We start from the raw sequence: 70,575 nt of genomic DNA, 5'->3' as shown, positions 1-70,575 counted from the left end.
GATTGTGACAGCCTACTCGCCGGTTGAGGGGGGGGGGGGGCAGGTCACAATTTATAATGAATGATCCATCCTACTTGTACAATACCTTTTAAAGTCGTGAGGGCGGACCAAAGAACGTAGGGACTTCACAGTTAAGCTTGCTCATCCTGGGGTAGTCCAGGGATGGGTGACCATACTGGGAAGTCTACGGTCTTTAGGCACCTAAAGCAGACAATATTGTACAAAGATGGATGTGATCGTCGTGGGCACATGGCCGCACCTGCTCGAGCCTGCATAGGGCGCCGTGCGCAGGGGCGGGGTGTGACAATTAAGCTTGGCATGATTAAGCTCCACATCGAATGAGGACCCATTTGTTTCGCTAACTCGCGACACCAAATTCTTGTCCTTTTCCGAATTCCTTTCATCAACTACTTCTTTTTGTTTGCCATTCTCTTTCGTCCCCGTGTCAGCATCAACCACTATTTCTTCCACCTCATCACTATCCTCCTCCTCTGATTCTTCTTCTGAATTTGAGGAAAAATCTAGGCTTGTATTAGGAATTTTTTTCTCCGCTTCATGAGGTTGGTCGCATGGTTCTTCCATCACCTTAACTTTGTTGCTCTTTCCTTCGACATCAACGATAATCCACTCGTCAATTTCCTTGAAAATACTAGTGGCGATAAGAATTTTAGCCTTAACAAAAGATGTCATCTTCAATGTCAATTCATTCGTAGATATAAAAGAGCCCATAATTCTCCAATAGATTTGAAAGGATTATTACTCCATCCATTGAGTGGAATTCCATAACAACATAACCACACAAATCTTTCAACGTGCACCGCTTGACCATCCCATGGTTTAGTTTCAGAGAACCACCTTTGAAAGCAGTTTTCTTTAACCATTTTCTCCATTTCTTCTTTGCTTGGACAAGTTAAAATCACAGACCTACCACCTATTGCCTTAACATCAATATTAACTAAGCTCATTCTTGCCATCTGGACCTTCAAATTATCAATTGAGATTAATTTGTGTAACTTTGCTACCGCACTACGATATAGCCATCCATTACCAGTGACATTTAAAGATACCCTTCGACTCACATGATCAATACTGCTGTCTAAAACCTTCTCTGTCCCCGTCCCCACGCCACCACCTTTAACAGTTTGAGCATAAGATTTGAAAGATTTTATACTAGGAAAAGCATCCAGCCTTGCTTCACCATTATCACTATCAACTGAGTTAAATTTATTGAAAAGCTCAAGGTTCTCCTCTTCTCTTCTCTTGCATTTCTTTGAACCAGTAAAGTAAACGTTAATCCTAATTGAAATGGTCACGTTAAGTTTCCAACCCACCATCAGGTTATCGCAAGAAACCGTCATGGGGCGCCGGTATTCTTCTCCTTCCTGGCTCAACAAATTATTATATTTAAATGAACCAGCCACAGCAACGGTGAAGTTCACGGCCCCATCCTGCAAATCTCTGTCAATGCTACTAACAAGGTCATTATCGGCGGAAGGTGATGACAAGGCCTCCATATTCGCTTCCAGAAACCTCCATCTTAGCCCATTTTGGTAGAAAAGAGTGACTAATGCGGTTGAGAGAGAAACTCCGTGGTGTTGAATGGATACCTGGACTCGCTCGTGAGAGATATCGCCGAAGTAGTTTGGGTTTCTGACGGAGAAAGTGATGTTCCAGTTGGCTTTTAGGTTGGAGGAGGAAGAGTTGAAGGGAGAAACTGAGAGCGAGGAGATTTGCTAACACATGCCCACGCAAACACGACCACAAAAACAAATAACAGCACCCAACCGCAAGCCTTCACACGGCGGTCGACGGGCTAGACTTGGGAGCCGTCGACCGGTTTCGCCAGGGAATTGAAGGATTCGCAAGTTTTGTATACATTTAAAAAAATAAAAGGGTATTAATAGTATCTGTAACGCCCCGACTTTTCGGAAGCAAAAGAAAATAATTTCTTAAGAAAACTTTGCTAAATAAATATAATTTTTCAAAATAAAGGTTTATCTATTACAATCACAAGATAAATTTACTGATTCAAAATACATTAACTTCAGAGTTGACTCTAAGCTTGACACGAATCCCGAGCAAACTCGATCTCTATCCCTGATATTCCTCCTGTGTCCAACTGCTCCTCCATTGAATCCTGCGCCCTTTGGCAAATTGATCGCCGAAGCAATCGATTTACCATGATACAGACGTATCCGTGAGTGATAAATCGCCCAGTAGAATAATTCAACCCAACTACCCCTCTTACCTTACAGTTAGCAAGCAGCAGGATAAATATGGTACGAAGAAGTAAAACAGAGATTCACAAACATCAATTTGTTACTATTCATTATTCAAATGTGAAATCTAAGATCTCTCCGCGAGATCTTTCCTCCCCAACCGCTAGCCATGTCCTGTCCCATGAGATCACTTTCTTTTGTTGTCGCGGATTGCACCTCAGTTATGTACCTAGCGTGTATCCCTCTCATTACAACAAAAGGAAGCTTATCATGCCCGAATCATAACTAGGGTTCGCCTATCTTATGCATCACTTCACAATCATCATAATCATCACTGGGCTTACTTTGCCAGTATCAATTCATCACTGGACACCCGCCAGTTTCAATTCATCAATCAACACTGGGCTTACTTTGCCAGTTTCAAATCATCTCATTCACATCTCAAAATTTCGCTTGCAGGCAATCTAAAAATAAAAACTTTCCAAATTATCTATTATCTATCATCGTCTAGATGAATTCTATTTCAGAATACCACCCCATGTCTCTAGGGTCCAATCTAGCATTCAAATCAAGTATTGGAATAATAAACAAGTAATCAAAGTGATAATTGAAATATATAATGAGCGAGACAATCACGTAACTTTTTATGAATGGGCCGTTGCCCTTAATTTGGTATGGTCAAGAAGTAAATAGTATTAATGAAAATCTTTATTAATAAAGAAAATTAATTTTGTTCCCTTACTAGTAAGTGTAGGCTTGTATTGAATTAACATATTAGTGATAATATAACAATAGGGTCGAAACTGGGCACGTAAGTACCTTAAGGGCCTAATTGTTTCAAGTCAAAAACTTAATTGGACGAAATTTCTTTACTAAACAACCTCAGGGTGTAACTGCAATAAGAAAGCCAATTTCATTTAATGATCTGGGTTGAAACGTTACATTCAAAATGAGCAGGGGATAAGTGTAATTGTCATGCTATTTCTTTAACTTGCGGGTATGAACAGTAAAAAAAATGAAAAGTGTTCACGCCTATGAACAGTGAACAGTAAATATTTCGGAAAAAATTGAGTTTCATTCGTCCGATTCTAATTTCGATTCTTTTCGATTCTAATCATAAAAACTAACCACTTAGTACATTAATATACTTAGGGAGAGGTAGGAGAGGAATTATAATAACTTTAATCCAGACAAAACGATTCTGTGGAGTCCAGTGAGTTTTCGTTTAGCGGCGAAAGATTAATATTTTAGCAGCAACTTTGGACTGGAATAACTTGACCAAACCTCTGCCGTTTTGGACGATTCTTGTGTCTAACGCGAAGATCTTGAAACGCTCTACAACTTTTGTGAAGAAGTCGAAGCCCGAAAACCATTCGTACTAGGATAAAAGTGAGGGTTTTCATAAGTCCTGTTTGCTGTCTGGAAATAAAATTCCGAAAATTTCACTGAACTTTGGACAGCGATAACTCTTTCAATCCTTGACCGTTTTGGGTGATTCTTGGGTCGAAATCGAATCTCTCAATGCCCTCTACAACTTTCGTGAAGAAACTTAGGCCTAAAAAAGACAGCAACTAGGAGGAAACAGGCCGTGAATAGAGGGACGTGATATGGACGAAAATTAAAAGGGTGTGATCCCTCTTTTCTTATTTTTTTTGTTTTTGTAGAGGACTATGAGTGTTGTATTGTGAGAGAGGAGAGAGGTATTTATAGAGGAGAAGTATAGAGGTGGTGGAATGCGGGAGGAGAGAGAGATATAGTTTAGGAAGAGTTTGAAGGGGAGTGGAAGATTATAGTTTAGAAAGAGTTTGAAGGGCAGTGGAAGATTAGTTTCGATAGAATTTTGGTTAGATAGAATAAAAGATGAGCATGGATACTTGTATATCTAAAGTGTAAATATATATCATATACAAGTGTGTAAATAATATCAATTATACACATAATAATGTATAATTAATAATTCAATCTAATTAGTTATTGAATTAAGAATTTAACATTATAAATTTGTATTAAAAAAAATAGGGCAAAAATCCGGGTTGTTACAGTATCAACCCAAACACGATACAATTTTAATCTAATCCATCTTAGCCCATTTTGGTAGAAAGGAGCGACTGATGCGGTTGAGAGAGGAACTCCGTGGTGTAGAATGGATACCTGGACTCGCTCGTAAGAGATCTCGCCGAAGTAGTTTGGGTTTCTGACGGAGAAAGTGATGTTCCAGTTGGCTTTTAGGTTGGAGGGGGAGGAGTTGAAGGGAGAAACCGAGAGCGAGGAGATTTGCTAACACACGCCCACGCAAACACGACCACAAAAACGAATAACAGCACCCAACCGCAAGCCTTCACACGGCGGCCGACGGGCTGGACTTGGGAGCCGTCGACCGGTTTCGCCAGGGAATTGAAGGATTGGCAAGTTTTGTATACATTTAAAAAAATAAAAGGGTATTAATAGTATCAACCCAAACACGGTACAATTTTAAGCAGTTCGGTTTAGTGTCAAGATATTTAACACGTTTATATTAACAAGTGTTTGGACACGAATTCAAAAAACATGAAATCCAAAATGACATGACTGGACATGACACGATACCCACCCCTACTCTAGACTCTCATTTTTAAATACTCAGATTTTTAAACTATTCTTGTTAAAAAAAAATGTAATGCAAAGATCCTTTTCAATTCCTTCTCACTTTGCTTCAGTGGTGGATTCAGAAATTTTGTACAAATGGGGCATTAACTAGTCACGGTCTCAAAATTTTTATACCACGATCAAGTACTTCTTTTTTTTTGCGATCTTGTTTCATATAATTTGAACATGGTTTGTAATTCAAAATAGAAAATCTTATTTTTAAACGTGCAATCTACACGCAAATAAAAATAATCAAAAGCATGGCTTAAGAATTAATTTAGGAATCAAAATCCATATTCTTATGAACATAATATAAGCAATAGATTCAACATAAAACTTGAAGAAATGAAAGCCTATGTATAGAATATTTATGAGAGAAAAAAAATTGTCTTGTAGAACTAAAAAAAAAATAGATGAGAGGTGATTTTTTATTTTTTTTTATAGAAAAACCGTGAAGTAAATTATAGTTAATCATTGATTCATGAATGGTAGCATCATTTTACTGAATATGTTGTTACTTTATATTTATCATCTCTACTTAATTAAAATGCAAATACGATTACTATTTTTAAAAACCTCCATTTTTTCTTTTATTTTTTTACGGTTTTGCTACTAGGCGGAAGATAATATACACATAATCCCAAATAAGTTTGGATATCAATGCATATATCACAGATATTAATACACTTTCACAAATATCAATACACATTTCTCGGATATCAATACACTTTTTATCTATTATTCTATACCCTTTGGGCGGATGTTAGAATAATCCATTTTTTTATGCACGGTATATTTGAATATCTTCATCCAATGAAATTTCTTTCAAATGGGTCCACCAAAACCTTATGGCGTATGCTTAGGAAATAAATAGAGATTGCATAAGTGGATATCCTAAGTCGTCCAATAGAATATGTCACCAATATACTATCTTTTCTTGCACGCCTGAACCAACCTAATTAAATAGCGTTCAAACTACGCCCATGGTTTTGCCTATTCACTCCATATTATTTGGCTTCAGATATATTGTAACGATCGAAAATTGGTTTCTCTACGCATGTGTTTTTTTTTTTTTCCTTCTCTTTGCTGAGCAACAAAAGAGAGAAGGTCCGCAAATTGTTGGGTCTTTGAAGCATTTTGGATATTTTTTTTATAATAATCAGTTTGATGTGTTTTGTCGAGAAGATCTCAGGATTGAGTGGCCTGTAGCCCTAACAAGAATAAATTAAAGGGAGAATTTTTTAGAGGTCCACTATAGCACTTTTCTAACTCATCTAGTCCACTTCTTAAGTTTCTAATCACTCTTTATCAATTGTGTGTATGTTAGAGTATGGAGTATAAATTGATTTGGTAATTTTAGCTCAAGAAAATTAAAACCCAAGTCAAGCCCAATTGACAAACACAAAATTGAAAGATAATCTTGTAGGGTTTATAAATATGTATCTTCTAGAAGCTCTAGAATATCTTGGTGAAATATCTAAATATTTTGGTAAAAAAAAATCACATGTGTAAATCTAGAATCTACCTCAAAGATTAATTTGAATGAAAATATCTTTGTGCTAAAACCTTTCATGGACTAGTATAAATAGAGATGAGTTCTAGGCTTCTAGCCATTTTGTAGTGTGCCAAAAAGTTTGAGTTACATTAATTTCAGAGCTTGTGGTGACTTCTCTCTCTCTCCCTCCCTCCTTGGGAAAACGAAAAGTTAGAGAGCAAATTTAGACTTATTTACCTTTTTAGTCCCCAAAGTATCACATGAGTACCATTTTCGTCCCCAAACTAGACATTGCGTGAATTTAATCCCCAAAGTCACAAATATGTGTCCATTTGGTCCCCAGTCCAAACGCCATCCATTTGGGCCGTTAGAATAAGAGGTTTTTTAGGTATTTCACCATCAAAACACGAACCACTGCAAAATCAAATAAAAAAAACATTGCAAAAGCTTCACCAGTCACAATCTCAATTTGTTCTATATATACAAACATATACTCTGTACATACATAGTTGTGCAATTGATCCAAACCCTACTACCTCCCCGATCCTCTCTTGCATCATGTCAACACTCCCAAGCATCGGTCCCAAATGTGCCGAATTCGACATCGAGCAACCGTCGTTACCAACTACTGTCCCGGAGACCTGGTAGAGCGCATGCCCAGGCTAAGAGAAACCTGGCCAAGATCGAGTCGAGGCCCTGAAGGAGCTGGAACTCTACGGCGGGGGTGAAAAGGCTCAAGAAAACCCCCAAAGTAACAAAGAAGAATGTCAATAACGGCGAATCCATACAACAAGAATCAATATTTCAGGCAAAACTAGGGCTTCTCACATCTGGGTTCGGCTCAAATATCTCAATTTCTTCTTACAAATTCAAGAATAGGACAAAAGAAAAAAAAATTTAGGGTTTTAAAATAAGAGAATCAACAACATGGGTTTGGAGATAGGTACCTAGACGTTGATTTCTTCCTATAAAGATTTAGTTTCAAAATTGGGATTGATTGAAATCACATTGTTAAATGTTTATCCAATAAGGATTCCAAAATTAAACCTTTTGGACTAAAGGGTCAATGAAATGGATGAAATTGACCAATTGGGGTTGTTAGAGAAAAGATCAAAGATTGAATTTCGGGTATCACTCCTCACGGAGAGAGAGACAGAGAGAGAGATATAGAGAGAGGGGTTGTTAGGTGTCGGTGACGATCAACAGTGGTTTAAAATTTGAATGTGGAGTTAAAAAGAGAGAAGTGGAAGAAAAAGACAGACAAAAAAGAATGGGATAGGCGGCAAAGGTGATCGGCGGTAGGGGGAGAAGGAGATACAGAGGCACTGAGGTGGGTTGCTGGGCTGTGGTGAGTTATGGAAAGGAGAGAGAGGATGGTGGAGGAGCTTAGGCTAGAAAGGGTTTGAAGGTTGAGCATCGGTGGTACTGACAAATTAAATGATAAATAGAAATTCCTCAATATATATACTCCCATGTAATTATGGTGAAATTCTTAAAAAGCCCCTTATTTTAACAGCTCAAATGGATGGCGTCTGGATTGGGGACTAATTTGACCGACATTCGTGACTTTGGGTACTAAATTGACGTAATGTCTAGTTTGGGGACGAAAATGGTACTCGTGTGATACTTTGGGGACCAAAAATAGAAATAAGCCGTTTCTGTCACTTTGGGGGAGGCGATAGCTCACCCTTCCTCCCCCGAGCTCCCCTCCTCCACTCTTCCTCCTCAGTCTGTCTTCTTTACAACCTTCCCTCTCTCTTTCCGCTTCTCCCCCCTTCCCACCCTTCCGCTTTCATTTTTTCTTTGTTTTTTTCTTTATTCACAAAAGCGAACGGAAAGGTAGCAAGATGGCGGTGACTACGATTTTTGGGGTTTCGATTTGACGAGGTCGGCTCTGGTATGGCTCTCGATCATTCCCCTTCTCTGTCTCACCTCTTCTTCTTTTTCCAACCCCCCACCCTCGTCGCGTTGTCCCCGTTTCTCGATCGTTAATCTGCCCGTCGCTCCTTGATTGGAGTTCTGCTTAATTAAAGGCATGGGATCTTTCAGGTTAAGCCACTAACAAAACACTAAGTTCGAGAATTTTTTTTTTTGATAGGCAAAAGAATTTTTATTAGAATTTGACAAATGGTACATGGCCAAACACTAGATACAAGGAAACTTGAATCATAGAGAGGGCCAGAAAAAATACAGAAAAATACATTCAATGAAGAACTGAATGAAAGCTCAAAGATGGAGGAATCCTCCAATGCTTCAATCAAGCAGCTCCAAAAAGTGGCATCACCCTGAACCAAACTATATCATATTCACAGTCCCAGTTCTTTGTAGATGTCTTCTAAAGGACGTTCCTTTACCATGTTAGTTGAGAGAGAGAGAGCGCGCGCTTGTTTTTAGTTGAGAGAGAGAGCTATTTGGTTATTTAGAAGTGAATATATATATATATATATATATATATATATATAGAGAGAGAGAGAGAGAGAGAGAGAGAGAGAGAGAGAGAGAGAGAGAGAGAGCTATTTCCTTATTTAAAAATGCTACAGGTACCGAAATTGGGGGACCGAAATCGGACCGACGGCCGCCGGCGGGCCGTCTCCGGCCATAAATACATATACACACGAAAAGGGGTGCTCCGATCAAGCACCCTACACACCTCGGATGACGTTGATTCTCGCGTGGGGCCCCTCGGTTTTTTTTTTTAGAATTTTTGGACGGCTCGGATCGGCCGTCCGGTGGCCGGAGACGGCCCGCCGGCGGCCGTCGGTCCGATTTCGGTCCCCCAATTTCGGTACCTGTAGCAACACTCTTGGTTATTTAGAAGTGAATATATATGAATGGGTCCGTAATATGCTAGTAGTTACCGTTGGTGAAAAGCGGTAAATTTCTTGTTTCTTGGTTTTGGATCAGCCGCAGAAGAATTACAAAAGACTTCAATAATAGAGAGAATAGTTTTGTCGCAAATGGTTTTAATTTGCAAACTTTTTTTACATTAACGCAAGTAAGTTTTGGATAATGCTACAGTAAAAAGAATTTAATTTCCTCCACCGCAAAAAGAATTTCATCTATTTCTGCAAATATGCTCCGCTCAAGTTTAATTTCCATTACCAAGAAAAGAAAATTTGCTCCACTTTTTTTTTTTTCCTTACAATTTAGTGCTTCATTGGCATTCAATAAAAAAAAAGGCTTTATTTTGCTATAATAAATTACTCTATGCTCTATGAATAATGAATTCCGTATATAACTGTTTTCTGCTATTTTATTTTTTATCTGAAATGCTATGAATCATGCATATGATATATTTAGGCAAATGCTTCATAATTAAGTATAGATGTCTGTTGTCTAAATTCTATGTATGCAAAGTGATTTTTTTATTACCTTTGGTTGAGGGCCAAACAATTTTTTTCCATTAAGTTCTTAGCATTTCTTTTATCTTCTTCCCACTTTAATCAATATTGAATTTTTTTTGTCACGAGACAGATTTACTATCAATATTAGAAAAATATGTTGAGCTTCGGCATGAGATCATTTGAAAAGTTCAACCAATATTTTAGAACACCTGCTTTTTTTTCATTTATTTCTTACCTACTCGTTCACCTCGATCAACGAAAATATTCTACTTTTTAACCACTTGAAAAGTTCATACAACCCAGATACAGTATTGACGTATCTTCATTATTGTAACGGCGACAACACAGTTGTACCTTTCACTTTATTATTATCAATGCATTTCTATAGTGTTTCCAAAAAAAAATTACAATATTGAACAATTACAAAATCACTTGAGCAATACAATAACAAGTTGAAGTACTAGTGATGTTTTCAGTACAACCTACTCTCCCTTTTTTCCCCAAATTTGACCAGCCTGTTAAAGTAACTCCGATGATCACTTAGGCCCGGTTTTTACTAACTAAAATAAGTACTTATTTAATTTTTCAAATAAGTATTTATTTTTTAAATTAAAAATGTGATAGCTAGAATGAACTATCTTGCAAAACGAAAATAAATACTTAAAAATAAGAACCCCAGCGGAACGAAACCTTAGATGATATGAAAGAATGTGAATTTTGCAAAAAATAAGTTGCTAGCCAAAGAAAATCTCTGTTGAAGCTTGAACTTTGAAGAAATTGAGCAAGAAATTCACTAATAACTACGAAATTAGCACCCACCATATGCATCAAATACAACTGGAAAAAGACTTACACTTCGTTCATTTTGGGCGGGAAATGTTTTCTCGAAAACCTTTTCCTTGGAAAACTTTTTTTTGAAAAAGAAATGTTTTTCTGGTGTTTGATTGTGTATAGGAAAACATTTTCTATTGTATAGTTAACACGAAAAATCACTAATTAACAAACTGACTAAAACATTCTTCTTGTAAAAATGAAAATAGTACCATGTCCCACATAAATGATAAAAAATAATGGTATATATGCAAATGACAGAGATACCCTAGTAGCAAGTGAAATCATGGGGACACGCAAATAAATGGTATACAACCCCAGTAATTATAAGTAAAACCTTGTTAAAACCCGCATGCATGGAAACCATGGGGTTCCACCATCCATTGTGGGTCCTATTGTGCAATTTTTGTTATGATAACATAAAAAGAAACATTTTTTTTTAAAAGAAAAGAAAAGAAATGGGAGTATTAATTGGTTGAAGGAAGGTTGTACGTGCTTGTTCAATCTTTGGCACGTAATGCGTATCGGTGATTAATTGCTTAACTGGTTTGACTTCGTGAGGGCAAGACATTTTAATAGCCCAAGGTTCCATGAGAAACCTAGTTCGTCCTTGGATGTTGATCTTGATCTTGATAGCTCCTCACGTGTTACACTCACACACCTCTGTGTAAACTCATGTGTCATGCATGGTGCATCTTCACATGTTACACTCACACACATCTGTCGTAAACTCATGTGTCATGCATGGTGCATGCGCATTTACTTCTTGATATATCGATACATGGATATTGATTTTATTCAATTTGCCCATGCATGTATATATGTTTAAAGATGTTCATATTCAAGGAGTCTCATAACCGAGAACCAGTGATCCTCAGTTGGTGTGATAAATGAGTAGTACTATTAATTCTAAGAGAATGTATGTTTTAGTGTTGTGTTGTAGGCAACACTTTGTGGGGTATTTGCTTTTTTTTTTTTTTTTTTGTTAGTGTGTTTGTCATAAAAGTATCAAAGGGGGATTTACCTCCAGTCCAGTAGCCTCCCTCCAATGTACTATTCAGTTCGTATTTTGTAGGCCCATTTTGGGCCCACATCGATAATTGAAACCATTCATCATGTAGATCTCGTTGTGACGAGCCACCATACCATAAATCGATCAAGTCTATCGGATATATATTGATACCTGATAGATACACATTTATTTGATAAAATGGTGTTGGGCACACTGAGTATAAATCCGTTGGGAGCAAGTTTATATGTTCCGATTAGGTATCAATACATATTCGATGAACTTGATTTTTAGTGTGGTGGCTAGTATCAACGAGATTTACGTGATGAACGGTTCCGATTATCGAGGTGGGCCCACAATGGACCCACAAAACGCGAACTGGACAGTACACTGCAGGAAGGCTACTAGACGGGACACCTTAACCCGCATCGTGGTTGACAATTTCATACCAAAACACACATTCATTTGTATCTCCATTATCATTAAATTGTACCTTCTCTTACATTAATTAATTAGAGCCTCCGTTTAGCTATGTGAAAAGGAATCTTCCGTTAATAATTTCGAGTGTGATAGTCATTAGTGAAGTGCTTCTGGAAATCAATGAAGGAGAGGTTTACTTTTTGCAGAAGCAACATTTAGGCAAAATGTCAAGCAATGCTTCTGGTCAAAGTTGTTGAAATTCTTGCTCGAGCAACTATAGAGATTTGCTGGCTAGCTCAGTTGGCCAAAATTCTTGCATCTTATTAAAAAATTAGGAGTTTGAGTCTCCCCACCTACGTATGGATGTTCTTCTTTTAGAGAGTTTTTTCTTTTTTTGTTTTTCCTTTCTTTCTTTGTTTCTACCCTATAATGGGCTTATTTCTGGTATTGGTTGAGTTGTTGGGCTTGATTGTCTCGTGGGCTCTTATAATTGATGTAATGTTCCGAGTTTGTACTCTATACTTCTTATCTAATGTAAAAATGATTAAAAAAAAAAAACTTTAGCGATTTGCAGCAACCTATTTATATTGATGTGTCGGTGTTCTTAAAAATATTTGACTTAGAGAGAAAAAGCTACCCCAAAAGATCCGAACCTTTATGGTCGCCGTTTACCCATGCACAGCGGAGAATGAATTTTGGACCTCCATTCACATGGACTCTGACAATGCCCGAGTTCGTCTAACGGATGTACTTTATTAACCTAAAATTATTTTTTCATTATTATTTTGAAATAGGAGCAGAACGTGTCCGATCTGGCCACGGTGTGCTAATCATCCTGCGACCCTATCTATACGACTACTCACTCATTATTAAGCAAGGAACAAAAGAAACTCTAGTTTAAAACATGCTTTTAAAGGGTTCTTGGGTTTTGAATCTTGGAATATTATATACTTGATCCATTAATAATTCAGCGTTCAATACATCTCGGAGAGGTTTCTACAATAATTTATTCAACCTATTTGAGTTGGCTTTCAGTGGATTTTTGGAAGAATTCTGAAAGAATAACGGAAGGCTTGTGTGATTCAAGATAGCAATGGTTAAGGCCTCGTTTCAGAACATCTTTTTAAAAAATAAATACTTATTTCATATTTTAAAATTCAAAAATAATGTAAATGAAAAATAATTTTTGATTTTTTTTTCACCGTATAAAAGATCTCGATGAGATCTATCAAATTAAATTCATATTGGTAGAAAAATTATTTGCGTAAATATATTATTTTTAAGTTTGAAATTGCCTTCTTAAAAAATAAATACTTATATGGAGTACCGGAACGGAGCCTAAGTACCGGGTGTGAGCAATTGTAAAGTGATTTAGCTCGTAGAGTGATGATTGCTCGTAACTACACGTGTTAGTATCCCCAAATGGCAATTGACCCACCTCCTTGGCTTTTCCAGTCGCTCAACACTCTATTTACTTTCTTCTTAGTTTCTCCTCATATAACAAATCACTTTAATTTATTAAGTTCTCCGTATTACATCCAACCAAATCTTTTTTTGGCCAAATTCGACAAACTTAATAGCCACAACTTTAGTCTCAATTTAATTAATTCTCTAGCTATAGCCCTCTGCTCACTCATCTATAACAGCTCTTTTGAATTGTGAGAAAAAAGGTGGCGTAAAAAAAATGAAAAATTCAAATAAAAAAAATACTACTATTTTTGTTTTTTTTTCTCTGTATTTCTCACCAAACCGCAAAATCCAATCAATTAATTTGCAAACTCTAATTCAATTGTTTTTTTTTTTTTCCCAAATCCTTCCATCCGAAGGGGTTGTTAGACACCTAAATGGAGATCCCCAGAGGGTCTATATTACGACCCGACGAGAAGTCCATGGTTATACTCGACAAAATTGAAAACTCATTATCCAATTATTAATCGCATCGAACTCTAGGGTCTACATCGTATTTTTCCGTAACGAATATTTGTCCTGCAGGGGTACTTTGGTAAGTACGTAACCCGTGTCTTTGTCTCTCTAGCTCAAAATTGCAGCACATACATTACATATATACGAGGGAAAGTGAGAGAGAGAGAGAGAGAGAGAGAGAGAGAGGATCGGAGGAGAGAGAAGCATAAGCAGTGGGGGGTTTCTTTGAAATAGATCTGAAATTTCGACATCCCTACCTCTGTAAATCCCTTCAGATTTCCTCCTCCTTCACGCAATCAACCTTGTCGATCTAATTCCATCACATTTTTCTGTAAATATAACCGTATTTCTGACATTCCTACGTTTCTTCGAACCCATGTACGTGCTCTGCATAGTATGTGACGAATCCTCAAATGGGTTCCAAGAAAAAAGCAGGTTCCCTTAAATCTCCTTCTCGCTCTGCTTCTCAAGACATGGACGTGTCGATTCAAGGCAACTCTCTCTCTCTCTCTCTCTCTCTCTCTCTCTCTCTCTCTTTTGTTTTTTGTTTTTCTCCTGCCCTTGGTCCTTTTTATTTATTTTTGCTTTTTGGGTTTGTGATGTTTTTTGAATCCATGATTTAGGACTTGGGTTTCTATGTCGTGTTATGTTTTTATTTAGTGGTTGGTTTATTTAGTTAACAATTTATTTACACTAGGGTCTTGCTAACTGCCTAGATAATATGCATACGATGCCAAGTTAGATTTTTAATACATATGTCGCGGATATCGATGCACAGGCGCAGATATCAATACGATGGCGATACACTATTTTAAACAACTAGGCGGTGTTTAGCATTTTCGATTTATAAACTAGGGAATAAAGGAATGCCACACCATCTCCGCTCCTTACTCAGATTTTTACCTTTGGTATTGTGTGTTCCAATGAGTAAACTCAAACCCAAGCATAAATATGCACAAATTTGAGTAAAAACTTCATTAATGGCAATATTGTAAATTTAAAGGTGTGAAATTTGCCTTAAAAAAAAATTGATTAAGAGTTTGATTCTTAACCAAATTTGAGTCTAAATTTGAGTAAAACTCAAATTTGGTATCGGTTTGGGAAAGGAGTGGATGTGGGTTTTGGATGATTTTTAATTAAATTTGAGTTTGAGTCAAGATTTGAGAGTAAGGAGTGGAGATGCTCTATAAAAAAAGAAGCATGTGGGTAGTTTCGAATAATAGAATTGGTCCAAGGAATGATTCAGTCTCTCGAACGCCGACTGTGAAAACTGATATAAAGGGGGAGAAAAAATAGCTCTTTGCCCCTATTTTACATACTGTTGAATGGTGAAAAGGTTGGAATTATATGGAAATTTAGAAATTTAGTGTGAAAAGTTTGGGGCTTTTGTTTAGGTGGTAGCTGGTTGTTTGATTGGAGTGGAGGGTATCATTACGGTTCATGAGGGTCTTAATTAGTTACCATACAACAGTGTTGTAAGTGGATAATACACACATACGACCCTCCCAATTTGGTTCACCTCAGGTCTTAGTGGGCTCGTGTGGGTTTGATGGATGACGATATAGATAGAGTTTTTTGTAGTTAAGCATCCAGGTTCATATTTTGAAGTTGGACCTCCAGGAACTAGAGTGTGTCAAGTGCTTGCATTTCCAATGGCATATTAGAAGCTTCACATTCCTGATTTGTAGCCCTCTCCCTTTGCAACATGTTGAGTACAGAAAATATGGTCATACTACTGCAAGTCTGCCCCATCTTATTTCATTATATGTACGGTTGATTGCATCTCCACATGTATAATGCAAACGGGGACAATGAAAATGGAGAAATTTGAACACAAGGGCCAAGACCACAAGTAGTTACGTCACCAATTGTCCCCAAAGCTTAAGTTGTTGGGACATAGGCTCACAGCTATCCAATGATGTGTATCTTGTAGTAAGAACTCAGCAGTTATTGGAACGGGTACTAATCGCAAGGCGAGTACCTATGGCAGTGTTCATTAAGGGTTAGGAAAAACCTTCGGATTGAGTTTCATACAAACAGATAATCTTGCTCATATCTCGAATTTCCTCTTCAAGATGGCGAGAAGGAGGCTTTTGTGAAGTAAACACAGAATATTGAAGCAAAACAAAGTCTAAATTGGTTGGTTGGTGTAGTTGCTATTTCTGTCTGTTTCTTATTTCTTTCCATGTTGCCACACTTCAAGACTTGCTCTAAAAGCGAAGCAAGAACTTGCTTCCATTTTCTTGTTAGGATCAATGTAATATTGCAGAAGCTTTGTTGCCTTGTTCCAATTTTGAAGCAAAGTAGTAAACTATAAACCCTTATATTTTAGTGGTGCTGCTGGACAAATGAGTAAATTATTATCAACTAAGTGTGGGTGTGGTGAGTAAGATAAGTAGGAGAATGCATCTGATGGTAGTGTTGCTCTTTTCCTATTTATTTTACTTGAATTACCTAACCATTAAACTTAATGGGGCTGTGAAAGAGTTCATACTTTGGATGGCTGTTCAATATCGCGATATGGTTGAAGACCATGCTTGATGATTTTGGTATAGTGGAAGACACGATATTGGTGGCATCCAAATGGAAAATCCCCTATCAACTTGTTTTGGAATCATGCTGGCTCTCATAAGTGATACGAGGATACCAGTAGCCGCACTTTAACACTTACTCCACAAGAAAAGCAAGAAATTACCTCCATGTTCTTATAAGCTGTAATGTAAAATTCTAGAAGCTTGTTTCACGTGAGAAGTAACCTCAAAATCCTTTCTATTTAAACGCTGCTGCTGGAAGAGTCACTAAACAATTGTCAACTAAATGAGGGCGAGGTGAGCAAGCTAAGTAGGAGAATGCAGCTGATGTTAGTTTCCATGCATTCCTATTTCTTTACTTCTTTTAGTATCTGCCTCATAAATTTCAATTGAGAGAGACATTGTTTGGGTGGCTTTTGGTAGTTGGATACGATTGAAGACTGGTTGATGATGTGAATAGTATCTTGGAAACAATGTCGGTGGCAAGCAAATGTCAAATTCCTTCTTAATCGACATGATTTAGAGTTGTGTCTGTTAACATAATAGATGATTATCGAATAGGCCACTAACAGTAGTGCCACATGGCCCGTGACTTCTGCTGAATATAGATGAGCTTTCTCATGTGTAGCCGAAGACATTTTATAGCAGCTTATTCATAGTATATTGACCAGTGGCTTGTCAATCTTGATAGGGACAAACAATCAGCGTGCTATTATTGACCTGGTTGACCTTCACTAGCTGTTTTGTTTTGGCATTTCAAGTGCTACAGACTGGCTGTCAAGAGATAATCGCCTTTTTTTCTAGTTTCTTGTGCAATCATCATATAGTTCAGTTCTATATGTATTCTGTGATGACAAATCTGCTTCATGGATTTTCTCTACTGGTACACTCGTAATGCTCTCTTTCTTCACTTACAAAAGGGAGAAGTAAAGTCTACACAGCCATTTTTATGCATAAAAAAGAATTAATTTTTTTTGTGATCTAAGTGTGAAGCAATACTATCTCCTCATAGAGTTTCTACCTCTTGCAGGACTCCGGGAGAAGCATCAACTGGAACTTGAGAATTTGACACTAACCACAGAACCTGTCAAAACGGTGAAGTTTTTTGTTTTGGCTGTTCTTCAGTATCTTAAGAGAACAGTATTGTATCTTTTGGCACATGGCGGTTGGCTCATGGTTCTGTGCACTATTGGGGTTCTTGTTGGAATACTGCTATTGACCATTGATGGCCCCCATGAAAAGGTACTTTGTTCGTTCTCTCTATCGTGTGTTTCTGTGCAGAAACAGGGAATATCTCTTTTACTTTATATGCAATAGTGTTACTAAACTTACGATTTACTTTGAATGGAAGATCCTCGTAGATGATCTATTCAATTATTATTAAGATTTAAAAGAGAGAATTTATGACAACAAGGGCATGGCGGGTCCAATTGTCTAATGAGCAGTTGATTTTGAGTTGAGAGACATTTGCCACAGCCACATGTGATGAGGATCCCTTGAAATGTTGTTTTACAATTAACTTTAGATATGCATCTTATAAAGGTCATTTGGGAAGTTATATTGAATGGAAATGAATAATTGACATGTTTTTGCAGCATGTTGAGGAGCTACGTCAATATTTTCAGTTTGGATTGTGGTGGGTTGCTCTTGGCGTTGCATCTTCTATTGGTCTTGGTGAGCAACTTAATCCCACCCAACATTAAGGGCTCCATTAAATGAACGAATATTTCTCATCACTGTTGTATGTAATCTTTTGGTGGGCTAAATCTTTTGTGGGCTGAGGTTGCTTGTTTTCCATCAAGGTTGTAAGTGGCTAAATAGTACATGTAAGTTTAGCTACGCTAAGTATTCCTTTAAATGACTTGAATGCTATCGGTTGGAGTCATGGAGATAGGAGAGACGGAGGATGCGGGAGAGTGTAATTTCTCTTGCACTAGAAACTGGCATCCACTGGGGAGCGGATGGATGGATGAATGAATGGAGTATCTGTCTCTTCTTCGTAGAAATATTCGTTAATATGCATTGACCATTCTTGCTAAACTTGTAGATGATGAATCTATTATCTTGTTCTGTTGTTTTTATAGGATCTGGTTTGCACACTTTTGTTCTTTATCTGGGTCCTCATATTGCCTTGTTCACCCTAAAAGCTATGCAATGTGGCCGAGTTGATATCAAAAGTGCTCCATATGATACAATACAATTGAAGAGAGGCCCTTCTTGGCTTGACAAGGATTGCATAGAATTTGGGCCCCCAGTGTTTTCGTCTTTAGAAAGTATGCGGGTGCCATTGAGCAGCATATTACCTCAGATCCAGATGGAGGCTATTTTATGGGGCTTTGGGACTGCTCTTGGGGAACTTCCTCCATATTTTATCTCCAAAGCAGGTATGTATATGAACTTATTTACGGTCCCCAGATGGAGACTTGTTTTGCAGAACTGTTTTCAGAAAATAGATGTTAGAAGCAATTTTCATGAAAGCTGAAAAGTTTGAGAATGTTGTGTTTTTGTAATTGTAGAGTATCTATAAATAGGAAAACAGAAGAAACGAAATCGGAAAACAGGATTCTGGTTTTTCTGCTATTTAAATGAACCTTTTGGAAATAATTTCCGAGAACAACCATCAATTTTAGTTGTATATTAGTGTTGTGTACTCCCAAGTTTGTTGAAACTCTGCCAAACAGAACCAACCAGCTGATCCAAGGCGTTGTGAGGGGCATGTGTCCCTCGATTATTTGTAGTTACATTGGCTCCTGCATGTATGCGAATTGTTTCTGGTTCCCTGTGAATTGCAACGTTGACATCCTAAATTATTTAAACCCCCCAGGATTTACAGTCAATAGAGGTCATGTTTTTTTCCCCTTAAAGTATCAATTTTTCATGAAGGGCTCTGTTTATATTGTGTATCATTGGCCATTTTGGGTGTGAAGAGAAAATATTTTCTTGCCACTCATTTTTTCTCTTTGGTCTTATCACCTATTGAACAGTTGGCAATTGATGGCAAACCACCACCACGATGGTCGGGGTCAATTATAAAAGTGTACATTAGAATGTTGAAATGTAGTAATCTCTCATTGTTGTTGATTATGGGAAAGCTTAGTATTGAATGTTGAAGTGTAGTAATCTCTCATTGTTGTTGATTATGGGAAAATATTTCGAAGATGTGATAAAAAGGTGCCCTCACTCTAGGTTAAATTTCTGCCTCCGCCACTAAACCCAACCAAAGATTTTCTATACAAGTTTCTGCAAACTTCTTGGTGGGGAAGTTTAATAGGAAATGGGCGTATCATTTATTTCGCCTTATTCTCTTCTCTTCATTCAGTGATATTCATCATTCGTTTTGTTTGGGTATGCATTTGGCATCATCTAAGATTCTCTAAAGCCATAGGTAAGCGTTAGAGCCTGCCTATGCTTGATCAAGTGGTCAATGGAGCTTTTAGTGCGTGCATCACTAGCCTATGAGATTGAGGCGTGCCTGGGTTTGTGTACTTTTTATATTAGATAACGTGATTATTTCTTTATTTGCAAGGGTTTGATGTTTCAAGTTTTCCTCTTTCAAGCCAGCTTCTTTATGTTGCTGGCCTTTCTGAAGATGATTTTGGCACGAGTAGTGTCAGTGTCACTACAAGTCTCAGTTACTGATGGAGCTTTTACTTGTCAAAGAAAAGGGTAAAATGGCCTTGTATAATCTGTTTGTCTCATATCATCAATACTTTTTCATGCAGCAAGTATGCCCGATGGCCAACTGGAAGCCCTTGAAGGATTGAATGCGTCCTCGTCTGAAAATAGTGGGGTCATAGCTACTCGTCTAAATCAGATCAAGCGTTGGTTCCTGTCACACTCGCAATATTTAAACTTCTTTACTATTTTAGTGCTTGCTTCGGTTAGTTTTGATTCCCTTTTCCACTTCAAAGCATTACTTCGCCATTGAACATTCTGTCAAATTTCTGCATTCTAGTACAAGTACCCTATAACACCATGGTCGACATCTTAAACACCACCACGGTTGAAATAATGCTAATGTCTGCTTTGTACATGTATGATTTCTCTTTGATGATTCCTTCCAACACCCCTTTCTTCTTGTGAGATGTTTGGAGTTGATATATTGTAGAGTCCCCGAGCCATTTTCATGATTGTTAATATGTAGTATGTACTCTGTTGGCTAAATGGAATATCTTTCAGGTTCCAAATCCTTTGTTTGACCTCGCTGGCATTATGTGTGGACAATTTGGGATTCCTTTCTGGAAGTTTTTTGTTGCAACATTAATTGGAAAGGCGATTGTTAAAACTCACATACAGGTTTGTCAAAATCTGTTATAACCTTCACTATGTCTCGAGTTTTTCCAATCATTATCAACTATGTTTCGCTGTGGTGCTTTTCCTAATTTTGGCATTTGAATTGGTGCTAATGAATGCAACAGAATTGACACTAAATATGTTTAAGGAAATAGAGATGTTACAAATAGTCCCCTAAGCTTAAGCTATAGGAAATGGGTCCAACAAAGTATGTCAAGCTATCTAACACCCTCCCATACTTGCACAATCCGTCTTGAACATGGAGATGCAAATATTGGTATGTATTGTGAAAGAATGGAAAGGAGAAACATAATTCATGCGGGGAACAAATGCAAATAGAAGGACTTCAACGAAGACTCTTCAGAAATCAGAACTTTGATACCATGATAAGCTACCATTAGTCCGAAAAGCTTTATCTGTTAGAAAATGAGGCCCCCAATGTGTGTCATTCTATCCAACACTACCAGCTTACCATAGTTGGTTCTTTCAGTTCTGTTTCCATTTCGTTTACCCTCATCATTATCCAACTAAAAGCCCAGGTGAATTCAAATCTGTGTTTGTTTGCGCGCTCGCACCCGCCTCTTGTTTATAACCTGTAAAGCTTGTTTGAATCTTAGAAAACTCTCATAGGTTGGCTACCTTTTTGCAGACAGTGTTCATTATCTCAGTTTGCAATAATCAACTTCTTGACTGGATAGAAAACGAGATGATTTGGGTGCTTGGCTTTATTCCTGGTTTGGCTTCTGCGTTGCCTAACCTTGTTTTTAAATTGAAAGCAATGCGAGCCAAGTATATGGCAACCCCACCTCCCACGTCCTCAAAAATCAAGGTGCTCGCTCCATCTTCATTCCTGATAGAGGTATTCGAGTTTAGGAAATCAAATCCTTATTTGTTTGCTCACACTTGTTCTCACATCCTTTCTCAGGTGAAGAAGTGGGATCTTTCATTCACTTTGATTTGGAACACTATCGTGTGGCTCATGATTATGAACTTCTTCGTTCAGATTGTAACCTCTACTGCACAGAGGTATCTTAAGAAACAGCAGGAAAAGGAGTTGGCGTCGATGCAGTCAAATGAGTCCTGATTTGCGCACCCCGAAAAACTCTCTTCTTCGAAAGTCCTTTTTAGAGACTTGTATAGGAAGATCAGAGGTTACTGGTTTATTTATCCTGTCATTGGGGAACCATTGTTTTGGGAACCATTGTTTTGGGGGAAGAAAGTTAAGTACTAGTGATAGCTATTGTTGGAATTGGGGAGATTAGATACTTGATTTTTTTTGGCAATGCAAGACAAGAACTCATTTGCTTGCCATGCTCCTTGTGTTTTGGAACTGTTAAGAGATGATTATGAAAAATAGAAGAGCTCTCTCTCTCTCTCTCTCTCTCTCTCTCTCTCTCTCTGACCTGAATGTATAATAAAAAATTGTCAAAAGGAAGTAGAAACTTGAAGGGTCTTGACAACAAAAATCTCTCTGAGAGAGGAAGCAAATGTATTAAACTATTATTGTTTCGTTTACGTTTCTCTCGCTTCAAGTTTAAAGAATGAGAAATAAGTCTCCAAAATTATTATGGCTACATATATTTTGAAGAGATTGGTGTAACGATAAATGTTTTGACGAAGCAGGTCCTTAATAATTTTAAAAAAAAAGAAAGAATAAAACCATCAAATTCTGTAGAGCATCTAGAGAACAACGATGGACATAATTTTCAGCATGCTTGATTTTCTGAGTGATTTTTTACCAAGTGATGTGTAGCCACAAGATCATAAAATAAGTTTTTACCAAGGATTTTAAGCACTAATGTTCATTAGTTTTTAAGTTTTTCACATCAATTTACAGATCTCATTTAGTAATTTAAAAAAATTGGTGCAAAATTTGAACTATAATGGGCCTTCTAAAACCTTGAGTTGTGTAGAGGAGTATACGGTTGTCGGTTCTGTATGGTTTGTTGCCCAACAAGAGCAGGAGCACCCTTGGGCCTAAAACATGGGCCTCTATGGCCTAATATTCGATAGCAACAAAAACTTTTCCGAATTCAAAAGGGTATTGGGGTTTCATCTTCATGTTAATTGTTTGAATTGAATCTTTTTTTCCATAACGGGTGTCTGGGTCAGGTTGTGCACACCTCGACTAACTTTGGGACCATGAAGTTAACGACCGGACAAACCCTCCAGCGGCTCCAACTTTTAGAATGTTTGGCCTCTGTGAAATTCGAATATGTGACCTTATGCAAAGTAAATACTTATTGCTATCTGCCCACTTAACCAAACCTCTCGGAGTTTGTTTGAATTTGAATATTAATTAGTCAAGAATCCCTATGATTATGTGGATGGTGCCTTTATAACCACGGGAAGATATTCAATGGAATTCCTGAGATATCATTTCAGTTGCTCTCCAGCCAAATGGAACAGAAAAAAGTAAGGATAGATAAATAAATTTACTTACAGCTACGCTTGATAAACGATCCAAACGAGCCGACCACTGAATTGTTCAAGTTCGATATAAAACTTAGCGAGTTTTAAGGCTTGGCTTGTTTATTACACGAGCTATATATCTATATATCTCAAGTGAGCTTTAATCGAGCCAATCACGAGCAGATTTTAATTTTTTTGAAACATTATAAGCTGAAAGAGCCGAGTATTACTTTATCTACCCTTGATTTGGAAGTTTAATGAACAGCAAAAAGTAAAAGCATGGTTTATTTTACTCAACTAATCGTTGTCCAACAAGCTTTTAATCAGTGAACACGAGCTCGAACTCGTGTAATCTGATTCGTTTGTCAGCCATGATTACATCATTTAATTATCTGGAGTGGTTCTACTTTTCTGCATCATCAATTCGCACTATCTATTAGGATAAGCTGAATGATTATGTTAAAAGTTTGCATGATTTGAAACTCAGAAAAAACAACTTGCAATTGCAACGCCGCAATGAGAGACAAAAAGCCTATCCAAATATTTTGAGGATTTTGCAATTAGCCAATCCATGTTTAGCCTTTATAGTTGAGTGGAGGCCCAAAGTTTTTCTATTTCTTTGTTATTGCCAACATCATTGCCACGGCCGCTTCGGCCTGTTCCGAATCTGGACTTTTTGCTCTTGGGTCCGATGAGCCTTGGCGACAGATTCCCGGGCTCTTCAACAGCAACGATGAAGCGGTTATAGTGGCGGCGCCGCAATGACTGCGGTGGGAACAGGCTCGTAATGCAGATCATGGATTTTCTACCCACCGAGATGAGTAGATTTGTGGTTTCCGATACCGGAGTTAATTTTTTCCTGCTTTTTTTTCTTTTGTATGTTGATTTTGTTTTCTTATATTTACTGGACGTTTATGTCCTTTGTATTTGTTGTGTTATTAATAGTAGGAGTAATACTCTCCAAATTGGCTTTTTGCAGGTTGTTCAAGATTGATCGCAAGGACACGTAACCCGCCCATTGCTTAGCCAAACATGCATTGCTATCCCCTTGCATCTACAGATGCATGGGGAACACCTTTTTGGACAGGAGCTACTGCCCACCTCCAGCTTTTGTTTATGTAGTTTATGTGTTGTATATATTGCTATTGTTTCCGTTTAGGCCCCGTTTCGCAACGTGAAATAAGAACTTATTTTTTAAGAAAGCAATTTCAAGCTCAAAAATAATAAGTTTATTAAAATCTAAAAATATGCATTATGGATCTTATTTGAAAGATCTCATTGAGATCTTTAATACGGTGCAAAAAAAATTAAAAAATTATTTTTCATTTGCATTATTTTTTAGTTTGAAAATGTGAAATAAGTACTTATTTTTTAAGAAGGTGTTCTGGAACGGGCTCTAATTCCCCTTGTAATTTGTAACTGTTACTCCTTGTCAATGCATTTTTATCGTGTTTCAAAAAAACAAAAAACAAAAAAATAGAGGCCACCTAGCACCTCAAAAGGATACTTTAATTTAACATTCTAGTCCCATAACTCAAGGATTTTATTGATAAGGTCTAATAAGTAAGAGTGCCGGCCGCAAAAAAGTAAGAGTATCGACCGAGTGGCTCTGTTCGTTTGCAGCCTTATATAATAATTTCTTGTGTCATTTATGACAGTTTTTCCTGGAATGAATGAAGTACATAGAGTTGGACCAGAATAGCCAAAGAACTAAGATAAAAATCACAAAACCAGAGCCCAGCCGAGCTTGTGCTGGTTGGAAGTAAGAAAAGGGATTCCAGGGCAGAAAGCAAAGTGAAAGGAATGGCGGAACTACCTAGCATAGGCAAAAATACGATAATTGCCAAGTGAGGCAGCATCGATAAAGTACAAGGTCGAAAAGAATTTTTGTAATTATCTTGACGTGAATGGACTATCTTTGATCAGACTGGAAGGAAAAATAATCAAGGTGTGCGTAAGCTGATTCGAACATTACTGACCGTAAAACAAAAACAGAAAAAAAAAAAAAGATGTACCGACTTAATGGACCCCGTGGTTACCTTCTCTGTGATGTTTCCCCAGGACTTGCCTTTTCACGTGGGAAATGAAAATGTCCCCCAAAAGCGTCGGTCCAATTCCTTTTTTACATGTTCGATCTTATCCCCTCATCTTTAATTTGTACTATCAAAAAGGCCACTTTGAATTCTAATTCTACGCCCCAAAATCCTTCCATGGATTTGGAATCCAACAACACATTAGATTCTTGATTTTCTACTGTAACAATTAAGGATCCCATTTTGCATCACATAAGAGATCAGCAAATGAGAGGACCAATATTTTTAATTCCACGCTCAAATAAGATGCATAGAATAACAGAAGCACATTTAGGTGGAGGAGGCGTGCAATTCTCTTCATTTTAGAATTTTTTGAACTCGGATGAGATTACTACGGATCCCAATTTGCATCACATGAGAAACCATTACACAAGACGGCCTTTTCTCAATCCAAGAGTTAACTTACATGCATACAGAACATCGATATATCCATATATATGCGGGTTCGGTTCCCCTCACACAAGAATTGACATAAGTTTTTTGTGGGACCCATTTTGAAGTCCCGCGTAAATGATCGAAACCGTTCATCGATGAAAAGAGTTCATTTCCAAACCCAATCACATGGCGAGGATTACATTAATTATTGATGTAACATTTTTGTATAGGCAAAAAGTTGAAACTTGACTTATCAACAATGCACAGTTTGGTACTCTTAGCTGCCATTTTATGTTTGTTTTACTTTTCCTAAAGCTGTTATTTGATGTGTGCTTAATTAACAAATTGTACCTGATCGCAATTCCGTCTGATGATTTGCATCTGAAGATTTTGACTACAACATTTTTCATATGGATGTTTTATTTGATCCCGGCCATCATCAAAAGATATTTGATAGCTATTTGATATGCTGTGCAAGAACTTCGTGATTTTGAAAATTCGATGTTTTGCTTCTCTCTTTTGAATCTTTGAAACGTTTATGTGAATGGGTGAAATGCAAGTTGACTTTTGACGCCAGTATTATCCTTCATAATTGCACGGAGAAGTTTTTGGGTGCCAGGTGGGTACCCCACACATGGTACCCCGTTGGCAATAGAGTCGTCCAAGCGTGTTTTGGACGGTCCGTATTTTAAAGATAGAAAAAGAGGAGAGAGAGTGGTCAAGTGAGGGAATAAATATGGGTCATTCAAAACATATTTAGACGACTAGAATCACCTATAGGTACCGCCACGGGATACCCACTCGACACCCCACTCCTGCATTTGTTCTACACGTGTGAAAGTATCTTTTCTCCGATTTAAAATATTAGTCCTTGACTAAGGGCAGAGTGCCAAGTGGACGCTTCAGCGTACGTGGTGTCTTTGAGCATATCCTTGCTCACTTAATTTAGAGCAAAGGTAACGTTTTGAAGCCACGGAGGGTGTGGTGTGTCCTTAATTAATTAAGCATCTAATAATTGTCTAATTAATTCAGAGAGAATGTAATGTATAAAGTCAAGGAGTGTGGGGTGTCAACCTTTGTGATCGGCCGAGTAGGAGCACGACAGCGCGCAAGTAATGAGTTTACTATTCTGAGCTCGCAGAACAACTCTATCACCAATTACAAAAAACCTTGAAGGCCACTGGAGGTCTTGTCTGACAACTTCAGCGACTCGAGATTAGTATTAGAGGTGTGCGTAAATTGACCTAGATATTTTCTATTATAAATGGTGTCCTTAATTAACAATCTTATCGTTTGTCTTTACTGTATTAGATGCGACTAACACAACACTTTTCATAATAATATGCACAATACACTTAGGTGGCATTGTACCATTGAGCAATGGCATCTCATGAACTTGACAGATGCATGTATCTTCCTTTCGCAGACAAAAGCCCAAAACAGTAATATGATCAAGAACAATGGGACAACTTCGGTTATTTAATAGTGACGGGGATTGGACCAAAGCGAGAAAGGTGTGAAACCCATTTCCCGTTTCGAAGGAAAATGGTTATTTTGAAATCAAAGTCAGATAAGAGCTAGCCAAACTTTTGATTGCAATTTGGTAATGGTCGCCCAAATCTGGAAAATTAACCGTCACCCACATGACGTTAGGGTTCTACCTTGTTCCATGGACCCAAGAGGTAGAGAAACATTGGCAACTTCAACGGGTTAGTTAGTTGAGAGAGAGCATGATAGCAAGTAAGAGCTTGATTGCAAACAAAAAAAAAGTAAGAGCTAGAACGTTTTACACTCTCGAATTCGCAGGTTTGACTCTTATTGCCAACAAAACACTAGTGGAGCCATCAGAGGTCTTTTTGGTCATTATCTTCATTGTTCTGAAATTAGTCAAAGCACAAAAACTAACTAGGGCACCGGGGTGTCAGAGAGTCAGGGAGAGAGAGAGAGAGAGAGCACCTTATTTGGTTCCCATCTCATCTCATCTCATCTTTTTCCTCTCATTACTCACTTTCAAAAAATGAGCACCTTGTTTGGTAATGCCGTATTACAAATGATATGGATCGACCATATTATCCACTTGTCACATGGTGTAATTGTCATTTTATTAAACGACTTCGAGTACTCCGTGACATGAGTAGTACTTTGGAAAAGTTGCGTGTGGATATATCCATATGCAATCCGAGGTAGACGAACGAAAACCAATGAATCTGATCAGTCGTCACACGTACGTTGATTTTTGATAGCTAGGCACATTGGAAGAAGGCCATTGACATCGATCAATCCTTGAGTTTTAATGAAACGTATACGTACGTAATAAGGGGTGCTTTATTGATTATATAGTCGTGAAAACTATTCAATTCATAATCGCCACATAAGTTTCTTTTGTAGCAATGTCCCAAACATAACTACAAAAACATGAATTATTTATGACTGAACTTTTTTTGGAGTATATTTTTAAATTTGATTTTGGAAGATTTTTCAGAATCGGATGATTCTATATGTTTTTTTTTCAACAAATTCTGCCATTAAAGACAAAAAGAAGAAGAAGAAGTAAATGACCCAATCTAGACTAAGCGGGCGCCTATGAGCACATCTTTCATTGTATTTTGAATTTCAGATTGTCAATGTTGATTTTTGGATTATTTTCAAAAATATTGCGTACGAACCTATAGATCGTTCGGATGATATGTACATAACAGATTTTAGAACAAAATAGGTTTGAAAGTATAATGATATAATCATCAAAATAGAACATGATTTGATATTTTACCATGTTGCGCGCCCTTGATTACTCAAAGGTATAGTATTATAATGTGCAATTCTTGAAAAGTTAGGGGTAATTCCGTACACGGTTAATCATTATTTTAACTTTGGAGAGGGCCTTTTGTTAAACAACAAGATTTGAATCTAAGACTTAAAAATAAATATATACTACGTACTTACCAAAAAGAAAGGGTGTGCTCAATTATGGAAGAATCTTGCTTTACTTTGACTATGAGAGAGTTGTTGTAAGAGCATAAAAATCTTGGGGCCCTAAATCTTGTCCATATATGTGAAAGTTACAATTGAATTGTAATATTATGTGGTAATGAACAATAATGCCCAACCTCACACTCAAGAGTGAACGAGATGTCAAACCACACGGTCATAGACTTGAACACGCAATCAGACATCATCGATCAGTTCAGCGATCGAACCAAATTATCTACTGTGTATCTTTGAAGTCGCATTTGGCATTCATTTATTTGAGATAAATATGATTCGTTTACTAGGCTATAGATGTTCGATGAATTTGATTTGTGCAAAGATTGCTCTAATACTCGTCCAGATCTACCAAGCAAAAGGTTTGGATCACATTTTTGAATTAATTTGGAGCATGGCACATATATGGAGAGCAATAGTTTGTTAACATTTGCTGAAACCCGTGCAAACACTAGATTTGAAGGTTACTAAAATTCAAAGTGTTTGTAAAATAGGACGGTATCTGGCTACATAGTAAAATATGTAGATGTCCAAATTTAACAATTTAGAATATGACTTCTACGGGTTGAAATAACAAGCACAGTGATAATTTGTCAATGGTTGAGATTAAAAAAAAGAAGCAGCAAAAGTAAATGATAAATTAGCATAACTCGTATATATGGCCTCAATAATTGTCGCTTCCGGCCACTCCGACCATGACCAATATAGTACTCCCGTCTCTTTCACTGAGTACAATGTCTGTGTCGTGTCATTCTGCGGGCAAAATAAGACAAAAAGAGACAAAGGTATAATCGTTTTAACCTTTCAATTTGATAAGATTAAATAACATGCCTTCAAACACGGTCATTTACTAGTCCTAGTTAAACTATACTATAGAATATCTTTCCAATGGAGGCTGTTAGGTTTTCAAAAATATCTAGTGGCGTCGCTTGCAAAACATTTGACATTACCATGTTGGGCCAATTGCAGAAAGATGAAACTTTTCTTCTTTTTCATTGTTTTTTTTTCAAAGGAAAAGATCTACTTGATAATTAGTGTATTAAAAGTACTCCACGTTGTTTTGACAGGAAAATCTGTAACTACGCACTCAAGTTTCTATTGGGGAAGTATTTGACAAAATCTCGAAAAATATGTTACAATATTAACTTAAGTAATTATGAAATTTAACTGATGTTTGACCAAATTTTAGATCGGTATCAATCATACATGCACCAAAATTAATAATATTATCCAAAGAATAGTTTAAATTTGGGCATTTATTGGGATGTGCAATATTGTTTATTGTTTTGATTGATCATTTGTAAAGATTCTCCAAATGTCCCCTTTTAAGTTACATACTTAGGCCATCCACAGTGATATAATCAAAAGTCAATTATTGTTAAAGTTAACAATGTTAGTATAAAAGAGTGCTCACAATGGTATAATCAAATTTAACATCCTTAGAAATTATCAAATTTTGAGTTTTGAATAACCAAAACTAGCAACATTTTTTAATTATCATAACTCTTCTTGGCCTCCCACTTTTCCCTCTCGATCAATGCAGCATCTTTAAGTGTTCATTGCTTTTCAAGTACAATGTTGATTCATCATCCTTCCCTTCATTTTTTTTTTTTTTTGCTTTGGTTTTTTGTCTTCCTTCTGGTCGGATTTGGTTGTGTGCATCATCCTGGAAAACAGTCTCGCCAAGGGGAGTTGAACTTGGTGCATGGTGATGGAGTAGATAATGGTGCACTGCCCATATTATCCAAACCAATGGCTTGACTTTGTGGGTTTGATGATTTTTTGGATGCCTTGGTTGTATTTCGAATAAGAACTTGATTGTTAATTTCACTTTGAACTGTGCTTTAAAATCAGCCAACAATGCTCATGCTTGAACTTATAAAATTGCATTGGTTTTGATTTTAATGGTCCCTCAATCTGGGCATTTTAGTCGTGTCTTGAGGAAAATGAATAACCGATTTTTATTAGTATGCATAATAATAAAACTATTTGCATACTAATAAAAAATCATAATAGGAGGGAATTGGAAGTCGCCGATTTTTTCTCCAAAATTAAAGGAGGGAATCAATATATTTTTGTCCAAAAAAACGTAATGGAGGGAAATGAATGACGAAAAACAGAGGAGGAGAGATAATGAAATTGTAGTGAACCCCTTATTTTGGTTATGGATTAGAAGTGACCATTGTGAACCTCAACATTGTTAAGTTTAACAACATCTTAAATGAATAATCAATAGCCGATGTGTCAACTTTTGATTATTCATTTTTTATTATACTACTGTGGATGATCTTACATCAACTTTACCTAAGCACTTATCTAACCATATAGATGCTAAATTTTTACTCTGTTGTCTTCCGATTCTTCGATTCGACGAGGAGCAACTGTATATGCAGAGACGAATAACTATCACAAATAACTTTTGTCATGCTTCTCTACAGTTCGTGGTTGGATTGCATAGGACAATTTGTGTTGTTTCAATCGTTTAAAAGTGTTTCGAATTATTTAGATTTTTTTACAATCCGTTTGAAGATGAATATTTTTTAAATTTAAATCATTAAAATTATCGAGATAAATAATCAAGATGCAACTGCAGACACTTTTTTTTCAGTCCTATTTGATCCTTGAAAACCAGGGTTTCGAATGCTCTCAAAATACACACACGTGTACAGTGAGAGAAAAAAAAGAAACGTTGGTTGACTAGCTAGCCGTCAAGGAAGAAACAGAACCGTCAAACTATTACACGTGGATATGTTCCATTCGTGGAGCCCCACATTCCCACCTCATCCATTTCGTACCTCGTGCCTCTCTCTCTATCTCTCTCTCTCTCTCTCTCTCTCTCCCCTCTATATATAACTCCCAGAAACAGATAAACCTTTTCATCTCTTTCTCTCTATCCCAATACTCAACTCAATTAAAGTCTCTCTTCTTGAAGTCAGTTTATTCAACAGCATTTTTGCTCCATACATATACACCTTGTCTCTCTCTCTCGGCAGTGATGGCGGGGGGAGGATTAGCGGCTCCGGCCGGGGGAGGGACCCAGTTTGAGGCGAAGATAACACCAATCGTGATCATTTCGTGTATCATGGCCGCTACCGGTGGCCTCATGTTCGGCTACGACGTCGGCGTTTCAGGTTATACACAATTCTACCACCAGTCCTTTTTCATCTTCTTTTCTTTTTTGCGGTTTTGTGCCTTTAAAAATCCTTTTTTTTATTTATTTTCTTCTTGCATACATTATGCATATACTATTGTTTATCTTTCTCTCTTTGTGTATCTCTCCCCTATCGATGAATACTTTCGTATAGCTACGTTCAACTGGCTGAGAGAAGTTTTTTGTGCCGGGCGGGTACCCCACATATGGTATCTCGTGGCCGTGTCCGGATTTTAGAGAAAGAGGGATGGGGTGAGAGAAGAGAGAGGGAATAAATTTGGATTGTCCAAACGTGGGATCGCCGATGGTTACCGACACGTGGTACCAGCTCGACACCCAAAAAATTCTCACCGGCAAGAATTCGGAAAAAGTTAATTCTCGAGAAAATTGATAAAGCGAAGTTGTAAAGTACTCCCTTTATTCCATTTTCATTGTTCATTTTTGAATTGCGTGTCATTTTTGAATTGTTTATGTCTTTCGATCTATAATATTTTTCATAATTTTGAAAACTTTATATTATAGAATTAATCGAGATATATCAAATAAGATTCATATTTCTTATTTTTCAAGATCCACACTAAAAGATATAGATAAAGGACATAAAAGAGACAAACAGAATAATAGACAATGAAAATGAGACGGAGAGTAACTAAATTAATATATCTTCGTTTGTGTGTTTATTTGATAAAAGGTTATTAAACTAATGAAGATACAGTAATAAGAGTAGCAGGTATATACATGTCGATTGATGACTCGTTTTCTATTTATTTATCGGGAAAGGGATTTTTAAACAAATATTTGGAGAATTCCAACTAATTACCTACAATAATTCTAGGTACCCATAATAGGTACCTCGAATGGAGAAATTAACGGATCAATCTGAACACCATTAATTTCTGCATCCGGGATAATATTGTGATTTAGGTAAAAAGCTACAAACCAATTAATATGCCATAATAACTCATAAGCATGACCATAAGGAAACTCTCCCCACAAAAAGAGAGGATAAGGTGGAGGACTGTAATTAAGTGGGACATAATTAATTGGTAGTTAATGGAAAATTTTTTACTTTGTGGAACGTGTAATAATGTTTTATTTGGAACATAAGCTTGTTTAAATTAACAATAAACATTTTCTAATTGAAAGACGAAATAAGTATAGTTTATTGTTTCCTTTTCATTTTCGCTACCTTATAAAATTATTTACCAAAAAGGCCCATCAGGACCACGAGATACATTATTTTATTTTATTTTTTTGAAAATAGGACCACAAGATACTTTTACTCTCTCCAATAATTTGGCGTCCCAATTCAGATAAAATATGCTCATAAAAAAGAAGAAAATGACATATAGAAGACCACCACAACTTACAAAAAGCAAAAAATATGCATCACCTAATTATTCCTGGGGACCAAGGAAATTTATGAGAATTCACATGTTTGACCTTTATTTTGTTTTGGATGCCGTAAGTTATTTAAGGGCCAAATATGAGTCAATTACATTGATTAGTGACGTTGGAATGTAATGAAATCTCAGCTTAAATAAATTATCCTAAATATAGTACATGACAAATCCATAAAAAAAAAAATGCTATAAAATAGTTTTGTTTTTAAAGATTATTCTACTTTTCATTACAGGAGGAGTTACTTCAATGGGCCCTTTCTTGAAAAAGTTTTTCCCAGTGGTTTACCGGAGGACTCAGGCCGGCGACCACGACAGCAACTACTGCAAGTACGACAACCAGGGGCTACAGATGTTCACATCATCCCTATACTTGGCTGGGTTAACGGCGACCTTTTTCGCGTCGTACACGACGCGGCGGCTCGGCCGGAGGCTCACCATGTTGATCGCCGGAGTCTTCTTCATAGTTGGTGTGATACTAAATACTGCGGCCGTGAATATTGAAATGCTCATAATTGGACGGGTCTTGCTTGGCTGTGGTGTTGGCTTTGCTAATCAGGTTAGCCCACTTAGTTTGGACTCCGTTTTCAATCTCTCTTATTGGTATTTGGGGTTGGTCCGGTTCATATACTTTTAGGGAATTTCAATTTGGTCCTTGCAATTTCAATGGCATAGTTTAGACCGTTATATGTTTTACTTCCTAGTTGGATATATAATATCATCTTCTTGATAAGTATTTTAGAAAAAAGATATAGTTTGTTGGGAAATTATTCAGTGCTTCAGAGTTTTTTTCCATCACATATTTATGTGAAGCCCAACACAAAGTGTGTGCCCTATACCGTCATGTGGTGGAGAGGGCCTCTAAAGCAATGAAAAATCTCTCCAATTTGTGAGATATTTTAACATTTTCTCAAGAACCCTAGTCTAGGAAAGGGAAATGCTAAATTGCACCAGTGATCCAGATAGTTTTACTTGATCTATCTAGTTCAGAAAACTTTTTCTTTTCCTTTGATAATATATTTTTAAAAAGTGTGAATCGCATATGGAGGAGCTACTATGAATAAAAAATGAAAATGTAAGGCTCAAATGGGTGAAATATAAACTATGATGGCCAAAGTTAAAATTACTCAAGCTATGGGCACCAATAGTCCAACTTACTATGTTTCTTTTTTCCAATGGTGCAGAATCGTTGAGGATATATTTACACTTTCATATAATTTCACTAATGGTACTGGTACGAGAAGTAAGTTCGCTACATGTTGAAATAGCCAAGTTGTGAGAACGGTGGACCGATATGCCAGAAAACGAGGTCAAGTGACCACACTGAGTTGAAAAAATATCTTAAAATAGACCAAAAACAAATTGATCGATATTTTCACACATTTGATCTCATAAATATCAAAATATTTCCACTATAAAAACTAGGAATGCCTCAAAATATTTCAACTATAAAAACCACAGACCAGATATATGTGCTGGCTTCAAGTAATTTTTTAGGAAACGCCTTTTCTCCCGTGCAGTTTCCACTCAAATGGCAGATAAGCCGTGTCCTTTTTTTTTTTTTTTTGGCATCTTGAGTTTCTCTATCATGTTCTTCCCCATGTGACCTTGTTCAGTTCAATTGGTAACCTAATTAGCAATTTCATAATAATAACTTGATATTCCCATATTGGCGTGGGTCCAATTCTGTCTGATTTTGGTCACATGTAAATTGTGATCACGACAGCCAGCCACACAATCAGGATCCGGGGACGTTGCAACAGCTCCCTGTAGAGTGACCTGTCCGCACATTTGGACTGCCCATCTCAATCATTAATGGTCGAATTGAAAACAAAACAAAAACTTTTTTTCTTAAAAAGTTTATTTTTAATCTGAACCGTTAAAAATATTGTTGAACGATTGTAATAGTGCACTACAGCACTTTACAAGGAGCTACTTCGTGGCATATCCGGATCCACACAAAAGGGGCTCGAGAAGAGAGACAATTTGATGTGATTGATGACCACCTATTCCAAAAACTGTATTGGTTCTTTTTGACTCTATATATAAGAGCTCGTTCCGGAACACCTTCTTAAAAAATAAGTACTTATTTCACATTTTCAAACTTAAAAATAATGTAAATAAAAAATAATTTTTCAATTTTTTTTACACCATATTAAATATCTCAATGAGATCTTTCAAACAAGATCCATAATGCATATTTTTAGATTTCAATAAGCCCATCATTTTTGAGTTTGAAATTACCTTCTTAAAAAATAAGTACTTATTTCGCGTTCTGGAACGGGGCCTAAATGCTTTTGGAGTACATAAAGAAATCAAACTAAAGTAGAGACATAGAGTATTTAAAAGGCATGGCCCAGACTTAGTTGGATTTGTATGAAAAAGTCCTCCAAAATCAATTTCCATGTGCCTTCTTATGTAGAAAAAACAGACAAGTGACATCACTTTGGGCGGTCTTGCTTTGAGCCTTTTTATTTATTGTTTATTCTCTGACAACAGAAATTATATCGATGGCCGCGCCGGCTGTCTCCGGCCACCGGACGGTCAATCCGAGCCGTCCAAAAATTCTAAAAATAAATGTCGATAATCAGTATAGGTCAGGAATCAATAGCTTATTATGCTATTGGTTGAAGACGATGAAGATTACACTTAAATTTTGTGATTCACATTTGATGATCCTCTAAGTTATAACAGCTACCCAATCGAATTTTTCAGGCGGTTCCGCTGTTCCTATCGGAGATTGCGCCGACAAGGATTCGGGGAGGACTAAACATATTATTCCAGCTGAATGTAACCATAGGCATTCTCTTTGCCAACCTTGTCAACTACGGCACTGCAAAGTAAGTTCTTCGTTTTGACAATATTCGAATGTGATCATTCTGTTTACTTCCTCTGTTTCTGGACTTGCTTTCTAGCTTGAAATCGAAGTAAGATCCAATAATGCATGTCCACGTTCAAATTATCAACTGGGAATTAGCTAAATTTACACGTGCTCCGTTGAATGTGTCATTGTTTTCTGAAAAAAAAGAAAAAGAAAAAGAAAGTAAGTAAATTTGCTATTGTGGGGGGAAAGAAACAAAAATAGGGTCAAATCGTTAGGAAATTTGTGTTGAATTTGTACTCTTAAGGAATCTTACCTAGTGCTATTAGGGTTGGGTGGTTACAGAGGGGTTTGTCTTCAATGCCTCAATAGTTGTGGCAGTCACGTGATCGTGTCCCAAACTGTCAAATAAATTTTCGGTTGCTTGGTCCACGTACAGGTACACGTAACATTAACCAAGATTAAACATGGTTGTGGGTGGATTAGCAAACAAACTAGAGTCTAAGTACACAAGGGCATGGATTGTGTCATGGGTTTACCTTGAATAATCTCCGGGTAAATGTAGTCACGTGTCATATATATCAGATAATTATCACTCACGGGTAGGGAATAGCCTCTAGGGGTAACTAGAGTAATTATTAATTCACATATTGAGGTACGAACTTAAGACTTGCGATATGAAAGTTATGACTCATGTTATAAACGAACTGAGCAGCTCGCGAGTTCGGCTCAACTTAATTCGGCTCGTGACTCGCAAGTCCAGCCAACGAAGACAACCCAATTGATTCATGTTATTCTGCCTCTACGGAATAATATATTTGATTCACGGACAGAATTACGCATGATAAATATCCCAGGACAAACGTTTAGGAATAACGTATCCCAATGGTGGCATTTTGGCCACAATAACTTAATTGGGGATAAGTTGTCCTACGTGCTCCAGAGGAACAAATAAACACTTTTATGCTTACAAAATTAGTAACCGGGATTAGTTATCACATTCTAATGTTGTGCTACCAAAAGTCGTAATTTTTTATATTCGGATTATTCGGTTCGATCATGCCCTTATCCGAATCAAACTAGAATAAGCGGTTTTAGTCTTTTTGTTCTGGTTAATTTGTAACCTTCTTAATTGTTATCCAACTATTGTAACATACCTACTTATCACCGGAATTTCTTATTCGCGTACATTTATAAGCTATGTATGCTGGCTTTGTTGCTAATCAAAGTTCTTACTAATTTCCCTTCCAAAAACAGGATAGAAGGGGGATGGGGTTGGAGGGTATCCCTGGGTCTGGCCGGGATTCCAGCGCTACTTCTAACCGTGGGATCTCTGATGGTGGTGGACACCCCAAACAGCCTGATTGAGCGTGGCCGCTTGGACGAAGGCAAGGCGGTGCTGAGAAGGATTCGGGGCGTGGATAACGTTGAACCAGAGTACTTGGAGCTGGTTGAGGCTAGCCGTGTAGCCAAACAAGTGCAGCACCCCTTTAGGAATCTCCTCAAGAGGAGGAACCGTCCTCAATTGATCATTGCCATGGCCTTGCAGGTAATTACTACTACTCAAGTTCTCACTACAAAGAAATTGATCCTAGGTTGAGGTTATGATCAGTAGGGATTGGCTAAAAGTAGATATATAAACTTTACACAATGAAAATTGTATGCCCTGGGAGATTGTATTGACAACGGCATTGTAGCTCAATAGTACTTTATCACCTCTTTCACATTGAAGGTGGGAGTTCAATTCTCGCCAGGAGCGAGTGCTTGGTGTGGTGGTTGATACTCTTTAAACTTGTTGTACTTATATGCCACTTAGCAGTACTCATTTCTCATCTCTTAGGAGTATGCTAGATATCTATCGAGTGACAAAAGAGAGAGAGATTGTATTAGAGATGTGCTGAGTGTTTGTCCAAATTCTTTTTCACGAGTGTTTGTCCAACAACAATGTTACGTCCGAAGTAGGTCCCACGTGACGTGTGGTGGACATTGTCCAACAACAATGTTTATCCAAATTCTTTTTCCAAGATACATCAAATAACTTGTTTAACCCAAATTATATGCAATTCTTGTTTCAGATCTTCCAGCAATTCACCGGAATCAACGCGATCATGTTCTACGCACCGGTCCTCTTCAACACGTTAGGATTCAAAGATGACGCATCCCTCTACTCCGCTGTCATAACCGGTGCGGTCAATGTCATCTCTACCGTCGTCTCCATCTACTCCGTCGACAAAGTTGGCCGGCGCTTCCTCCTCCTCGAAGCCGGCGTCCAGATGTTCCTCTCCCAAACGGTCATCGCGGTGATCCTCGGACTAAAATTGAAGGACAGCACATCAAGCAGCCTCCCCAGTGGCTACGCCATCATGGTCGTGATCATGGTGTGCACGTTCGTGTCGGCTTTCGCATGGTCGTGGGGACCGCTCGGGTGGCTGATCCCCAGCGAGACCTTCCCGCTGGAGACCAGGTCGGCCGGGCAGAGCGTGACCGTCTGCGTCAACCTCCTGTTCACTTTCGTGATCGCCCAGTCGTTCCTGTCGATGCTGTGCCATTTCAAGTTCGGGATCTTCTTGTTCTTCTCGAGTTGGGTGTTGGTCATGTCGGTATTCGTGCTGTTTCTGGTACCCGAGACGAAGAACGTGCCGATCGAGGAGATGACGGAGAGGGTTTGGAAGCAGCATTGGCTGTGGAAGAGGTTTATGGACGACGACGACGAACACAGACTGGAGGGGGGAAAGGGGATTGATGGAGAGAAAAATGGTTATAGAAATGGGTTTGATCCTGTTTCCCAGTTGTAGGTAGTGAAGGGAAGTTTTTGTGATTCAATAGAAGGAAAACACGACATGAATTGAAGAGGCACATGTACCATTACAGTATGAATGATTATTACAGACATTGGTTAGCCAAAAAAAGATAATATACAATGAGGCCTTTCGATCAAACACATTTTGTTTTTGTGACAACTTGTAATATACAGAATGATGGGCCCTCAAGAGGGTTGTAGTTCAGCCTCTGCTCCGGGTTGGGCCAGATCTGGGGACGAGATAAAGCAAGGGTGGCTAGGACCACTCGGTCTTCTCCGGCGAATAAGTTATTCGATCCTAGGCGGTAAGCTCCGACGACATTGACGGTGGCCGGAGGTTCTATTTCTCTAGTTTTTTTTTTCTTTTTTTCTTTTCCTTTTCTTTAGCGATGTTTAGTTGTGATTTCCCTTGCGGAGTATTTCCTCCCCTTCACGGGAAGTTTTCTTCCCTTTTGTGGGTGTTTTCCAACGGTGGATAGGCGTGTTATTTCTATATGTGCGAGTTTAATTTTGTCAGGTGTGTTGGTAATGGTGCAATTCATTGTTTGGCTTGTAAAGGTTTTGGAGGATAGGTGTTTCTACTTGGGAAGTCTATCAGTCGTTGTGGCAGTCCATGCCTTTGTTAAAAGATGGATGTGCTCTTTGTTTTTCCAATAATTATAATGGTGCTGTTTTCCATAGGATTCTAAAGTTGTGTATCTATACCTTTATTAGTGAATAATACATCGTCTTTTACCTTGTCATATGTTGGTACACTTTGGTTCTCTGTAACTGACTATAAGCCTTCAAATTCAGAGGTTTTCACTTCACAACATTTGACAAACTCATTGCCTAGATGTTATTCACGGATGATATGCATGTCTCTTCACAAGATTGAAACTATTTCTATTGGGAAAGTTTGTATACATGGATACGGACACAGATGTATCTAGAATCATCTACTCCACATGGATCAAATTGTTCCAGAAGCATTACATAGCATTGTTTGTCTCTATTGGATCACGTTAGGAAAGGAAAATAAAAGCATGCATTGGGTAGACATAGGTACGGTAGGTCACTCTTCCTGGAAGCGAAAGCATGTGCGCAATAGCTGTGGAGGGGGTTATTGTTTACGGTGCGGTCATGTGACCCTAAGGTTGTGGTTACTCGGCTCCAGACTATTAGAAGGGGGAAAAGGAACAAAAAGGCATGGGCAATTGGCATTAGGTTTCCTGCTAAAAGCCCAAGCCCAACTCTGATGTTTAGATACTCCCAACTCTATTTGATTCTGTGAAGCTACACCCCAAACCTGGTCTATCCTGCTTTGGGCTTATCAGGCCGAAACTGAAACCGGCCGTATATGCACACCAACAGTTGTATTTTCTTATTATCAAAAGGGAATGACCCAAAAAATATATATATATATAGTAGATAAAAGGGTAGTCTTATATTGCCTTAACTTGAACTGCTATTTTGCCATTGTAGGTTCGTAAGACTTGCGGTTGGTAGCTAACGTGGGACTTCTCGTGAGTTGGAGAGGTGCAATTAGTTAATGATTAACAAAAGGAATGGAGGAGCAATCTAGTGAGGGTGAGAGAAGAAGCAAGAGGACAGAAGAGACAAAGAGTGTCCCTTGTCTTTCCGCGTGAGGTAGTAGCCTAGTAGGCAACTTCTCTAGATGAATTGGGTGAGATCACCTTTTGGGGAAGAATTTTCTTCTTCCTCAGAATCAGTGTTCACACTTTCTCTCTTTAGAAAAAGTCAATTCTGTCAAATCAGAGGGAATGTCAGGGTATTTATAAGGCACTTGGGCCTTAGATCAAGCCCAAGACGGCGCCCAGTAAAATCCCAACATGTGTCCCTTTTGTACCTCCAGGTTGCAGGGGTGACGTCACCACGCGCGGGCTGATCCCGAGGGACATACCCCTCCAGCGACGAGACCTTCTTCTCAAACCACCAAGCCACTAAATCCCCCTCAATTCCCGTAGGAGTAGGATCGCAATCCCATAACGATCGTTTTGTCTCGAGGTTCCCTTGATCCTATCTTACGGCCAAAGTAAGACTCTTAACACTCTAATCAGATTTCATTACCTTGGATCCAAACAACTCTCGCGGTCTCCACCACGATGGCTCTTGTAGGTTACTCTGCTTATAAAGGCTTTTCTTCTCCCGTGGGACTCAGCCTGCTTCAACGGGCCGAACTACTCATTACGCGGGACCCTTTCCGCGTGGGTCTTTGTCGTGTGTCAATTTCTCATACTCCTTCCGCACGTCTCTCTATGGTTGGCTAGTTAACGGTCTTCTATGGGTCAAAGGTCAACGATCACCCTCTTGCCTCGCAGGTCCTTTGGCCACGTGTCAGAACACAATTGCCTAGTCAAAAAGTCTCCATAGATCAATGGTCAATAATTTGACTGACCCTACAGCCATAAATCTACACCATTTGCACTTCTAAGTCATACCATTTAGTGGGGGTTTGTTTTATCGAATAGATGGAGCCTTTTAAGTTGTCTTCGGTCCATAAGCCGAAACGTGAAATTGTGCAACAAAAACTAGAAACGATCTCTGTATTCCGATAATTGGCCCTTTTCATGTACGTACAAAGCAACATGGTTGGATCATAATGAAGTAATAATAGAATAGGCTTCCTACCCATAAAAATAAAAATAAAAAATTACTAAAGAATAGGCAATGTCATTATGGCACTACCCAATTTCCTGGATCCCTCCGATACGTACTAGGGAATATGGTATCCACCAACCACCACCACCTCCCAAACATTCTTTCCTTCCAAGTTCTTCAACAATAACCCTAAACCTAATTGATTTCATGGCACACATGCAACCGTTGGAAATTTACATGACAAGTCAATTTAACAACTAGTGATTCATAACGTAACGCATGAATAATAGTAATGAATACTCTGGTCTAGGAGACTATGCAAATCAGTACTAGTTTTGTAAACAGCTTTTAGAGGAAATAAACCAGTTAGATCGGGGGTATATACAACAAGTCGTTATCGGGAAGTCGTATTCACCTCCTGTCGTGCATTTTCTAACGGTTGAATATGACTTCGAGATACAACTCAAAAATTTCACAGAATTTGTCCACGTACGTTACATAGTCGTCGAAAGACATGGTTGCCAAATCTCTCTCAACTTTCCGAGAACAATATAGGAACATAATTTAGAGCGAGAGATTCTTTTGAGTCCTACAATGCAACTAGTATATAATTTGCTGTGAACATCTCCATTACAATGTCTTACAAGGTGTCTGTAGTGCACCCCATGCAATCGTAACTGGAGCACATAGAAGTTAGAACCACAAACCCGAATTACATACTTATGGAAACAACTGCAACGACCTGTTAGCATAGCCTAAGTTAGGTAAACCATATAATTTTTTGTATTTTTGTGTGATTATTATTGTTTTTTATTTTTTTGCATTCATAATTTCTTATTTTCATAGGTCCTAATTAGGTTTTCACATATTCAGATCATATCATCTTTTTTTTTCAACAAATAACAAAATCAAATTAATTTTAGGCCTTTAGGTATTTCAGGCTTTATTTGTATTATCTGGGCTTTTTAGGCCTTCAGGAGTATTGAGCTTTGTCCCAACTGTATTTCCAACCCTTAGTTTGAATCCCTTCCCCCTAATAAAATATTACTTTTGTCGATAAAAAAATTAAATTAATTTTCCCAATCAATTGAGATCAATGAATCTTTTTTGGTCATTCTATCATGTCTTATATCATGAATTAAATTTACTGAATTCATATCCCAAGAAAATCTAACAATAATCCTATTAAATTTTCTGAATATTTGATATCCCTTGACAAATCTCTCCGTAATCCCTGATCCATAGAAAGCCAAAAAATACGAACAAGTTAAAACTATCAATAATTCTCTAACCACACACACTTACGCACACAATCACACAAACTCTCTCACATCAAATATGGGGCTCACAGTGAGCCCCATATTTGATGTGAGAGAGTTTGTGTGATTGTGTGCGTAAGTGTGTGTGGCAGTAGCATAGTTGTAAAACTATCCTCCTATCTCATGTAATCACATCTTCTTCTATTTTTGTCAAAAGTGAGAATATTATATTGATAAATGCCCAGCGGCACTTACAAAATAGAGATCATTACAAAGAACTTGAACAAAGCCAAACAAATCGTCTAATAAATATAAAACAAGTAAATCACAATGTAATCGATGTCTTTCATCCTAACCCAGACATGGCCTGACGCAACAACGACACTTTTAAACTGTCTAACATCTAATTAGGAGTCTCAAACAAAAAAAAGTGCAAGTTAAGGACAAAAGACACCAAATACCCAGATGATTAGATGCACTCTACCCAAGTATGAATGCACCAATGAACTCTCAAGAACTACAGATCTGCCAAGCCACCACGGGTTGCCTCGCCAAAGAGATCGTGTAGGGATAGAACGCTAAAGCACATATATCGTTGTGAAGCAATCTCAATTGAGAGAACCCGATCTGTAGACAAAATTCGTCTAAAGACAAACTAATAACTCTCGTTGAACAAGAGACAAAACTCTCACTGATCAAACGACAATTCATTGATCTAGAGAGAAGGAAGAAAAACAAGAAAATAAATAAATAAATGGAGTCGGTAGTACCATGGTCTCCCCCTCCCGCCGCCGCACACGAATAGGAGAAGAAAGAAAATGAGTTGTGGTGGCTAAGATTGAGAGAGAGGGAGAGAGAGATAGGGTTGAGAGAGAGATCACTTTCTTTTATTTAACATCAAGAAACCTCATGTAATCACATCTAGGATATCCACTTTGTGACATTAAGGATATAGCTATTCAAGTCTACTATTCCCTCAGTTTCAAATTGAGAGTTCTTTTTGGGGATTCCAACTATTTAAGAAGACATGCAATAATTACACCTATAATGCTTATTATTTTCACCAAGGGCCATCATTTTGGAACAATCCAAAATAAAATAATGGACTCTCAATTTAAAATAGAGGGGTATTATAATTGTACATTTTGCAAAGAAAATTATAAAATACAAATTAATGATCCGCATGACCTTTTTTTCAATGTGAGATCAAGTTTATGTTTCCTTATCTAGAGACATTATATATTAAAAAAATTATTGCTCTTAGATCATTACTCTAGATTCATTTCCACCGCATATTGGTTTGGGATATGGAACCCATAATAACATAATGTGCATTGAAAAGGAGACCTCTATTGACCACTAAGAGGGTTTTTGGAAGATACTAATTATTTTTCAGATTCTGGATAGTGGATTGTAGGTTATATTTTGTGGATTGCAATTAGAATTAATATAAGCGTTTGGAAGATACTATATATGCAAAACAAGTTTTGGAGAATGATTTTGTGTGCAAATATAATGAGAAACCAAAAAACTTATCTGGCTCCAGAAATAAGTTTTGAAAACTGAACTCTTCAAAATAAACCATATTATTGTGAGTGTTTTTGGGATCTTTTTCATCCTATGAGCTTTTCAACTTTGGTCTACAACTTTATACCGTAATTTTTCGATTCCTTTCATCAAGACGGAAGTATAATGTAAAAATTCGACCCAAGTATAATAAAAATTTACAGAAAATCACCAAAAAAGAAGAGAGAGAAAATTCGGAAAAAATTCTGCAAAAAGAGCCATAATCTACGCGTAAACCAGTCTAAACACCTGAATTGTAAAAAAAGGAAAAAAAAAAAGAACAAAAAATGGCATAATCATTGCCGAGCGTGAACAACCCGATAGGATCTAACACCCGTGCTCGTCCCTATTTCCTCCATTATCATACGGGGCCAAAATTTCACTTCACTAAAGAGGACTCTTTGTCACCATCAAAAAGCAAAGACCTCAATTCCACAACCATTCAAAAAGCCCCAAACACCTTGCAAAAATCCAAAGATATATCGTATTGTACTAGTGTTACTGTATAAACAGCCGCAAAACAGCGAAGACCTTTCACCTCTCTCTTTCCCAAAAGGACACAAGACCTCTCAAATTCTCCTCAAATCAAACCCAAACAAGATCAGAGTTTTTTCAGCCATGGCTCTGGGCGTGGATCAGAGCAGAAAGGCCTGGGCTCTGTTGTTGTTTGCCATTTGTGCTGCAGCCTTGCAATTGCAAGGGTCCATGGCTGTTGTTCACAAGGTGGGAGACTCGGCTGGTTGGACCACCATTGGCAACATTGATTACAAGCAATGGTCTGCAACCAAGTCCTTTCAACTTGGGGATGTCATCGGTATTTCTTCCGTTCTCCCTCTCCCTCCTAAATCATCTGCATATACTAATCTGTATGATGTGAATATATTTGTTTTCGGACTCCGCTGCGTGAGGTTTGCCCTCACCCGGATCCCTTCTCGATGATCTGAGTCGTTCACATTGTACGGCTTGTCGACTGACATGTGAGCCAGGGGAAAATTCGAGTCGAACGGACATCCGCAACCATTTTATCGAATTTTTTCTTCTTTTTTTTGTGTGACGAAGGAACCACTAATTGGATCCATCCATGGGGAATAAATCTCTAGGCGGCCCAAAAAAACCCACAGCCCCACCCGCCAGGTAAATCATGGTACCGCCCTAGAGAGGAGTGGAGTCGAACTCTGCCCAAATCTAGGCAAAGCCCTTCCCTTTCCCCTGGGCAATCCCAAGCGTGGTTTTATCGAAAAAATGTTGTTATCAACACAAAAAAATCATGAGTCCCGCAGTATTTATCATGGATGTTCTTTACCCTCCATTCCAAATTCTTCATACCCAACTGAGTGCTCACTATTCCTCTGCTTGGTTTATGAGAAAAAGACCTGAAAAAATAAAAGAAACCCTTCTTTTTTTTCCTTTTTTTTTTGTTTGGGACCGAGGAGTAGATAAAAAAAAATCTAAGAACACAACCATTCAATGTATATGGGTTTGCATGTGTCGAAAGAATACAGACACACTCGGGTTTGAAGTTGTGTTTTAAAGTTATATTCTCGGAATTGATATGGTACCTCATTCGTGTTAGCTGGCTTTGACACAATTATTTGGCTTTAATTTCATGTTCTGTTTTAATTACCTCTTGGGCTACCACTATGAACCAAACCACATCGACCCCATTCTTTCCGTTTCCCCTATTTTCCGAGCTGCCAAACAGCTGGATTTTAGATTAGATTAGATCCCTTTTCTTCTGGGTAGCCCAGTTTTAGATCTCAGTTTTCAAGAAGCGTGTTCCTCTGTTTTCTCTTTACGTTTGCTCTGGCTTTGGGGACCAAAATGGCCGGACTCGGATCCTGTCCATTTTCCCCTGATCAGTTCGGTCCATTTGGGTGCATCCGAGCCGTTCAAAAGTATTTTGGACAACTCGGATTTAAAGTGAGTGTTTTTTATTTTTTTAATTTAAAAACATCCCTTTAAATTTGAGCTGTCCTAAATACTTTTGAACGGCTCGGGTGCACCAAATGGACCGAACTAGCTGGGGAAAATAGACAGGATCCGGCCCTAAAATGGCCTGCCCCTAGGTGAGTGGCCTTTTGGACGGCTCAGATTTAAAGTGAGTGTTTTTTATTTTTTTAATTTAAAAACACCCCTTAAAATTTGAGTCATCCTAAACACTTTTGAACGGCTCGGGTGCACCAAATGGACCGAACTAGCTGGGAAAAATGGACAGGATCCGGCCCTAAAATGGCCTGCCCCTAGGTGAGTGGCCTACCGGGACCCCACTACTGTAGCAAACAAAAGTAACCTTTGCTGTTTGGGTGAGGTGACCTTCACGTGATGCTAGGTCGAATCGCGAGAGACCAATCATAAAAACGCTTGCAAAAACCATAAAACTATGGGTACTATACACCAAATATAGTAACGTTGTGGGGGACCCATCTCAGAATTTCATACAAATGATCGGAGCCGTTTAATATATTCAAAATATTTTTTAAAGATTTCTATAAAAAACTAGCTCAGTTAAAAGGCCCTGAAACTAACAAACTGCACCCTCTCAGTATCTCAAATTCACAGGCGCGAGTATTGAGAACGGAAAGGTGGAGGAAGGGTTGTGCCTACGTTTGGGGTAGTTAGTGTTCTAAAACAAGGAATTAATCGATGATCAATCGATGGCGGGGCCTATCCGATTAGGTTTGACTAACAATTAATCGCCGATTACTAATTAATAGGCACCAATTAATCGCCAATTAACCCAATTAATCGCTCAAAGGTGATCGATCGTCTGACTAACCCGTAGCAACTTTTAGAACATGGGGGCAGTATTATGGTGGAGGAAGGATTGTGCCTACGTTTGGGTGATTATGATGTGCGGCCGTGCTAGAAGTTTTGTTTATTTTTTTTGGCCCACATCCCCCCACCCACCATCATGCATTGCTTTAATAATGATACTCCAGCAGTCCGCATTCACGGCTCATCGATTTTTACTATGTTCTTGGAAGAGGAAGAACGTTAAATCATGGCAGCCAGGATAGCAACAATATATTTTGGTAGGACTTTTTTGTAGAATTGTGGTAGTAGTACACTTAGTACTCTCATAGAAGTAAAAGTTTCACAAATCCAATAGTAAAAGTTTGTAGCTAGGTCGTTGGATGCATAAATCGGGGGGAAAATGACGGCCTAGGACGTGTTTTAATAATTAATGCTGAAAATGTCATTTGGCGGATATTAATTATCAAAACACGTCCTTGGCCATCATTTTCCTTAAATCAGGTTGAACCTCAAAGAGTTGGCTTGGTAGTCAAGGCTTGAGACTTAGGAGGCGTTTCCGCTAAAGCCCATGTTTTCACGAACTTTTATTTAAGTCATTCTCCTCGTACATTTACATTCACTAAAATACCATTTTAATGGAAACAACTTGATTAATATCAATAGCCTGTGGATTTAAGGTTCAAAACCTCATAGGTACTATCAACTCTTTGTGGCCAGTCCATACGGGACCTTGCCACGACTTTAAATAGGTTCCCCACATGTGAGCAGTGAAAGTGTGTGGAAGCTGACCCGAACACTCTGGGTTATCAGAAAAGATTGCAGAATATCTGTTGGGAACACCAATTTTCCCGGCTTTGCTTGCTGCAACGGTGCAGCCTAACAATCCTGTGGCTAAAAGTTTCCCAGCCATGTTGTTTATTATTGTGTTTGTCTACTCTTGTGGTCAGAATCGTTGGATTGGCAGACGGATATGTGGGGGGAAATAAAAGGTTAGCAATTCTGGAGAACACTGAACAATTAGAGAAGATTTAAGACTAACCAATAAGTAATTAAGCATTCTTGCTGTTGTTGGAAATCAATCCACATGCATCCCAATTTTCTATTCAACTTCACAATATGCACAAGAAGAGATTAAATACGAAATATGTGCTCGGTCTTACCTTACAACCAATCTCTTGGCTTATGTGCTCCTATCTGAACCGTTGCCTTGCTACAGAATCTGACCAAATGAGACGGTTTAGCCTGGATTGGAACAGTTTACCGGATTTCTTGAGCACCCGAATTGTCGCTAGCAGAGCATATCGTCTATTCCTATATTACCCACAGTTTACATGGTTTGTGGCTGCACCTTTGTGAAATTGATTTTGGAATCCTGATCATCCCCTTTTTATTGCCCTCCACAAGTCTCCCAAGTACAACAAATGCAGTACATTGTTTTTGTAGTACATGGAGTACAGTGTCTTTTTTTCTAATTGCCAACTTGTCATTGTAGTTGACATCAAATGTGGTTCTCTTTCTTGCAAAATATTGTCTTCAAATTTTTGGGACACCTATCACAACCTGGTTAGAAAGAGTTCCATTCCCATATTAACCTCCTCCCAAGAGAATGAAACCACGTCCACTATTTTTCCATGTGTTTTGCTCGTAAATGGAGTTCATTTTTTATTACTGTAAGTCCGTTATTGTAAAATCCTGGAAACAACTCTACCAACTGCAACCATAGGTTGCGTTGCAGCACCGTCAACTGGGGCTCCCCGCCACAGCCATTGCGCACGAGCGTTCGGTTGCGGGGACGATGGTGGTGTAAGTCATTTTCAAGCATCCAGACTTCATTTTCAACAGAAACTCCCCAGAGGCAAAAGTGGGAAAACAACTTGTGCCAATTTTGTGTTTCACTATGCTTTGAACTTGTCCTATATTGACCGAAAATATTGTCTTACTAATAGGTATGTCATTTCTTGATACTTACCTTTTGGGGGGTAAATTAAGTCATTAGCTCAGAAACCAAACCCGTACAGGTTCTAAGGCCTAAAGGGCATACACCAAGAGAGAAATTTTTTGTGAATCCCCTAGTCCCGACGTGGATGGTCTGAATTTGACAGACCGGGAAGGGGAATAGTCGGGGTGCGCGTTGGATGGCCCCGACCTCCCTGACCCTCGAACCGGAAAAAGAAAAAAAAAGAAGAAGAACCACAACAAAACAAAGGGGGCTAATTCATATGCTTATACATGCGTTTTGCTATTTGATTCACTCAAATCTGCACAATTAGCCTAACCATATTGTCAAATTTGTGAACCAGTTTTCAGTTACAATCCTCAGTTTCACAACGTGATGCAAGTCACACACCGAGAGTACCAAGCCTGCAACGCCACCGCCCCAATCGCCACCCACACCACTGGCAACGACTCCATCACCATCGCCACCCGCGGCCACCACTTCTTCCTGTGTGGTGTCCCCGGTCACTGCCTATCCGGACAGAAGGTCGACATCAACGTGCTACGAACTCCGTTGGCTCCAACCCCTTCAGCAACCCCTACTCCAACTCCCGATACCACCGTGCCTTCGCCTTCTCCGAGCACTGCTGCTCCGCTGTATGCTATGGTGGGGACTCTTGGTAAGATCGGATTGTCTGTCGCTGTTTTTGCAGCTTTTTCTTCTACTTTTGCTTGATGGGGTTTTGGTCATTTCACATTTCAATATATTTGTGTATTTTGTGTCATGACATAAATATGAAATTACTTATATGACTAATTATGCAAATATATGAGATTTTCCATGCTTTGCAAAGGGCTTAAGTTGTCTAAATTACTGAATTTAGCTGCATGATGGGGAAAGATCTTTATTCCCTCAGCAATCGTTATTTTGTGCTGTGGGGAGTAACTAGGAATATGTATCATTGTATCAGCAGGGGTGCTCTGAGAGACTACTCAACCGAAAGAGCCTTTTTGAATGCAAAGTGGAAACTAACAAAACCAACCTATTCATCAGTAGGCTTACAAATGTGAGTTTCACGATAGAGCACAACGACGAGTGTTTTATGTTTTGAAAGCTTTGCACGATAGTTTCAAAAATATCTTTTCCAATCATGCAGTTGTGCTATCGCTGTTCGATTATTCACCCATATATTCAGTTGACTCCCTAATTGTTTAAATGATTTCATAGTAAAAAAATGCCCCTACAAATCTCAACAATGGCGGTTCAACCCTTCTTTTGAGATTAAATAAATCCCCTTTCTTTGCCGAGCGAAAAAAACATCAACAGTTCAACAAATAAAGAATCCTTAAAGTTGATGCCAAAGTCAAATGCAAGTAAGCTAATGGATAAACGTAGCATCCTCCAATCTGTGTCATCAAAATAATAATGCTAAGTTTTTTTGTAAAAAATAGGGGTCATTATGAAAACTTACACTTAAAAAAAATTCCAATGAGGCCTCATTCTCCGTCCGTGAGTAGTTATTGAATAGTCCAGGAGTACCATCACGTGGTGCTTCGGATCACTTTACAACCACACGTTTCTGTGGGGTCCGTGAGTAATTATTATATAATTTCACTCCGTCTAGGCCCATCCTCGCTCTGCCAATGTTAGTACTTGCCCTTTGGGTGACTCGGTATCATTTTGTCTCCTTGAACTTTAAGACGTTACCCTTTCACCCCCCTCAAATAATCTCTTTTAAGTGTGCTTAATTTTAGTCTATTTTTCATTATGGAAAACAAAAATCCACCCTAAAAGGTTGGGGATATGGCCAACACCACTACTTTTGTGCTAGAACATAGAAAAACAAACTCATAGCATATGGAACACTTTGTGGTAACAATTGGGAATAAAGCTCACTACAAAATTGTTCAAAATCTTGAGCTAAGAAAACCACTAGAAAGAAGAAAAGGGAAGGTTTCCGATGAGTTTCTGCGAAAGCAGACTTATAAGGACTCAATATGAAAAACAGTTTAGACCCGAAAGGCAGAAAACAAAGTCCACGGCTAAGGAGAGAAGATTTCGATCCCAAATCCAAACAGAGCTTCTTTCTATTTAGTCAAGCCATCTCCATAGCCTTCGTGCCACCGTTATCGTCTTTATTATCCATGTACTTCTTCCACACCGGATGCCGCTTCCACACCCTCTCGACAATGGCATCGATCGGCACACCCTTTGTTTCCGGCACTAGGAAGCAGACAAAGATCCCCATGGCCAGAATCCACGCGGAGAAGAAGAAGAATATGTAGGCTCGCATTTTACAAAGCATCGATAGGAACACCTGGGCGATGAGGAAAGTGAAGAGCATGTTCGAGCTGACGGCGAAAGCAAAGCCTGCGGTTCTGGTCTCTAGAGGGAAGGTCTCGCTGGGGATTAACCACCCGAGCGGGCCCCACGACCAAGCGAAGGAGCTAACGAAGGTGCACACGAGGATCACCACGACGATCGCGAGCGAAGAGTTCATTGTGCCGGTGTTTTTCAAGAAAACCAGTAAAATCACACCAATTGCTACCTGCAAATCATATTTTTTCCAGAGGCAAAAGTAGAACTAAAAAAATGTGGTGAAGATTAACATGGAAAATACGATAGCACGCAATGCAACTCTAAAAAACTCTTATGTATGAATGTAAGTTCGACCAATTCTTTGGAGAGCAATGCTACTGGCAAATGTATTTGGAGCTGTCCGATGCACATGGACCCCACAAGATGCATGTGCGACCTATTTTATCTTAGATGATTCCGAACAAATTTTTGTCCGAATATCTGTGTATTAATTATCTCTTTCTTTTGGATTAAGGATTCTCAAAATTGCAAGTGAATGGAAAGTTTATTAGTAAGTCTACTGGTATAGCAAAAGGGGACAGATTTTGTACAAATTTGGTTCTCCTCTCAAAAAAGAGTGTTGCTATATGTACCGACCACGGGGAGGGAAAACGTACCGACGGCCGCCGGCGGGCCGTCTCCGGCCACCGGACGGCCGATCCGAGCCGTTCAAAAATTCTAAAAAATAAAACCGAGGGGGTCAACGCGGGAATCAAGGGCATCCGAGGTGTTTAGGGTGCTTGATCAAAGCACCCTTTTTTCGTGTATATATGTGTGTGTACATATATACACGAAAAAAGGGTGCTTTGATCAAGCACCCTAAACACCTCGGATGCCCTTGATTCCCGCGTTGACCCCCTCGGTTTTATTTTTTAGAATTTTTGAACGGCTCGGATCGGCCGTCCGGTGGCCGGAGACGGCCCGCCGGCGGCCGTCGGTACGTTTTCTCTCCCCCAATGGTCGGTACTCATAGATTTTTCGCTCAAAAAATAATCTCTCCAAAACTTTTGACTGTTTCGTCATCCGTGTTTTTTCGTCTTTAGTGATTTTTTGTCAAATTTTTTACTTATTTTATACTTTTTGAATGTACATAGCGTACGTCTATTCAAAAAATAAAAGAGTTTGCCAAAATGTTAAATTTTTTTACTAAAGAAGGAAAAATATGCAAATCTATAGAACCTTTTTATCTCAAAATTGCAAACTAAACACAGTGATAATGTTTTATTATCCTAGAATCTAAATCAAAAGTTAGATGATTGGATCAAGCACCTATAAAAATTGGATTGAGCTGATTTTTCATGAGGGGTCTTGAAAAAATATTTTACATTCAATGAACGACTCGGATCACTTGTGTAGGTTCCGTAGTGGACCCCATAACAAATCTGTATACAAAATATGTCCCTTTTTGCTGTACCAGTAGACTTACTGAAAGTTTATTATGGGTTATAGCATCAAAACATATGATATGTGGCATCTGTCACAGAAACTAAATCAAATGCATGTTTGTTCCTTCAACATATGATAACATAACATTGCAAATCTACAGGACGGTAGAAAGAGAAGAAAATTTAGTACCTGAGAAATCAGCATTTGGAAACAGGCTTGAAGGAGCAACCCCCTCCTTCCACACTTATCGACGGCGTAGATCGAGACACAAGTACTCAACACATTCACAGAGCCGGTAATAACCGCGGACAGCAACGATGCATCGTTCTTGAACCCCATCGTTTGAAACAGAACAGGCGCGTAAAACATTATCGCGTTGATCCCCGTGAACTGCTGGAACACTTGCATCATGATCGCAATGATCAACGGCGGCCTGCTCTCTCGCTTCATCAGTTTCTTAAACGGCTGCTTGACTTGCTTGGCTACTTCGCAAGCCTTTTTTATTTCTTCATATTCGTCGTCCACTTCATCGACTCCCCTGATTCTTTTCAGGGCAGATTTCCCTTTCGCGTCCTTTCCGCGTTCGACCAGGCTGGCTGGGGTTTCCGTTAGGATCATCGAACCGAAAAACAGGACTACGCCGGGAATCCCTGCCAGCCCTAGTGATAACCTCCATCCATATGGGTGCAATGTGGATGTGTTGTAGTTGACTAAACTTGCTATCAGGATTCCAATTGTTACAAAGAGCTGGAAGAGAATGTTGACCGCCCCTCTGTGTTGGACCGGTGCGACCTCTGACAAGAACACCGGAACAGCCTGCCATCGCGTATTGTCAAAAAAAATTAGATTTCGTTGTGCATTGGAATCTTTGATCCAATTCGAAAGGCGAAATGTTGGGAAATCAAATCCCAAATATGGCTTTCCTATGTTTTTTTTTTTTTTTTTTTCTAGGGTACGCCCCGGTGCTCCTGTAATATGTTGTTTCGATGCATTAAGTTACCAAAAGAAAAAGTGCAAAACTTTATCAAAAGCCAGTGCAATCTGAAACATCAGAATTTTACGAGGTTGAGAAATCAAGCAGCATTTTTAGCAATTTGACATTGAAGAAATGTTACAAACTTACACATAGCATTATGGCTTCAATTTCCCCGTAGAAAGGTTTTATTTGTCGGTCATATTTGGATCTCTTATACTCATATTTGTTGATAAATAGATTGTATCACCGATACAGATACGTGTTTCGATTCCCCTGTTTGAAACGTTCATACTCGTGCTGTCGAAGAGTAGTGACAAATTTGTGATTAAGGTACACATGTAGTCATACCTCATTGCCAAAACCAACTCCAATGCCGAAAAGAATCCTCCCGATGATAAGCATCCACTTATGTTGAGCTCCGGCACTCATTCCAGCCCCGCCCAGGAAAAAGAGCGACGCCAAGAAAATCGTGTACTTGCGGCCAAGTATGGTGCAAGCCTTGGACGCGAAAAAGCTCGCAACGAGCGCGGCAAGGTACAACGACGAAGTGAAGAGCTGAAGCAATGGATCGTCGTACTTGCAGTAGTTGTCTTCCTTGGCATGTAGCTTTCTTTCGTGGACTTTAGGAAAGAATTTGATCAAGAAATCTTCCATCGCGGTCACTCCACCTAATGACAAAATTACCCACCAGAAACAGAATAAAGAAAAAACCACATGCTATTTTTTAAAAACAACTTCTCTACTATTGGAATTTCGGCTGTACTGATAGTCTGGATTTTTGATAACCACATAAATTACATCAGCAAGCATGAGTTTCTTGATTTTCTCCAATTAAATTGGAGGTATAGTGAGGCCAATACTTTATGAGAAGCCGTAGCCGTTTTGTACGTATCTGTCTCCGGTTTTTACCAGCCTTATACCTCTATCGATAAGGGGTTTTATTATGATGATGTGTGAATATTTCTCCAGTTTTTCCTGGTAGATATTATATGGGTACTAGTAATGATGTTCTCCTTTATTATGACATCGATCATTGATCAAAATAGAAATTGATAATCAAACTGAAGTATCATATCATATGCTCCATGAAGAAGGACGTACCAGAAATTCCAATATCATAACCAAACATAAGGCCTCCAAAGGCTGCAAGAATCCAACAAGCAACCACATAGATTGTGAATTTCGAATTGAACGGTACGTCTCCGCCGCTTCCCATCTTCCCTTCTCTCTCCTCCGATTTTCTGAAAAAATCTCACTTTACACAACTCCAAGAAATTAACCAAACAAGAATAGGAGAGAGAGAGAGAGAGTGAGTGTGTGTGTGTGTTATTGCTTTCAATAGGGATCCTTTCAACAATGGGTTGATCTTCTTTTATAATGGATCTTTTCCTTCTAAATTAAACTGGGATTTCTTAGATTGAATCGGATAAACTTTGGATTTTCTTCCTATTTTTGCTAAAGTTTGTTATGGTGATCAAAATTCTAACTTTATAGAGTAGTGGGGAAGGGTCCTGTCCAGTTTCCTAATTGTCCAGTCCCATTCAATTTTGCTTTTGTGGGCCCTTTTTCGGGCCCACAACCATGATCGGAGTTGTTTATTTTATGAAACTCCTTGAAAAATTCCACCTCGAAAAGAACTATGGTCGTCGGTAACCAATCAACACCTAATCGGAACACATTTTTCTTTGAATACGTGCACTCATCACACAAATTGCACCCATTTGTTCAAAAATAAATATGTTTAGATGAGATGTGGATTGGTAACCGACGAACGTGATTTTTTTACCAGGTAGAAGGTATCGACAAGTTCTACAAAATGAACGGATCCAATCATTGTTGCGGGTCTGGGACGGGGCCCAAAAAATTTAAAATGGACAGGACAATAAGAGAATGGACAGGACCCTTTCCCGTGAGTAACAATGTCACGCAGAATTTGTCCCTATTTATTTTTACTTAATTTTGAAATCTTATTAATGGATAGGATCACAGTATCACACACATGGATTGTTAGAAAAGGTAATTAAGGATTTTTCACATGTCCTTTTGGCCCCCTCAAACTTAGGGATGGCGGGTAAGCTATGGACTAGGACCTATTCCACCTCCGATCTTCACTTCTGGCATTTTTTCTCTCTCCCATCGCGATCCTCGTTGGGTGCTAAAAATATTGTCAAACCGTGGGCGGGCAAACTAATACTATAGTTTTAACATTTTCAAGACAAATTACTATGCTTCGAAAAGAAATTTTGAAACTTGGGTAGGGCGATCGTCCAGTCTCATCCGCCCACCCCTGGATCCGTCGTTGTTTTCGATGAGGCATTCATGAATGTCACAATTCAAACCCTTAAACAAGAAGTTTAGTATTTGTTGAAGATTAGGGCATTTTCGGAATTGATGAAACTCTTTAATGGGTGTAGAAGAAAATTGGGCCTAGAGAGGTTTGTTTTGGGTTCTAATAAAATCACTCTTAACACCTTAAAGTATTGAAGGTTAGAGTCGGAATTTGCAAATGTAAGCATGCATGTCCCACAATATGCCTGCATACCCTGAAATCATATTGAAAATTGCTCAATACTGATCAGTTTTTTTCAATGAAAATGATAGAAAAACATCCAACCCGATAACATTTTGTTATTCTCCCTCAATTTATTGCAATATTTATTCAAGAGTTAACCTTTATCGTAATATTGTCGGTACTTAATTTCGTGCCCGGTCGATCGTATCCTTGAAACATGGTAACCAATTTCATGTTGAGTTGACCGGAGAAATATTGAATAAATGTGAGTGAACTTCTTGGTTCGGATCATGATTTCCATTTGGAAATTCCTCATTGTTCGCAACAGTATATTTCTCGCGCGTATTTTTTTGTTATTTCCATGATCTAAAAACATAGATGAATCCAAGCACACCGTAACATACTGTAATATTTTTTCCTTTATGTATTAATAACATTGAATATCTTCAAACAAACAAATTATCCACATGAAAAGGGGAAAAATCAATAGTTTCTTTATGAGTTACTCTTGAAAAATATATATACCCTTGAAAAATACCCAGGAAACAGCAATACTGCTTCTAAGGCGCATCTCCAAACAAGTTAAGATCCATGTGCATTCAGGCCATCTCCCGGCTCTTGGAATCGTCGTGCTCGTCCATGAACTTCTTCCAAACCGGGTGCTGCTTCCACACCCTCTCGGTGATGGAATCGATAGGCACGCCTTTGGTCTCGGGCAGAAGGAACACCACGAATATTCCCATCGCCAGGATCCAAGCCGAGAAGAAGAAGAAGATGAACGCGCGCATGTGGCAGAGCATCGAGAGGAACGACTGGGCGATGACGAAAGTCATGAGCATGTTTGAGCTGACTGCGAAGGCAAAGCCTGCGGTCCTGGTCTCCACCGGGAAGGTCTCGCTGGGGATCAACCACCCCAGCGGGCCCCACGACCAGGCGAAGCACATGACGTAGAGGCACACTAGCACCACCACCAATGCCGCCATCCCTGAGCCCATTGTACCGGTGGGTTTCAAGTCAACAAACAGGATCACGCCGATTGCTGTCTGCAATTTGATTTTCCAATTAGTTCATCAGTTTCAAGGACTTCCCATATTGCACATTAGTTCATCAGTTTCAAGGACTCTCTTTTGAAATCTCTTTTTGGTTTTGATCTCAAGAAAATGTCCATTTTGCTAAGGAAATTCGTTTCCGACTGACTGTTTATTTTGTGCAATTGACGTTTATATATAATGGTTATTTGTACCTGGCAAATGAACATCTGAACACAAGCTTGGAGAAGCAACTTCCGCCTTCCGATCTTGTCGACAGAGTAGATCGAGACGAAAGTACTTGCGACATTCACAATCCCGGTAATAACCGCGGACAACAGTGATGCATTGTTCTTGAACCCCATGGTTTGAAACAGAACGGGCGCGTAAAACATGATCGCGTTAATCCCGGTGAACTGCTGGAAGACTTGCATCATGATGGCAATGATCAACGGGGGCCTGCTCTCTCGCGTCATGAGTTTCTTGAACGGCTGTTTGAATTCTTTGGCCGCATCGCAAGCCCTTTTGATTTCCTCGTACTCGCTGTCCACGTTATCGACACCCCTGATCCTCTTGAGCGCCGCTTTAGCTTCCGCGTCCTTTCCGCGCTCAGTTAGGTTGGAGGGTGTTTCTGTTAGGATCATTGAGCCGAAGAACAGGACCAATCCTGGAACCGCCGCTAGCCCCAACGACACCCTCCATCCGTATGGATGTAACGTTGAGGTCGAGTAGTTCACGAGATTGGCGATGAAAATTCCAATTGTAACGAAGAGTTGGAAGAGAATGTTGACAGCCCCTCTATGTTGGACCGGCGCTATCTCCGACAAGAACACTGGAACAGCCTGCATCGATCCAACATCGTAAAAAACCGAAGATCTTATTAGATTTCATTGCCTAATAGAAACGTAATCCAACTTTGTTGTCCCATTTCATAACGAAACGATACGGATTACAAATTGTTGTTTGGATAAAAAGAAGATGTTATTTCGTAACTAAAGCCAATTGTCATTTGAAGTGTGAGCATACCTCATTGCCAAACCCTACTCCAATGCCGAAAAGAATCCTACCAAGAATCAACATGGCTTTGTTTTCGGCTCCAGCGCTGAATCCAGCTCCGGCCAAGAAAAAGGTCGACGCCAGAAGAATGGTGGGCTTGCGACCAAGTACGGTGCACAGCTTAGATGCGAAAAAACTGGCAACGAGGGCAGCGAGGTACAGGGAAGACGTGAAGAGCTGAAGCATCTGGTCATCGTACTTGCAGTAGTTGTCTTCTACCGCGCGAAGTTTTCTTTCGTGCACCTTGGGAAAGAATTTGATCAAGAAGTCGTCCATCCCAGAAACACCACCTAAATCCAAAGCCAAAAACAGAATCAAATCAAAGGGATAATACAAACGTAATCGTAGTTATTTCTCCTTGCGCGAAATCAAAATACATCGAAACATACCCGAAATGCCAATGTCATAGCCGAACATAAGGCCGCCGAATGCCGCAAGAATCCAACATGCTAGCACATAAACTGTGGTTTTGGACTGGTAAATTTCGCTCGCCATATTTTCTTCTCCAGGATGATGATGCCCAAATACAAAGTTTGTTTTCAAAAAATATATATATCAATAACATAAAAATTATTAGGGAAGTGCCGAGAAAAAAATTATTATTATTACGGGAGCAGGAGAAAGAGAAATATAAACTAGTTATTGAGCTCTTTCTCGGCTGCTTTCTCCCTTTATTATTAATGAAATGATTTGGACATGAGGCTCTTAGGACAATTGGGTGTGTGACTGGGGCTTTTATAAGGAGAAAGTTTACTAATTTGGGTGCCTCTAATCCTGAAGATTAGCAAAGATTATTGGAGATAAGGTGCATTTTTAGACTAATTTTTTTGAAGTGGATTAAGACCATTAGTTGATAACGAAAAAGGTAATTAGTGGATCAAAATCCTGGCCTGTTTTTAAGCTTAGACGTACAAAGGCCCTGCGGAAATGGGTTTCCTTGCTGACCGAGTCAAGGTTACGTTCTTGCCGATCAAAAACAAAACAAAAAAAAAGTTACGCTCTCTCTGTACGAGAATATTTGAAAATATTTGTCACGCGCTACTCACCACTCTTATCCTTTTTTTTCACATAACATCGAAATGATAATAAGCACGATGAGATGATTCTCTACAATCCCCGGCGTGTTTTTTTTTTTGTTTTTTTATCATTCCCCTCACGATAACTTTAAGACGTAAACGTGTGGAAAAGGCTGTGAAAGGGGCTTTAAGGCATAAACGTGTGGAAAAGGCTATGGAAGGGGCAAGGATGGAGACAGAGGGGGCTAGTAGAGGCGGTCGCCCCCCTACGATTCTAAAAAAAATACTACTATTACATTGAAAAAAAAACTTATTATCAAAATGTATAGTCCCGCCCCTCTCCAGAAATATAGCTCACCTCCCCTGTGCGCCATGTCAGTAGTAGTGAATAAATACTCATTGCAAGATTTTTCAATGAGCCAAGTTCCACATTATACACTAAAATTGATGGAGACGGATACGAAATCACTAATAAATATCCACTACAAAGAGACATTACCAAGTCTGGGCTGCTTTATACATGGAGTCTGATTGCAAGATTTTTCCAACGAGTTCTATTCTATGATAATGACACTAAATTGGCTTTGACAAGTACTCTTTGCATGCTAGCCGTTGTATAGAGTGGTAAGGACATGGCCATTGATAAAACATGAGGTTTTCAATCAATAGTTGCAAAATTTTGGAATCACGAGGTTCTCAATCAATCGTTGCAAGATTTTACTAAAACAAAACAAAGATGGAAAGATGAGGAGATGCTATTCTTGTCTATTCTCTGATAGTTACATATGTATTTTCCAAGTCATTGCGGCTCTATAGAATCCAAAGAAATATGCCATGAGTGATCGTAAGATTTTTTGAACGAGTCAAGCTCACATTATTATACAAACGGAACCAACACGGAAAGATGAGGAAAGACTCTTCTCATCAGTTCTATGATGTAATAACATGCAACTTTGCCAAGTTTTTGTTGCTTTATGGAGTTCTAGTAACATGGCCGTTAGTGATCGAAAGATTTTTATAACAGATTTAAGACTCAAGACCCATCTAACAAACATGGACAGAGAAGGGAAGATTTCTATCGAAATTGATAACTCTAGCGTGCTACCTTGCTAAGTTATTGTCACGTCATATTTGGTCTCCCAAAGATATATTAGTCAAGGTGCATATACAAGGATGGAGCTAGAGAAGTCTAGTAGAGGCAGCCACCACGACAAGAATTTTAGAAATTGTAATTATTATATGTAAAAAAAAGTTATTCCCAACTTATATAGACTCGCCACTGCTAGTTTTTTTGAAGAAAGGAGATCCAAAATAGTATTACAAAACTATATTTAGTCATTTTCGTACTCCATATGCAAACAATAAACATCATTTATTATAGTTTTTATTATGTTATTTTAATTTTTCTTAGAGTCGATGACTTTTCCTATTGCAATGAATGCTTTTTTTTAGTATACATTTAATTTGCGGACTCAGGGATACTGCCAACCGAGGGTGCTTGGTAATAGTGTCGAGCGGGTCAATCCAACTGTTTATGTACTTGGATTAGATCTGAGCCGTTAGTGTCAAGATGAACAGCCAGATTGACTGCTCGGCACCGCTGCCAAGCACCCTCGCTTGGCAGCATCCCCCAATCCTTAGCATTTTGTCACTACTAAGGTAAAATCCTGGCTCCCTCCCTGAGAAGGAACTGTAGAGATTAGTCTGAGGTGCGCGCAAGTTGGCCCGGAACACCCTGCATTACCAAAAAAAAATTCTAAATGATCAATATTTTGCTCTTCAAAATACAACGTAATAAGGTAGTAAAGGAAATTTTTGTTTTAATTCTTGGAGATGCTCTTAAAGAAACAGAATCTCTTCAAAAAGAAATAAACGTAATTGTACTTCTATTTTCTCACCTTTTTATTATGGTCTATGGATATCTCAATTTAAATACTACATAGAACCCTAAACCGAAATCCTTGTTACACGTAAAACAGGATAAATTCTCTTGCCCTATATATGATCGATGTTATGTTATTGACCTACAAAATTACTTCGTAAATTTTTACTTTTAACATTGACAAGGGTCATGACTTCTTACAGTGTTATAGGTCTACATTTGAACAATCATCAGTCATTTGTCAAAAGCTTATAGATTCTGCCATCACTTGTATAATTTTTTTTTTTTTTATCAAAAAAAACGTTCCCAAATATTCTAATTAATCTAGAAATCTAGGGATTTTATTTTAGGGAAAATTTCAAAATACCTCCCAACCTTTACACCAAAATTCAATTAGACTCCCAACCTTTTAAAAACGTCAATTTTACTCCCAACGTTATCTTTCGTTAATCAACATGCCCCCTTCCGTCCGAATGACTAACGGATTTCGTTAAAAGCTCCGTTAAATATCGTCCTTATCGAATTTTGATGATCCGAGCCGTTCAATGTGTTCAAAACATGATTTTAAGGGTACCCACAAGAAATCAGCAAAAAAAATGACCGGAAAGGGATTCATTTGAACAGTTTTTTATTAAATAGTTCAATAAAAAACTGCTCAAATCAAGCCTTTTTAGGTCTGTTTTTTTTTTTTTGCTGATTTCTCGCGGATACCCTTAAAATCACATTCTAATCACATTGAGCAGCTCGAATCATCGAAATTCGAACGAAAAAGGGGAGAAGAAGACTGAAGCAAAATCCGGACGTCCGGACTTAACAAAATCCGGATCGATCAGCACATCCCCTTTTTCCAATCGAATTTCGATGATCCGAACCGCTTAATGTAATTAGAACGTGATTTTACGGGTACTCGCATGCAATCAACAAAAAAATTGATTGGGAAGGGCTTGATTTGAACAGTTTTTTATTGAACTATTCAATAAAAAACTGTTCAGATGAAGCCCTTCTCGGTCTTTTTTTTTTTGTTGATTTATCACGAGTACCTATAAAATCACGTTTTGAACACATTGAGCGACTCGGATCATCGAAATTCGATCAGGACGATATTTAACGGAGCTTTTAACGAAATCCGTTAGTCATTCGGACGGAAGGGGGCATTTTGATTAACGGAAGATACCGTTGGGAGTAAAATTGAAGTTTTTAAAAGGTTGGAAGTCTAATTAAATTTTGGTATAAAGGTTGGGGGTATTTTGAAATTTTTCCTTTATTTTATTAATCCAAATTTCGTACGTTAGTAGGATTTTTTATTTTAGTCAAGATTTGCTAAAAGTTTTAAGTTTCTTAGTTTGTTTCGATGTACTCCTTGTATTTCTATTATGTAGGTTGCGTGGTCAAGAAGTATTAGGGTTGATTTTATTTTCATATGTTTAATTTCCTTTTTAGTATTTTGGTAATGGTGCTATTTTAAATTGAGATGTAAGCCGGCAAGGTTAGTTGTTATTGAATTAATAAAAATTGGAAGTTTTTCTCTAATCATGTTTGTGTTCAAAAAAGAGAATATTTAACCTAAGCAAATTCGTGATCTCTTCTAACAAAAAGTAGTTTCGTAAAAGGAGGCTGCGCTGCATCACCATAGCTTTTACTCAAAAACCAATATTAGAAAGTAAAGTGTATTAATGTAGATTCAAAGATAGCTTGATGTTGGCCAATTTCGAAATGAATGAAGATCGCGTGGCGGGATCGCGCCAAACTACTTGTTCAGGCTGGAGAGGAAGAAGCAGAAACTACTTGACTGTCAAGTAAGGGGTATCGATGAGGATTCCTCACTTTAAACTTGACTTTAGCAAAAAAAAATGCAAGACTTAGGATTGGCATTTAATTTATAGGTAGCAAAAGCTTGATAAGGACTAGAAATTGACTGTCTCTGACCTTGCCTTCCCCTGTTAGATTATGGCCCGATCTCTCACAGGATCAAGGGAAGGCTCTTCGGTCAATGCTTGGCTCGATAAAAATTCCAGAGGTCTCAGTATTTTCGTCTGGACGGTGGTCAAGTCCATCAGGACGGTCAATGCTTTTTTATTTTTGGCACGATTTTGGACTTTCTAAAAAGAATTTTATGGCCAAAGAATCCTTATTGGTTTAGGGCTTTGGTACAAGGGAATCAGTTTGAGCAACAGTTGGCCTTAGTAAGGATTCTTTGGCTGGTTGGTGGATAAAGTATACTCCGGTATGGCGGACTTTGTCCAGTTTTGTTACCAATTTTTCTCTTTTTTGTTCTTTCTTTGGTGTCCACTATGTGAAATTTCTCCATGTTTTGGGGCTTCTATCACCCATGTGTGAGTGTTTTTGGTTGTTTTTTGCAGTGTTATGACTGTTTGGAGCGATGGATTTAATTGGAGTTGGGTGTAGTCTTTGAACATAGTCCCCTCCTATTTGGTTTCTTGATCCATTAATTGTTTAGGAATGAAGTTTCCTCTTGATATACTGTTTCTTGAATTTATAATATTATCTGTTATCGTTTTTTGGGAAAAAAAAGAAGGATTCTTTGGCTATAAATATAGTAGCTTGGCTCTCTCCATGGAGAAATTTTTCGGTGCCAAGTGAATATATCCCATGTGATACTCGCTCGATAGATCCGGGCCGTCCAATGCACTTTTGGATGGCTCAGATTGAAACCCTCTCTCTCCTCTCTCCCCAACACTCTCTCTTTTCTCTCTCTCCAAATTCGAGCCGTCCAAAAACACAATGGACAGTTTGAATGCACGGAGCGGGCACCACGTGTCACCCACCCGACACTGTAAAATTTTCCCTCTCGATGGGAACTCATTAGGGTGGGACTAGTTATTCCTTGGGCGAGTGAGTCCCCATGGGGGTTTTCGGTAGAACCTAAAGGGTTCTTTGTTAGATCTTGAGGGTTATTTGTTTGGGGATTATATTCCATACACGTGCACCATAAACGTAGTGCTTTAAACATATCCAATTAACAAGTGACACATCACCAGTGATTGCAAAAATTAAGGAATCAATCTATTCCAAATCTATGAATTTCAACGATAATATTAACGTTAAATAAGATAAGTATAACTTAACCTTGGTTAGCTTTATTACTAGATGATCACCTAATTATTTGCAGCATATCCAATCAAGCCCTCTAATTGCAGCAGAATTCCGAATAAGCAGATTGACTTTGCATCCCCCAAAATCAGCAGAAGAAGAATGCCAAATTGTTACAGCACAATCCCTTTGTTACCTAATTTGGAACTGAGATCGTAATTTACCAAAAACATATACTATTTGTTTGGAAATTTTATCTAAACTCTTAAGAATCTTATTGTGTCAAGAAATACTAAAATCATCCATGGTTTCAGAGAAATATATCTTTCTATTTTCCTCTAAAAAGACTGGTGTCGGACACGCGTTACATATGGCCGGTATTCGATGTAATCGTTAACGAAATCTAGTAAATATACTTTAGTAGATAGAACATGTAATCATTACCATCGATATCCATCCAAATCTCCATCGTTCGCCTCCATTATTTTATTTAAAGTTAATAAACAAATGTACAATGTCACATCCAATCACCGCGAACAAGGATGAAAATAGCATAAGCATTAGGGAACTGATTTTCGCGCTCCAAGATTTACTGCAGGCGCTCCACCTTTTTGTTTTTATACTGTGATCTTGCTGGCAACATCAGTGTATATTTTGTTTTTACAACATCACAGTGTAAAAACAAAAAGGTGGAGCGCCTGCAGTAAATCTTGGAGCGCGAATATCAATTCCCAAGCATTATTTGTTGTATAATGCCATCACTGCACCCCCTCTTTACCGAGCCTAGCTAGATTTGAGTTGCTCGCAAACGGTTCTATTTGTTTCCCGCCCTGGCTCCAACAACCATAAATGAACCCATGCAGTAAACAACATATGGGTATTGTGGTTGGTTAATTCAGTGATTAATCCACTGATCAACAACATAAATCATCTTCTTACAAAGAAAGTACCAGTTTCCAAATCCCAAACGTGTGGGTCTGAGTAATTTCTGCTGAATAAAGATTCTGAATATGAACTACATACATCTTTACATATGATTCTGCCGAATCGTAAGTTTTTCGACTTACCCAAAAAAAAACCAAAAAATGGATGAACTCCACAAAAGGACTCCATTCTCCTATACCTATGCCATTTCATGGCTTCTTAAAAAAAGAAGAGAAAATATACAACAAAAATTGATGAGCTCCACTGAAGGACTCCATTCTCCTACACCTGTGCCATTTCCTGGCATTTCATCCCTTCATCATCATCCATGAACTTCTTCCACACCGGATGCTGCTTCCACACACGCTCGTTCATCTCATCGATAGACACGCCCTTGGTCTCTGGCAACAGGAAGATCACGAAAGCTCCCATTATCACGATCCAAGCGGAGAAGAAGAAGAATATGAAGGCTTGCAAGTGGCAGAGCATCGACAGGAACGCCTGGGCAATGATGAAGGTGAAGAGCATGTTTGTGCTGACAGCGAAAGCAAAGCCTGCTGTCCTGGTCTCGACCGGGAAGGTTTCGCTGGGGATCAACCACCCGAGTGGGCCCCACGACCACGCGAAGCTCATGACGAACAAGGCCACGAGCACCACCACTATCGCGGCTAGCCCTGAATTTAGGCTGCCTGTAGGTTTCAAGTTGACTAGTAGAATCCCTCCAATAGCCATCTATGTTGCAAACATTCAAATTATCAGTTGAGTGAGTAGTGAGAGAGAGAGAGAGAGAGTGAGCAAGCGAGCGAGAGAGAGAGAGAGAGGTACCTGGCAGATGAACATCTGAACACAAGCCTGAAGAAGCAACGCCCTCCTCCCAAATTTATCAACACCAAAGATCGAAACAAAAGTACTCAAACAGTTCACTCCCCCCAAGATAACCGCCGACAGCAACGACGCGTTGCTCTTGAACCCACATGTCTGGAACAAGACCGGCCCGTAGAACATGATCGCGTTGATCCCCGTGAACTGCTGGAAGACCTGCAGCATCATCCCGATCACGAGCGGCGGCCGGCTCTCCCTCCTCATCAGCTTCTTGAACGGCTGGTCTATCAGCTTCGCCTGCTCGCACGCTCTTTTGATCTGCTCGTACTCCGCGTCGACGTCCGACACGCCTCGGATACGTTCCAGGGCTTTCTTGCCGGCGGAGAGGTCGCCGCGCTCAACGAGGGAGGTCGGGGTTTCCGTGATGAAGAAGGAACCGACGAAGAGGACCAGGGCGGGGGTCCCGGCGAGGCCAAGGGCGGCACGCCACCCGTTGGGGTGGAGGTTGGCGACGCCGTAGTTGACGAAGTCGGCGATGAGGATGCCAATGGTGACGAAGAGTTGGAAGAGGATGTTTACGGCTCCTCTGTGCTGGACGGGTGCCACCTCTGATAGGAACAAAGGGACTGCCTGCAATAGATGATGTTACAGGCCTATAAATGAGCTGAGTGTATATGGAAGTCTAGTCAAAAATCAAGATTGGACATACGTTATATGAGAAAATCTTTTTCACGGCTTCGCCGAGAATAATTGTTTATGACGCTAATTGTGACCATTCAAAAGTGTTTTGTACAGTTCGGATGTTAATAAAAAAAATTTCAAGAAATAGTTACGGACGACCGAGATCGCGCAGAGCCGTGAATAAGTTTCTCTCATGTTACATTAGTTGTTGTGGTGGCCTCGGTTACCTCTTCGGTAACCTGGCCAGGCATCCCAAAGAACAGAGTCCCGTGGGAGTCAGGTCAGGAGATTGGTTGGAATCGTAGGTTCCAACATGCTCCTCGGTTCATCATTCGGCAGAAAGACTAATTTTGGAGAATGCTATCAACATTTCTGCTTCGGTGTATCCGAAGCCCTCCGAGAGGGGCAGTTACGCCAGATGGGTCCCAAAGAGGATCATGCAGCAAGCATAATCATTGGGATCAAGTCTGGCCATGTGCTCCGTAACCGTTTTATTCATTTCGTCATATAAGACGTCACCCGAGACAGTTACCCGAGCGTATCTTCCACGCGCTAGCTTGGAGGCCAAGAAAACCTAGGTCTATAAATACAAAGTGATACTTATTTTTGGAAGGTAAGTCATTCTTCCCTAACCCTAGATATGATCTACATTCCTCCCCTGAGATCTAACTTGATCGTCGGAGGGTCACTGGACTTCCATAGCCCTAGTGACTTGTTGCAGATCAAGAGGCAGGAGCACGGATCAGCGGACGTAGAAACCTAGTCCAGGGCAAGGTCTTGTCAAACCGAACCCCTACAGTTGCTAATGTTTTCAACGAGTTCTACGAAATGAACCAATTCCAATCATTGAAGTGAGTCCAATACAAGTCTACAAATGAGCTGAATAGGGCCGTCTAGTCCAAAATCAAAACTGGACAAGAAAATGGCCAGTTTTTTCTGTTTTGAATGATGACTCTGAAAATGATCGTTGTTTTTGTTCTTAGATTTTTGTGGCTTTTTGGGTGTCAGGGTTGCATGTTTCCAAACAATTGTTTGAAAAAGAAAAAAAAAAAAAAACGATTTGGCTCATAGTGTATTAATGTGGAAAATGGACTTTTTCTAGAAGGTTTATTACTAACATGCATTGTACCCGTTGAATGTAACGGAGCGGAAAAAACACCAATTATGAACATTTTGTGCAGTGAACGGGCTCAACGCTAGTGATTAGCGATAAAATGAAAAGTGGTCGTACTATTTACAATACCTCATTGCCAAAACCAACGCCAATGCCAAAAAGAACCCTTCCAATAATGAGCACCCATTTGACTTGAGCTGCTGCACTGACCACAGCTCCGGCCATGAAGAAGGTGGCCGCCACGAGAATTGTCAGTTTCCGGCCAATCACTGTACAAGCCTTTGATGCGCCGAAGCTTGCCACGAGGGCAGCAAGGTACAAGGAAGAAGTGAAAAGCTGAAGCATTTGATCATCAAATTTACAGTAGTTGTTTTCCTTGGCATGGAGCTTTCTTTCATAAACACGTGGGAAGAATTTGATCAAGAAATCGTCCATCCCCGATACGCCACCTGTGAATTAAGTCAACCCAATCACAAACACAAATTTTATCTTTTTAAATTCTTAAGCATTAAATAAGTAATTGCAAATAATCATGGTCAAGGACGGATCCGATCGAATTATTCATGGGATAAAAATATATCTACAATCGTTACCACATTTTTCTCTCAATGATTTATATTACTTTTACAACATACCTGAAATACCGATATCATAACCAAACATAAGGCCACCGAAGGCAGCAAGAATCCAACATGTTACAACGTAAGCTGTCATTTTCGATTTGAACGCAGGGTTTGCGTTCGTCAATGCAGGGTTTGCGCTCGTCATCTTTACTCGTTAAAAAAACTACTAGAACTATATATCTCCAAAATGATTTGTTTTTTTTGTTTATATAGAACTATATATCTCCATATATAGCTATGTTGTCAAAAGAGAGCAGGAGCGAGCAACCCTATTTATTTACAGTGCTTCCTTCTCCTTCGGCTAGCTCTCTGTATGAACTTATTTTTGGAGGTAAAAAAGAGGCAAGCTTTTGCTGTAATGAGATGAAAATGACCCTTTGTTTATAGTAATATTTTGACTAATTTTGGATGCCTAAAATTGTGGATAAATAATTTGTGGATTTGAGGCTATAACTGATATTAGTGGATATGAGCTTTTTTTTGTTGCTGTTATATATTATGGAAGTTAGATAATCACTTCTCTTTTTTGCCGAAAGAGTAGGGTTTTTTTTTACTAAGAGGAACTCCCAACCTCACTTTTACTGGGACAGGAGTAAATCCTGGAAATGTAAGAACTCCCACCATTGTTCCCCCCACTGGAATTTTTTTTATTTTCCAAATTATTTTTTTGATTGTCTGATGTTTGTTTGGGTATAGTAGATTCTAATGCAATCCCGATTCTCAGAAGTTGTTCGAGCATCTGCGACATTGTCCTCAAATTTGTAAATGTCAAATTTTTTTGAAAGCTTGTAGGACAGTTTTGATATCCATGCGACCCTTCCACTCCAATTAAAGGAGTACCATTTTTGTATTACATAATTCACAAATAGTTTAATCACTATGAAATTCAATTAGAATTGGACTCAACTCATGTTGGTAAGATTTGGCTTTACATCTGGCAAAACGGTTGAAGAAGGCTTCATGCCAAACGATGATGGAGCCTCACGTAGAGTGTTTTTTTTTTTTTTTTCAATATTGTAAATAGTAGGTTAGTGCACAATGAATTTCAGAAGCTATCCATAGTCCTAAATTCCAAACACCCATGACAGAGCTCGAACCCTAGCCTCCCACATAAGAAATATCAGGAAATGTCAACTGAGCTAGAGCTCATCGCCCTCACCTAGAGCTTACCAAGGCCAAGAATAGTAAGAATTCCTCAGTTGCATTCATTATGGTCCAACTAGCTAATGATGCATAACTTAGGCGTGTGTTAAAGGATTTCTTCGCGTATATTCTGCAACTGAAACCTAATGCAACGAAGCAACGAGTCCACCGGCCAGACCCGGCTAACGAACTGAAACCTAATGCAACAAAGCAACGAGTCCACTGGCCAGACCCGGCTAACGAACGGAGACGGAAAATTCGTTCTGTGACATTATTTTCTAGCAACACAAACAGAGCCTACTGGCCAACTCACCACCATTGAAGGTTCACAAGAATATATGGATCTTTGTGTAGTACAATTTTAAAGTACAACTTAGTTTGTGAAATTTAGTTACTTTGAAAATTTGGTACAGTAATAACGATTTATTTTGGACTACAAGAGGTATATGTTCTCAATGAACTTGAGAGACCTTGCAAGAATCAGCTAATTATTTCCCAATCACTATTTTATTTCTTTCTTCTAATTTTGCGAGGGAAAAAACAACAAACCAAAAGAATCGATATTCCACGTTAATACGTTATTCAACGGGACAACAACTGGAATTGTTTCATTGCTGTTTTCGTTGTTCCAATACTTCCGGCCGTAAGCTCCATGAATCCCAAGCAGACACACTTGGCTTAAGTTCTATCTTTCCTCTCTCTTTTCCTTTGTGCTTCACAACAGTTTCTGGGGCGAAGGATCAGACGTTGAAAGCTCGGCGTACATGTCAGCTATCGCTTTCGCAAAATACGCCTTTGCTTGAGGTCTCTTGATCTGGGAAAAAAAGAGAGTAGACAATGGACAGATAATGGTGATTTCAGTGCATCTCGCCATGTCAATTTAGGTAACGGGTTTTCCAAATTAACGCTTGCCTTGAATGTTGGTGTGAGCAAACCATTCTCCATAGTGAAGGGTTCATGCACCAAAGTCACAGCTTTTGCAAATTCAAAACCTCTCAGCTGAAGTGTAATACAAAACCAAAAATAAAAATATTAAAACATGTTCTCCATATTTCTGGTTACTTTAAGGGCAAAAAATATATTAAAAGCAAATGACATTACTCTACACAAGAATACCTGAGCTTCCCTTCCAAGGGCATCCAAGTCAGCCAAGACAGCGGCCC

General features: G+C 38.8%; 7 protein-coding genes and 1 long non-coding RNA gene across 9 annotated transcripts in view; 3 read left to right on the top strand and 5 right to left on the bottom strand.

Moving 5' to 3' along the window:
• Nucleotides 1–14,010: 14,010 nt before the first annotated feature.
• On the top strand, nt 14,011–22,054 carry LOC131321652 (vacuole membrane protein KMS1-like). Its single transcript, XM_058352536.1, has 8 exons — nt 14,011–14,358; nt 17,410–17,639; nt 17,993–18,071; nt 18,482–18,781; nt 20,120–20,277; nt 20,577–20,693; nt 21,340–21,519; nt 21,616–22,054. Exons 1-8 carry the CDS (start codon nt 14,280–14,282, stop codon nt 21,772–21,774), a joined length of 1,302 nt encoding a protein of 433 aa, XP_058208519.1. The 5' UTR covers nt 14,011–14,279; the 3' UTR covers nt 21,775–22,054.
• Nucleotides 22,055–31,433: 9,379 nt separating this feature from the next.
• LOC131321651 (sugar transport protein 13-like) lies at nt 31,434–39,469 on the top strand. Its single transcript, XM_058352534.1, has 5 exons — nt 31,434–31,683; nt 33,340–33,662; nt 35,819–35,943; nt 37,182–37,473; nt 38,000–39,469. Exons 1-5 carry the CDS (start codon nt 31,548–31,550, stop codon nt 38,717–38,719), a joined length of 1,596 nt encoding a protein of 531 aa, XP_058208517.1. The 5' UTR covers nt 31,434–31,547; the 3' UTR covers nt 38,720–39,469.
• A 5,022-nt stretch (nt 39,470–44,491) lies between these two features.
• On the top strand, nt 44,492–49,692 carry LOC131321649 (mavicyanin). The gene is made up of 2 exons (XM_058352533.1): nt 44,492–44,964; nt 49,205–49,692. The coding sequence occupies exons 1-2, from the start codon at nt 44,769–44,771 to the stop codon at nt 49,573–49,575; spliced, it is 567 nt and encodes a 188-aa protein (XP_058208516.1). The 5' UTR covers nt 44,492–44,768; the 3' UTR covers nt 49,576–49,692.
• LOC131321650 (uncharacterized) lies at nt 44,803–49,184 on the bottom strand. The gene is made up of 2 exons (XR_009198597.1): nt 47,694–49,184; nt 44,803–45,523 (listed from the first exon to the last, which is right to left on the bottom strand). It is a non-coding gene; the product is annotated as an uncharacterized LOC131321650 (long non-coding RNA).
• A 1,007-nt stretch (nt 49,693–50,699) lies between the features above and the next one.
• On the bottom strand, nt 50,700–54,976 carry LOC131321648 (sugar transport protein 8-like). The gene is made up of 4 exons (XM_058352532.1): nt 54,662–54,976; nt 53,909–54,228; nt 52,774–53,400; nt 50,700–51,388 (listed from the first exon to the last, which is right to left on the bottom strand). The coding sequence occupies exons 1-4, from the start codon at nt 54,774–54,776 to the stop codon at nt 50,936–50,938; spliced, it is 1,515 nt and encodes a 504-aa protein (XP_058208515.1). The 5' UTR covers nt 54,777–54,976; the 3' UTR covers nt 50,700–50,935.
• A 1,475-nt stretch (nt 54,977–56,451) lies between these two features.
• On the bottom strand, nt 56,452–58,887 carry LOC131321646 (sugar transport protein 8-like). The gene is made up of 4 exons (XM_058352531.1): nt 58,546–58,887; nt 58,127–58,446; nt 57,316–57,942; nt 56,452–57,115 (listed from the first exon to the last, which is right to left on the bottom strand). Exons 1-4 carry the CDS (start codon nt 58,649–58,651, stop codon nt 56,672–56,674), a joined length of 1,497 nt encoding a protein of 498 aa, XP_058208514.1. The 5' UTR covers nt 58,652–58,887; the 3' UTR covers nt 56,452–56,671.
• A 6,369-nt stretch (nt 58,888–65,256) lies between these two features.
• On the bottom strand, nt 65,257–68,626 carry LOC131321645 (sugar transport protein 8-like). Its single transcript, XM_058352530.1, has 4 exons — nt 68,282–68,626; nt 67,776–68,095; nt 65,855–66,481; nt 65,257–65,761 (listed from the first exon to the last, which is right to left on the bottom strand). Exons 1-4 carry the CDS (start codon nt 68,412–68,414, stop codon nt 65,312–65,314), a joined length of 1,530 nt encoding a protein of 509 aa, XP_058208513.1. The 5' UTR covers nt 68,415–68,626; the 3' UTR covers nt 65,257–65,311.
• A 1,159-nt stretch (nt 68,627–69,785) lies between these two features.
• The window catches only part of LOC131321644 (long chain acyl-CoA synthetase 6, peroxisomal), a 13,301-nt gene continuing 12,511 nt past the window's right edge, over nt 69,786–70,575 (bottom strand). For both annotated transcript variants that reach the window (XM_058352528.1, XM_058352529.1), the window contains exons 21-23: nt 70,529–70,575; nt 70,325–70,411; nt 69,786–70,226 (exon numbers count right to left, since the gene is read on the bottom strand). The exon at nt 70,529–70,575 is cut by the window's right edge and continues 40 nt beyond it. In XM_058352528.1, the coding sequence (XP_058208511.1) occupies nt 70,128–70,226; nt 70,325–70,411; nt 70,529–70,575 (233 nt within the window). In that variant the 3' untranslated portion in view covers nt 69,786–70,127. The remainder of the gene's footprint in view (nt 70,227–70,324; nt 70,412–70,528) is intronic.

Source organism: Rhododendron vialii, chromosome 4a, assembly GCF_030253575.1.
Source record: "Rhododendron vialii isolate Sample 1 chromosome 4a, ASM3025357v1".
Taxonomy (NCBI): Eukaryota; Viridiplantae; Streptophyta; class Magnoliopsida; order Ericales; family Ericaceae; genus Rhododendron; species Rhododendron vialii.
This window is presented reverse-complemented; position numbering and strand designations above follow the sequence as displayed.

Coding starts and splice junctions, on each gene's coding strand:
- LOC131321652 (XM_058352536.1), top strand. CDS start 14,280: ATGGGTTCCAAGAAAAAAGCAGGTTCCCTTAAATCTCCTTCTCGCTCT. Junction 14,359..17,409: donor CATGGACGTGTCGATTCAAG/GCAACTCTCTCT, acceptor ATCTCCTCATAG/AGTTTCTACCTCTTGCAGGA. Junction 20,694..21,339: donor TTGTTAAAACTCACATACAG/GTTTGTCAAAAT, acceptor ACCTTTTTGCAG/ACAGTGTTCATTATCTCAGT.
- LOC131321651 (XM_058352534.1), top strand. CDS start 31,548: ATGGCGGGGGGAGGATTAGCGGCTCCGGCCGGGGGAGGGACCCAGTTT. Junction 31,684..33,339: donor CTACGACGTCGGCGTTTCAG/GTTATACACAAT, acceptor TTTTCATTACAG/GAGGAGTTACTTCAATGGGC. Junction 35,944..37,181: donor GTCAACTACGGCACTGCAAA/GTAAGTTCTTCG, acceptor TTCCAAAAACAG/GATAGAAGGGGGATGGGGTT.
- LOC131321649 (XM_058352533.1), top strand. CDS start 44,769: ATGGCTCTGGGCGTGGATCAGAGCAGAAAGGCCTGGGCTCTGTTGTTG. Junction 44,965..49,204: donor TCAACTTGGGGATGTCATCG/GTATTTCTTCCG, acceptor TTTGTGAACCAG/TTTTCAGTTACAATCCTCAG.
- LOC131321648 (XM_058352532.1), bottom strand. CDS start 54,776: ATGGGAAGCGGCGGAGACGTACCGTTCAATTCGAAATTCACAATCTAT. Junction 54,229..54,661: donor TTATGATATTGGAATTTCTG/GTACGTCCTTCT, acceptor TTTTGTCATTAG/GTGGAGTGACCGCGATGGAA. Junction 51,389..52,773: donor TCCAAATGCTGATTTCTCAG/GTACTAAATTTT, acceptor TATGATTTGCAG/GTAGCAATTGGTGTGATTTT.
- LOC131321646 (XM_058352531.1), bottom strand. CDS start 58,651: ATGGCGAGCGAAATTTACCAGTCCAAAACCACAGTTTATGTGCTAGCA. Junction 58,447..58,545: donor CTATGACATTGGCATTTCGG/GTATGTTTCGAT, acceptor CTTTGGATTTAG/GTGGTGTTTCTGGGATGGAC. Junction 57,943..58,126: donor GAGTAGGGTTTGGCAATGAG/GTATGCTCACAC, acceptor GGATCGATGCAG/GCTGTTCCAGTGTTCTTGTC.
- LOC131321645 (XM_058352530.1), bottom strand. CDS start 68,414: ATGACGAGCGCAAACCCTGCATTGACGAACGCAAACCCTGCGTTCAAA. Junction 68,096..68,281: donor TTATGATATCGGTATTTCAG/GTATGTTGTAAA, acceptor CTTAATTCACAG/GTGGCGTATCGGGGATGGAC. Junction 65,762..65,854: donor TTCAGATGTTCATCTGCCAG/GTACCTCTCTCT, acceptor TTTGCAACATAG/ATGGCTATTGGAGGGATTCT.